The following is a 70931-nucleotide window of genomic DNA, read 5'->3' on the forward strand; positions in this document are numbered from 1 at the left end:
AGGCAGGGAAGAAGGAGGCAGAGGCTGGAGCAATGAGATTGCAAGTGGAGTTTGTTGACCAACAGAGTGGTTGGGAGCTCTGAGCAGGCAAGACTTGGGCTCTCCACTGCAGGGGAGTGCTTGTTTTTTTAATAGACAGGGTTTATTTTTTGTTGAGCCATGTAGCCTGAGGCCTTGGGGCTATCTTTGTCTTTGGGAACTCATTCATTACATAAGCCTGTTTAATAAGATGGAGTCTCTGTCCTTTTAGGCCTTGTTTCACTATCCACCTAAGGAAGAGCTTCAACCACTCCTGGGGTAAAGGGGAGCTCCAAAATTATACATATGCAGTAAGACTCCTAGGGGTCAGAAAGGGAGGGGGCGCTAGGCCAGTCCAGATACTATCCCCGCATCCTTTGCTTTGGAATCCATCTTTGTCAAAAGATGCACAGGCATATTGAGGAGGGTCTTATGTCCAGTCAGGTGTAAGAATTAAAACAAAATAATTGGGAGTTCCTGACGTGGTGCAGAGGAAACAAATCCAACTAGCAACCATGAGATTTCGGGTTCGATCCCTGGCCTCACTCAGTGGGTTAAGGATCTGGCATTGCCATGAGCTATGGTGTAGGTCGCAGAGGTGGCTTGGATCTGGCATAGCTGTGGCTGTGGTGTCGGCCAGCAGCTGTAGCTCCCATCCACCCTTAGCCTGGGAACCTCTATATACCTTGGGTTCAGCCTTAAAAATTAAAAAAATTAAAAAAAAAAAACAAGATAATTGCCTAAAGGTAAACAAAGACCTGGAAGAACTGTTCTATGTAAGTGATTTGAGGTGTGCTCCTCACTGAGCCTCTACAGGGCGTGTATTACTTCTTTGCTTCTGACTTAAATAAACTACTTCTCTGTGTGATCTCCCACATGTTGTACCATGACTCTAATAATAAACTTTATACCTGTTTTAACAGTCTTTGCCTCCTTGAAACATTCTTGCTTTCAACAGGGGGCAAGAATCCGAGCAATTCTACTTTTAGCCTCTAGCTAATCTAGTGGCTAGGACTCCTGGTTTTCATCCAAGCTGCCCAGGTTCAATTTCTGAGCAGAAAATTAAGATCTCGCTCCAAGCTATCACTCACTGCTGTCTCTCCAAGATCACCATTAGCAGTGTTCCAGTTGCTTCATATCATTAGCCTTGTTATTGTCAATCATTTTAATTTTAGTCATTCCAATGGATGGGCAGTGGTTCTCATTTTGTATTTCCTTGATAAATAACAATGTTAAGTATCTTTTCATGTATTTACTGATAATTCATATACCTTCTTTGGTAAAGTGTGTGCCCATAACTTTTGCCTATTTATGTTCGTCTTATGATTGAATTGTGAGAGTTCTTTATATATTCTGGACACTAATTGTTAGAAATATGTATTGAAAATATTTTCCAGTCTATAACTTTTCATTTTCTAAATGCTTTTTGTTGAGCAGAAGACTTAAATTTTGATCAAGTCAAATTTAACAATTTTATTTGTTATCATTGTTGCTTTTGGGAAATCTTTGCTTAGATTATGATACTATTTTGCTTCTAAACTACCTACATGTACAAATTTGGTTTTAAAAAGATTATTTTTAATGTGAAAAAAAGAAACTGAAAGCATAGATTTAGTCTGCAGACAATTATTTTCAGTTATCATCCCAGCTGAGAGACAAGAACTATGAAATAAAGAGCAAAAATAAGTGTTTTGTGTGTTTTGCAAGAGTTGAAGCACTGTAACTTCTCAGTGTTTATTGTTGTTTCATTGTGATGATTAGATGACAAAGTCTTAAAAACAACTCAGAACTACTAAGATTTTGTCCTGGGCGTAGATAAATTATTTTTAGGTTAAGGTTGGGCACTGGATAGAAACATTAGGGGTGGCTATCAGCAGGAACACATAAAGAAGGGAAATTAAGGTGACGATTGGAGGGCCATCTCAAAACCCAGCATAAATGGGTAGTTTAAAAACGGTGTTAAAGGAATAAAAATGGCGGACCAAAACAACAAAAATGAAAGGCATTTTTTCATGTAAACATAAACAAGGAAAACTCCATTTAAAACGCAGTCAGGAAGCCCTGAAGGAGCGCTCTCACGCACGTACCAGTGTCGCAGCCTGCACAACCAGCAGGAATAAGGAAAAAAATTATTTTAGCAAGGTCGGCTTATACAGAATGCTGTATAAAATTCTGTCACAACGTCTGGTTTTGTACAGAGAGAGAGGGAGGGAGGAAGAAAGAAGTACAGGTGACAGAGGTTGCTAACCCGGTCAAACACGAGTCTACTTCATTAAGGATCCTTGACGTGCGGCCTCCTCCACTGCTCTCCCAGCTTGATGCGGGTTCCCAGCCCTGGCCTCCGCCTGCCCCTGGATCAACCCCCGGGGGGACCGTTACCTCACCAGCCAGTGTACCGAGCGGGCCGGATGGGCCAAATGCGCGAGGCGGAGGTGACACCACAGTCTATTCATCCCCCGGGCATTCCATGCGCCTTAGAGCCGCGCAGCTCTGCGATCGGTTGTGAGGGGCTGGGGTCCGCCGGCCCCTCAGTCGGCCGACCATAGAGCTTTCAGACCTCCAGGATTCCTAGAGCGCTTCCGGAAGTGGCTTGGGGCAAGATGCGTGTTGGCCGGTGTTGTGCCTCAACACGTTTGGAAGTTAGGGGTTGGAGCGGCCTGGTGAGCTTACAGCTTTCGTCCCCTTTTCTGCCAGCCTTTCCCTCCAGATCCGTCCAACCTTTACAGCTCCCCCTTTCCCACCCCAGGCCGCCCCTGGAACTCATGGTGAGTACGGTTCGAGCTCCGGCCGGAGGAAGCGGAGTGCTTTGTGATCAGAGCAGGCCGCAAATGGGACAAGCCTGGGGGGTCTGGAGAGGGGGTCGGGCCGAGGTCGGCGCTCGGGGGTGATTCGGTCAATAAGGGCCACTTTGCTCTCGTCGAGTCCGTGCGCCCAAACTTTTTGAGAGGGAATCTTTGATGGAGATTGGCTTTCTTCATCGCTAATCGTTTTGTGGTGTTATTTGCAGTCGATCTAATTTGTCTTAAAATAAGAAACTGACCCGTGTTACCTTTTATCCACCTCTTTCCAGGACCCGAAGTGCTTCTACGTAGCAATTTTGCATTAACGTCACAATTCTCTTTTTTTAAAAAGATACATTTTGCTTTTGGAAGCCCCAGTTATCCTTGGAAACCTACTTTTGCTGTTAAGTTAGTCTGCTTTTTGTAGTGTGTTCAGAATATGGTAGTGTGATGACTGGATAAATGTGTAAAAGAAACATTTTTTGGACAATAAAATTCAGCCTTATTCAGAACACTGAGTTTATTAAAGCTAGTTGAAGTAGATGCCTGGAAACACTTTATGAGGGGCCCCATTTCCCAAACTCAGGTGACTCATGAATAATTTTTGTTGGGCAACCTTGACTGCCACTAACACCTCTGAGAGACAATCTGTTTTTCTTTCGTTTGATTAGTTTGGTTAAGTGTATTTATGCAGTAGTCATTGTTTTAGCAAATGCATACGTCTTTTGAATTTCTGTTGTGTTTAAGTGTAAAATGTGGTAGATGTTAAAACATTCGGGTTAGGAAATTTGAGATACCTGTAAAGCACAGTGTTTACCTTGATCTTTAAAGCCTGGAAAATGTTTTGTTTTATTTTCAGCTCCCACACACCTCAGATTAAATTTCAATTAGTCTAAAGTAAGAAACATTCCGTCTTTATCTATTGAAGAGATAATGCTGTTAAAATCTGTATTGTTCAGTAGTTCACAGAATTATAACGTTTGAGATAGGAAGAAGCTTTAAAGATTGGTTATTTGGGAGTTCCCGTTGTGGTGCAGCAGAAACGAATTTGACTAGTAACCGTGAAGATTCGGGTTCGACGCCTGGCCTCACTCAGTGGGTTAAGGATCCACCATCGCGGTGAGCTGTGGTGTAGGTCGCAGATGCGGCTCAGATCCTGCGTGGCTGTGGCTGTGGCATAGGCTGGCAGCTGCAGCTCCGACTTGACCCCTAGCCTGGGAACTCTGATATGTTGTGGGTGCGGCCCTAAAAAAAAAAACTAGTTATTTTAACTTCATAAATCAATAAACTTGAGGTATTCTTAAAAGAGTATATAAGAATCAGTCTTTATTTACAAGGTGCTTACCAACTTAATTACAGGTGTATACACTCAAAACTGAGAAGAAGGTACATGATGGACTAATTTTGTAGTATCTTTGTACTTGGTTAATTAAAGACTGTAATTGCGAAAAACTGGTTGAATAGGGAAGAGACTGAAAAGGAAAATTAAATACTAAAAAAGATAAACAAATGGACAAGATTTGTTGGTTGATTTGGCATATCAACATCATATAAAGTTCTTGAATGAGGCACATTAACATTGAAATCTCTTATAGCTAGTATTGACAAACATTAATTATAGGATGGAAGATGGTCAGTAGTTAAAGATGAACCTTGACTTGAGGAGATCCATAAGAAAATGTCGTCCAGGAGTTTCTGTTGTGGCTCAAAGGGTTAAGAATCTTTCAGTGTCAGTGAGGATGTGGGTTCAGTCCCTAGCCTTGCTCAGCAGGTTAAGGATCCAGCATTGGAGCAAAGCAGTGTAGGTCGCAGATGATCTGGGTTGCTGTGGTGTAGGCCAGCAGCTGGCTCCGATTTCACCCCTAGCCCAGGAACTTCCATATCCCACAGGTGCAGCTCTTTAGAAAAAAAAGAAAGAAAATGTAAAAACTATGACTCTGCAGCATCACATTCTAAACAATTACAGCTTAGAATTCATATCCCATAGCAATGACTTTTTAAGGTTTTAAACCATAAATATCTATTTTAAGAAAGTTTAAGAATTTTGTAAATTTTCATTGATTTTTAAAATGAATTATTTTAGGAGTTCCCGTCGTGGCGCAGTCGTTAACGAATCCGACTAGGAACCATGAGGTTGCGGGTTCGGTCCCTGCCCTTGCTCAGTGGGTTAACGATCCGGCGTTGCTGTGAGCTGGGGTGTAGGTTGCAGACGCGGCTCGGATCCCGAGTTGCTGTGGCTCTGGCGTAGGCCGGTGGCTGCAGCTCCAATTAGACCCCTAGCCTGGGAACCTCCATATGCCGCGGGAGTGGCCCAAGAAATAGCAACAACAACAAGACAATAAAATGAATTATTTTAAAACTATGGATGTTAAATCCTGTCTATTCAAAACAAAATTGTTGACTCCTTGTTTCAAATGATCTACAGAATCTCAGCCTCCTGCCCAAATTCACTCTTCCCTCAAACCTCATTATTCCAGGAAATCCCCTCACTTTTTTATAAAGTTAACTACAAATTACTGTATTTAACCTCTTGCTCCTTGACTTTGCCTATCTGTAGTTTACTCCCCAAGCTATTGTTACCAGTTCTGTCTTGTTTTAAAGATAAATTTTCAAATTCTCTTCCTTTTCTCTCCACACTAAGTAGTTCTCTCATTTTTATTTAATTTATTTGTCTTTTTCTAGGGCCGCACCTGCGGCATGTGAAGGTTCCCAGGCTAGGGTTCTAATTGGAGCTATAGCCGAAGCCTACACCAGAGCCACAGCAATGCAGGATCCGAGCCACGTCTTTGACCTACACCACAGCTCATGGCAACACTGGATCCTTAAGCCATCGAGTGAGGCCAGGGATCAAACCTGCAACCTCATGGTTCCTAGTCGGATTTGTTAACCACTGAGCCACGACGGGAACTCCCTAAGTAGTTCTTAATCATCATGGAGTTCTTGGGTAGGTGTTTGGTGTCTGAATCCTGATAAAACTGAATGTAAACTTTTGTGCCAGTGGGCCTTTTTCTGTGGAGAAGTTCTGTGTTTTTATTAGATTGAGAGACCATGAGCCAACTCTACGCCTCTCTCTCCCCCGCCAAAACCCCTGAAATATAGATTGTGCTTCAAAGACTCAATGTCAGCAAACCATGTGTAATCTGATTTTTCTTCCAAGTGCCTACCTCTTCTTTCCCTTCATCTATATGTCTGTGGTTTTATCTTGATGTTAGCATTTCTTGCAGATGCTTTTGGATATGCTGCCTTTGGTATGCTCTTCTCCATTTTCTACGGTGCTGGCTTAAGTTATGTTTTTTTCCCCACCCTATTGTCTACAACGCTGCTATTATGTTCTTTCTGGCATACAAATATGTAATATAACTCCCCTGCTTAAAAAGAGATACAAAGAGAAAAGTCACTGCCACAAACATTTGCAAGAAAACCATGGCCCTGGGCAGACATTTGTAGGATATATGGCATACAATGTGATAATCTAGTTTGGATTCTGCAAAAAAATACCTTGGAAAGACTGAGCACCTTAATCTGGTCAGGGGTGATAGTGTTAAGGAGTAGGGGCAATAGGTAAGACCTAATTAAAATGGTAATAGGTAAGCTGAGACTTTTAAGTTATAGTTGAATGTTTTCACCAAGACGAGGATTTATCAACCTTGACATTGACACTTTGGGCCAGTTCATTCTTTGTTGTGGGGGTTATTTTATGTGTTGCAGGATGTTTAATAGCATTTCTGGCCTCTACCCATTAGGTACCGGTAGCATCCCTTTCCCTCAGTTGTGACAACCAAGAATGTTTCCAGACTTCGTCAAATATTCCTGAGAGAGGAGGGCAAAATTAACCTCAGTTGAGAAAAATTGAGCTAGAGTAAAGAGCTCTACAGCAGGATGAGATGGAAAAGCCACATTTAGAAAAGGTATATGAAGGAGAGTTTATAGCAGGTAGAGCTAGGCAGGTTTACATATCATAAAGGGCCTTGCATACCATGCTAAAGAGTTGGGTTCCCTGTGGGAAGATTTTAAGGAGATGAGTTGTGTTCCACATTTGTTAACTGTCTCTCTAGCAGTATATTAGTTTAGGGCTACCATAACAAAGTACCACAAACTGGGTAGCTTAACACAACATAAATTTATTCTTTCACAGTTATGGCAGCCAAAAGTTCAGAATGGCAGGGTGATGCTCTCCTAACTTCTGGTTGTTACTGGCAGTCCTTACCATTCCTTGGCTTGCAACTGCATAACTCCATTTCTGCCTCTGTAGCCACATAGTTCTCTTTTGTGTCTGTCTTCACATGGCCTTCTCTTTGTGTGTGTCAATCTTAGTTCTCTTCTTTCAAAAATACACCAGTCATATTGGCTTAAGGGCCCACCCTACTCCAATATAACCCCATCTTATCTTGATGATGCCTGCAAAGATCCTGTTGCCAAATAAGGTCACATTCATGGGTACCAGAGGTTAGTACCTCAACATACCTTTTGAAGGAACAGGATTCAGTACACAGTAGGCAGCTTTGTGGAATGTGAATGACAGAAAAGCATAACCAAAAGCAGGAAGACCCTTTAACCCTGCTACTGCAAGCAAGAGATGATGCCTAATAGCAAAGGTAAAAGCCATAGACATATATCCCACAAAGGAATAGGACCCTGTAATTGAACAAGTCTAAAGAAGACCTCAGGGAGTTCCTGTGGTGACACAGCAGAAACAAATCCAACTAGCAACCATGATGTTGCAGGTTCGATCACCGGCCTTTGAGTTAAGGGTCTGGCGTTGCTGTGAGCTGTGCTGTAGGTCGCAGGTGCAGCTCGGATCCTGCGTTGCTGTGTCTGTGGCTTAGGCCGGCACCTGTAGCTCCAATTCAACCCCTAGCCTGGGAACCTTGATATGCTGTGGGTGCGGCCTTAAAAAGGAAAAAAAAAAAAAAAAAAAGAAGACCTCAGGCCTTATATCTAAACCTTACTCTTCAACAAATATGAATACATTCTGTTTTAGGTATTGTAAATAATAGCCCTCTAATGTTTTTCAATTCTATCGATAAGATAAATAATGTAGACCTCTACTCGTGGAAAATATACAATTAAGTTAGGACATCAGAACTCCTTTGCAACTAATAATACACAATTACAGCAAAAGTAACGTTAAAGTAATACACATTTATGTAACATGTATGGAATAAGAGGGGAATCTCTTCCAATTGAAATCATCGAGAAAGGATTTGAAGAAAGGATTTTAAAGAAGGCCTTTTTTTTTTTTTTCCTTTTTTATGGCTGCATGTGTGGCATATGGAAGTTCCCAGGCTAGGGGTTGAATCAGAGGGTCAAATCAGAGCTGCAGCTACCAGCCTAGGCCACAGCTTGGGCCAACACCACATCCTTAGCCCACTGAGCAAGGCCACAGATCAACCCACATTCTTATGAATACTAGTCTGCTGAACCACAACAGGAACTCCTAAAGAAGAAAGCATTTTATCTTGTCCTTTGAGAATAGGTAGTTTGGGTACTAATGAAAGAAATCAAAAGACTTAAGTAAGTGGACAGGTATACCATGTTTATAGACTGGAGAACAATATTGTTGAATGTGAGTTGTCCCTCACTTGAGCTATAGATTCAACACAAATCTTATTCCAGGAATTCTTTTGAAGGAGAAGCCAGTTATAAAATTTATATCAAAAGGCAGTGGAACTAGAAAAGCTAAAACAATTTTGAAAATGATCAACAAAGTTGCAGAACTCTCAGTACTTGATTTCAAGATTTTAAAAGCCACAATAATCAAGACAGTTTTGTATTGGTAAAAGGGTAAACATAGAGGTCAGCGGAACAGAATAAAGCTTCCAAAAAAGATACCCGCACAATTGATTTTTGGCAAAGATGCAAATGCAGTGGTTTAATCTTTTCTGCAAATAGTTCTGGAACAATTCGATATCTGTATGCAAAAAAATGAATCTCCATCCATATTTCAAACTCTGAACAGAAATTAAAAGGGGCCATAGACCTAGAACTAGAAAAGTTTTAAAAGAAAACAGGAGAAAATCTTTGTGACCTTGGATTAATCAAAGATTTCTTAGATATGACGCCAAAAGTACAATTCCTAAAAGAAAAAAGTTTACACATCAAACATTTAAAAAGTTATGAATTTCTGCTCTTGGAGGAAAGGCACAGTTTGAAAAAATGAAAAGAAGGGAGTTTGTGTCATGGCTCAGTGGAAATGAAACTGACTAGCATCTTTGAGGATACAGATTTGATGATCCCTGGCCTCATTCAGTGGGTTAAGAATCCAGAGTTGCCGGGAGCTGTGGTTTAGGTCGCAGATGTGGCTTGGATCTCACATTGCTGTGGCTGTGGCATAGGCCAACAGCTACAACTCCAGTTTGACCCCTAGCCTGGGAACCTCCATATGCTTTGAGGGTGGCCCTAAAAAGCCAAAACAAAAAACAAACAAAAAAAACAAAACAGTAGGAAATATTTGCAGGTCATCTCTTTCATCAAGGACTTTATCCAAGATATGTAAGGAACTTTTAAAAGTAAATAATTAAAAAGCCTAATTTGAAAAATAGGCAAAAGTTTTGAATAGATACTTACCAAAGAAGATACAGTTATCCCTTGGTATCCATGGGGGATTGATTCCAGGACCCCTCGTGGATACTAAAATTCATTGATGTTCACGTCCCTTACATAAAATGGGATAATCTGCATATAACCTATACACATTCCTCCTGTATACTTTAAATGATCTCTAAATTGCTTATAATAGCTAATAAAATGTAAATGCTATGTAAATAGTTGGTGGCATGTGGCAAGAAAGTTTTGCTTTTTGGAACTTTCGGGAATTTTTTTCCCAAAAATATATGTATATATATCTCTGTGTGTGTGTGTATCAAATGTTGGTCAGGATATGAGCAACTGCAGTTCTCACATTGCTAGTGGAATGCACTTTGGAACACAGTTTGGCAGTTTCTTATAAAATTATATGTACACTTACCATATGACCCATCAATTTTATTTTTATTTTTGTCTTTTTTTTTGTCTTTTTAGGGCCGCTTCTGCAGCATATGGAGTTTCCCAGGCTAGGGGTCTAATCAGAGCTGCAGCTGCCAGCCTAAGTCACAGCCACAGCAACATGGGATCCGAGCCATATCTGCGACCTGCACCACAGCTCACAGCAACACCGGAGCCTTAACCCACTGAGCAAAGCCAGCGATCGAACCCACAACCTCATGGTTCCTAGTCGGATTCGTTTCTGCTGTGCCACGACAGGAACTCTGACCCATCAGTTTTATATTTGGATATTTACCTGGGTGAAATGAAAGCTATGTTTACATAAAGCTCATTTGCAGATATTCATAGTGGCTTTATTTGTAATCATCAAAAGCTGGAAGCAGCTGAGAAAATGGATAAACAAACATACATCCATAAAAGGAATAAACTCCTGTTACATGTAACAACATTGATGATGTCAAGTGCATTATTCTTAGTGAAAGGTGCAAGACATAAAAGGCTACATACTGTATGATTATATTTATAAAACATTCTGGAACATCGTTAGTGTGTGGGACTAGGTTTTGTGGTTGCAGGTGTTGATAGGTCATCCAGGTTCCTTGGAGATGCAGGACCTGTGCTCCAAAGAGAGTCTTAGAGCTTGAGATAAAGTCCATAGTAGAGGTTAGCCTGGAGACAAAGGGGGAAGATGGAGGGCGGGCAGGAGCACAAGTAGGATAATGGATGTTAGATGGAGAAGAGGAAGTAGGACAGTTCTTGACAGTACCTTGAGCAGAGTGTATGGAAATTAGTGAGGGACGGGTTGAGTTCAAGTGTAGAAACGGTATAGCTGATGTAGCAAATGCCAAAAGTTAAATCAGCAGCCCTAAGGGCCAGCTGAGGTAAAATGCAGAATTTCATTTGGACCCAGTCTGTATGGTTTCCTAACTTTGTTTAGCCATGTTGTACATCCTGGGAGAGAACGCAGAAGGAAAGGGTTATTCCCAGATGGGTTTGGCATGGCAAAAGGCTAAGGAGACGAGGATCACTTAAATGACTGAGCCAAGAAGTCTTTGTCTTGGTAGGAAGCTTGTTAAAGACGTCTCAGTAAATCATTATGACCTTTGACTTGCCTTTCTACTAGTTGTCATTTTCTCTTCCCAAAGAAGTATCCTTAAAAAAGAGGCCCTCAGAAGATTCTTAAGACGGTGAAGAACATAGTGGAAACAAGTCACCTGAGCTTTTCTGGCCCTAAATGGCTGCAGAAGCAAGAAAGTCTTTAGCCCCATCCCCACCAGACCAGGCTCCTGAAGAGGACCTTGTAATTGTCAAGGTAGAGGAAGATCATGGTTGGGACCAAGAATCAAGTCTACATAAAAATAACCCTCCTGGCCAAGAGCTCTTCCGACTGCGCTTCAGAAAGTTATGCTACCAAGAGACGCTAGGACCCCGAGAAGCTCTGATCCAACTCCGGGCACTTTGCCATCAGTGGCTGAGGCCAGATTTGAACACCAAGGAGCAGATCCTGGAGCTGCTGGTGCTGGAGCAATTCTTGACCATCCTGCCTGAGGAGCTTCAAACTCTGGTTAAGGAACATCAGCTTGAGAACGGAGAGGAGGTGGTGACCCTATTGGAGGATTTAGAGAGGCAGATTGATATACTAGGACGGCCAGTAAGTAGAAAGAGGTGTGCGTGCTGTGACAGAGTCCAGGAAGCTGGGTGGAGGGGCATGGACAAAATAGTGGGAGAATAAACGTGGAGCATGAGTTTTTGTTGTAGGAGGATGAAAGTAGTTATAAGTGTGCTACTGCTTGTATTTGTGGAGTTCTTTTTATTCTTATAAAGAATAGAAATCCAATTTTTAGTCCAAATAACATCCATAAAACTGTATTATTATTCTGTTTGCCAGTGCCCAGAGAGCTTAACTTACTTTTTCAGGGGCACCCAAATAATTAAAGGTAGATTTGAGACCAGAACGCAGATCTCCTAGTTCCTTATCAAAAGTCTTTTCCACTGAAGAGCACTGCTTTAAGATTCTATTTATCATTCTTCTTCCCCTTTCTTGGGAGTGCAAAATACCGGCTTTGTGTGCAGCACTGAGAGCATCAACAGAAATCTTTTCCTTCAGTGTTAAGCAGAAATGATGCCTTTCTGTTGTGAGCCACACGGGAAGTGGAAAATGACACCTTTCTGTGCTAATCAGCATGTTTGTGTTCCTTACTGCCCCCAGGAAGTAAATGAGATTCTGCTTTTTCCTTCCCCAAGTGTGGTTCCCCTTAGATGTGCTCTTGGTCCTCTTACCTTGTTCACTTCATTCCTCAGAGGGATTCCTTGTAATGCAACTGTCTCATTGTTTCCAGGTGCCGGCTCGTGCACGTGGGCATAAGGTACTCTGGGAGGAGGTAGTGCATTCAGAATCTGCAGCAGAGCCTCCAGATACTCAGCTCCAACCTGTAGCAACGCAGCACAAGTCTCCAGTGCTCCAAGGGCCACAAGACAGAGGTGAGGAGCCACATGTCATTGATGAGGAGTGGGGAAGTAGAAAGGGAAAAAGGTACATTTGGAACACCTGTCTAGTTCCTGGTTCCAGGAACTAGAATCTGCTGTTTACAGATCAATCGTAAGATCTGGTTTTAATATTTATCTAGGGTTCAAATACAGACTCTCGGTTCCTCTGGTAAACACATGGACAGATTAAAGAATTTGGGGATTTTGTGTATTCATACATTTCTCTTAAAGCACTGTATTTACAATATAGGAGTTCTGAGGTTTTGCCATTTTATTTGTACATATTTTCTCAAACGAGCATTTTCTTAAATAACTACAATAAATTGATCACAAGGAAACTTAACACTGATAGAATACTGACCTAGGAGTTCCTGTCGTGGCGCAGTGGTTAACGAATCCAACTAGGAACCATGAGGTTGCGGGTTCGATCCCTGGCCTTGCTCAGTGGGTTAACCATCCGGCGTTGCCATGAGCTGGGGTGTAGGTTGCAGACACGGCTCGGATCCCGCGTTGCTGTGGCTCTGGCATAGGCCGGTGGCTACAGCTCCGATTCTACCCCTAGCCTGGGAACCTCCCTATGCCACGGGAGCAGCCCAAGAAATAGCAAAAAGACAAAAAAAAAGAATACTGACCTAGTTCACAGTTATTTTGCCAGTTGTGCCAATAATGTTCTCCCAGAGTCTAGTCCAAGATCACACAATTAGTTGTCCTATCTCTTTAGTCTCCTTTAACTTGGAAGAGTTCATCAGCCTTTCTTTTCTTTTTTTTTTTTTTTCCTCCCCCACCCCATGGCATATGGAGTTCCTGGGCCAGGGATCAGATCTGAGCTGCAGTTGTGACCTACACTGCAGCAATAGCAATACCAGATCCTTAACCCATTATGCCAGGCTGGGGATCAAACCTGCATCCCATTGCTCCAGAGACACCACTGATCCTGTTTCACCACAGTGGGAGCTCCTACACTTTCTATTTTGATATGTAACTTTAAGCTGAATAGGACATCAAAGTGCAGATGTTTTGGAGTTCCTGTTGTGGCTCAGCAGAAACGAGTCTGACTAGTATCATGAGGTCGCAGGTTTGATCCCTGGCCTTGCTCAGTGGGTTAAGGATCCGGTGTTGCTGTTAGCTGCTGTGTAGGTTGCAGGCACAGATCGGATCTGGTGTTTCTGTGGCTGTGTGTAGGCCAGTGACTACAGCTCCAATTTGACCCCTAGCCAGCCCCCATACGCCACAGGTACGGTCCTAAAAAGGCCCCACCAAAAAAAGGTGCAGATGTTTTGTGGGGGCAGCCACAGATATTGACCCAGAGCCCAAGATTATCAGCATTCCATATGCAGAATCTCTGGCATGCGTATCTGCTGAAACTAAAAAAATTTGGAATGGGTTAGTACTGGTTCCTATAATCACAGGACAAGGCTGGTCTCATTCATAGCTCCTCTCTCTTCTCTCAGCCATATCTGCTTCACAGAGTCCTACCCCTTCCCAGAAAGGAAGTTCTGGAGACCAGGAGATGACAGCTACACTTCTTACAGCAGGATTCCAGGTGAGTTGTGCTCCCTTTCACTGAAACCCCAGAGTTCTGCTGAACAGTTTGTAGCAGTACTCATTCGAGAACTTGCCCCAAATTCTGCATGGCACCACATCAGTTTTTGATTTTCCTTTGTAAATCTGCATTTTTCTCTTCTTCCGAGCTAGCTCTGCAGATCCGTTTACACAGTATCCCACTTCTTAATCCTCCCTAACCCTGGTAGATCTCTCTGACGTTCTTTGTTTGAGCTGTGGAATAGTCCCAGTCCCCAAATGGGGATCTTGGTTTTTTTCAGACTTTGGAGAAGATTGAAGACATGGCTGTGTCCCTAATTCGAGAGGAATGGCTTCTTGATCCATCACAGAAGGATCTGAGTAGAGATAACAGGCCAGAGACTTACAGAAATATGTTCTCCCTGGGTAAGGAGAGCTCTGGTTATTTTTATCATTTAAGGTTTTTTGTTTGTTTATTTGTTTATGTGAACAGTAGCTTTGAGTTTTCTGAAAGACATAGCTGAGTTCAAACTCAGGATCCAATAGAGAGATAACATGTTGCGACGTCTCGAGTTCTGAAAGGAAACTTTTGCAGTTGCTATGGAAGACAGTATGGTGGTTCCTTAAAAAACTAAAAATAGAGTTACCATATGATCATACAATCCCACTTCTGGACATATATCTGGAAAAGATGAAAGCTCTAAATTCAAAAAGACATGACTTTTTGAAAGACATGCACCCCAGTGTCTGTAGCAGCACTGTATACAATAGCCAAGACATGGAAACAACCTAAATGTCCATCAACAGATGAATGGATAAAGAAGGTATGTTATATATACAATGGAATCTTAGCCATAAAAATGAATGAAATAATGCCATTTGTGGCAATATGGGTAGACCTAGAGATTATTGTACTAAGTGAAGTAAATCAGAATGATAAATATTATATCACTTATATCTGGAATCTAAAAAAATAGTACAAATGGGAGTTCTCATTGTGGTTCAGTGGGTTAAGAACCTGACACAGTGTCCGCAAGGATTCAGTTTTGATCCCTGAACTTGCTCAGCAGATTAAGGATCCATTGTTGCCACAAGCTGCAGTATAAGTCGCAGATGATCTGGGTTGCTATGGTATAGGCCGACAACTGCAGCTCCAGTTTGATCCCTAGCCCAGGAACTTCCATATGCTTCAGGTGTGGCCCTAAAAAGGATAAAAAGAAAGAAAACTTAGAGCTACCAAGGTGGGGGGAGGGAGATAAATTAGGAGTAAGGGATTATTAAGTACATACTACCATATATAAAACAGATAAACAATAAGGATTTACTGTATAGCAGAGGGAACTGTATTTAATATCTTGTAATAACCTAAAATAGAAAAGAATCAGAAAAAAAATATAGATATATACATCTTTGTGTGTGTGTGTGTGTGTGTGTGTGTGTGTATGTATATATAACCAAATCACTGCTGTATACCTGAAACTAACACAGTGTTATAAATCAACTATATTTCAGGAGTTCCTGTCGTGGCGCAGTGGTTAACGAATCCGACTAGGAACCATGAGGTTGCGGGTTCAATCCCTGCCCTTGCTCAATGGGTTAACGATCCGGCGTTGCCGTGAGCTGTGGTGTAGGTTGCAGACACGGCTCAGATCCCGAGTTGCTGTGGCTCTGGCATAGGCCGGTGGCTACAGCTCCGATTCAACCCCTAGCCTGGGAACCTCCATATGCCGCGGGAGCGGCCCAAGAAATGGCAAAAAAAAAAAAAGAGAAATCAACTATATTTCAATTAAAAACATAAAATACCCAGAAAAATAAATAAATTTAAAAAATGAAGTTTTATTCTCTAATCCAAGAACTTACCTTACAGTTTGTAACTGGTCACTTTGCCAGTTGGAAATTGAAATCTTTTAGTGCTCTCTGAATTCACATAGATTTCTCTCAGGCCTGTTGTGCTTCTGCCTTTTAAGGACTGGGGCTTTTTTTCCTTCCTGTTCCACTCATTAGATCTTTTAGTAGGTTCATATTCTTTCCACTCCCCAACTTCCCCTTCTCCACAATTGATCCCTTCTCTACTTTCCCAGGCCATGGCTTGAACCTGTGCCACAGCAGTGACAACGCTGGATCCTTAACCCATTAAGCCATCAGGGAAGTCCCAACAGCCCTCTTTTTTGATGGTAGTTCTTCCCCAGTTGGCTTATGAGACTTCTGTTTGACCCTGCTGTTTTCTCCCCATATTATAAAGACGTTTTGGAGACAGATGGAAGCTTTGTGTTTACTTGTAGCTGTTCCATGTTTTTTTTTCCTTTACCCCATCATTGATGTCTTTCTCCTGATGTAAAGGATAGTAAGTGACATTGGCTTGATGTTTATTACATTTTTATTTCAGGTGCTGAGACCAGGAATGAGAACAGGGAATTAGCTTCGAAACAGGTAATATCTACTGGAATCCAACCACATGGAGAGACAGCTGCCAAATGCAACGGGGATGTTATCGGGGGTCTTGAGCATGGAGAAGCCTGTGACCTTCTGGGCACATTAGAGAGGCAGCGGGGAAATCCCACCCAAGAGAGACGACATAAATGTGATGAATGTGGGAAGAGCTTTGCTCAGAGTTCAGGCCTTGTTCGCCACTGGAGAATCCACACTGGGGAGAAACCCTATCAGTGTAACGTGTGTGGTAAAGCCTTCAGTTACAGGTCAGCCCTTCTTTCCCACCAGGATATCCACAACAAAGTAAAACGCTACCACTGTAAGGAGTGTGGTAAAGCCTTCAGTCAAAATACAGGCCTGATCCTGCACCAGAGAATCCATACAGGGGAGAAGCCGTATCAGTGCAATCAGTGTGGGAAGGCTTTCAGTCAGAGTGCAGGCCTTATTCTGCACCAGAGAATCCACAGTGGGGAGAGACCCTATGAATGTAATGAGTGTGGGAAAGCTTTCAGTCATAGCTCACACCTCATTGGACATCAGAGAATCCACACTGGGGAGAAGCCTTATGAGTGTGATGAGTGTGGGAAAACCTTCAGGCGGAGCTCACATCTTATCGGCCATCAGAGAAGCCACACTGGGGAGAAACCCTACAAATGCAATGAGTGTGGGAGGGCCTTCAGTCAGAAGTCAGGCCTTATTGAACATCAGAGAATCCACACTGGAGAAAGACCCTATAAGTGTAAAGAATGCGGGAAAGCTTTCAATGGGAACACTGGCCTCATTCAGCATCTGAGAATTCACACAGGGGAGAAACCCTATCAGTGTAATGAGTGTGGGAAAGCCTTTATTCAGAGGTCAAGTCTCATTCGACATCAGAGAATCCACAGTGGAGAAAAATCTGAATCCACGGGAGTTTAGGGGAAAAAATTCAGTCACAGTTTGGGCATTATTCATCATTAGCAGAACCACATGCTGATGAGAGGTCTTTCAGTGTAATAAAAAGGCAGAAAGTTCAGCATCATTACAACGTTTTCTAGCATCAGAATGGATAGTGGTGGCAAAGTTAGAATAGCTCTTCAGTAGTTCGGGCCCAGTGCCTTGATGCAGGTTGATTAGCTTGACTATCTTGGGAGGTGTCTGATGGAATGGAGCTCCCGCTGGCCCAGTGTATCCTTTAGAAGCTTAAAATAGCATTAGAGCAATGACTTGTCTTGCCTCAAGGCACTTAACTTTGTCTTCTGGGTGATTAGTGATAGGCTTGAGAGAGGCTTCTCCAGGTCCTCTGCTTTTTCCCATCTCCTATGATCCCCTCCTCCCATTTTTCTGCTGAAGGTGCACTTATGCTCCTAATCTGATCTAAGAAACTGCTTTAGAGTCTGAAGTAGCCTCTGTGTGAGACTTACATTTATATTTAGGTTTCTAGAATTCTAGTTCTAGGGAACTTTTTACAAATACTTAATAACATGTTTATGCTTAAGTGTGCATTTTATTTTGTTCTAATGTTCCTGATAGTCAGTGGAAATCCTTGTTCCCATGCAAACTCAGAATGCTATATTTTTAACAGCACTCCAGCATTTTCCTTCATATATCGCCTTCGCTGACTCCACTGAGTCATTGCACATCCATACGTATCCTTCACCACCCCCAGTCCCAGTACCCGTGTCAGCAAAGGAAGTGGACGCGTTAGTGATGGTTGTGGGAATGATGCAGAGAAAGAGGTGAGTGGAGACTCAGCCCAGCTGCTCTTGAGCTTGGATGGTTGTACTCTTGGTGACTTTTTACTCTCCTTTCCACCTTCCCACTGTACACTGTGGTAGAAATAGATATTTACACTATCCTCATTAAAGCATCACGTAGGAAAAAGAAGAGACAGTGGTGCTTGAACACCTAAAAATCCTTACAAGGAATGTACACTTGGCTCTTTTTGGTCCATTAAAGTACCGTTCTCTAAGGTTTCTATCAGTCTGCACAACGCCCTTGACTAGATGATCTGTCATTCTTATCTTTACCCCTGACGCACCTCCTTCGATAGCCCCAGATCCTCACTCATTCTTCATCTGTTTCTTGCCATTAGCTTTACACATACTATAGATAAGCTTTACATATCTATAGTGGTAACCTGTTGAATACTTCCCCCCATAGTTCCTCACTCTCTGAATTCTGGTATACTCCATCTATAATCCAGCAAAGATGCGATGTTAAACTCATCATCATCAGGCACTATATTTCATCTTTAAAGCTTTCATTATACCAAGGGATATTGTATAAAGTAATGATGCTGGTTTAAAGTAATACCCAGAACTTCCAGAAGCATCCAAATGGTTGTCGTCTTTTTTTTTTTTTTTTTTTTTGCCATGTCTAAGGCATGCAGAAGTTCCTGGGCCAGGGATTAAACCTGTGCCACAGCAGGGACCCAAGCCACTGCAGTGACAATGGTGGATCTTTAACTTTCTAGGCCACTGGGAACTCTGGATTGTCCTTTAAATTGAGCTGTTCAGGCTGTTGTAGTAGTGCTGTTATTCCAAGTGCTACTGTTCCTCCAGATATTTGGAACACTCTCAAGATTCCCATTTAATAATCCATACAAGAAAAGTCTGTTACTCTTGAATTTCATCTCATTTTTGACCAGTTGATTACTCACTCATTCACCATATTTGTAATTGAGTAACTTTTGGCCATTTCCAGAGTTGGCTTTCAAAATTGGAATTGACTCCATTAATCCTATTCAGAAGAATGTGATATATATTATGTTGAAAATTCCAAGAGAAATTATGCGATTTCATGCTGTGACTATCCTGAACAGGGACAAGACTTACTAATCATGTTATTTTATGATTGATATTTTTAAAAATCCACCACAAAATCTTACACCGTAGAGGTCCACCTTGTGGATTATAAATTCCTTCCATATAACATCCCTTCTCTACCCCACCATGGCCCATTAATAACATCAAGGTTATCTACATCTATTCCATTGAGCCATTGGTAGCCACTTGTCATTTGTCATCCTGGTTTCCTTGGTTAACTTTTTCATTATCTGTTATTCTCTTCTCTTCTCTCCTGCCTATAGGTTACCATTTGTAATTCCCTTGTACTTGAAATTATAAGAAACCAGAAACAAATCTAGTTGTCTCTAGATCCTCGCTCTCTGCTTCAGTTGTGCCTTACCCTCTGTAAGATACTGGTTCTGCCTGAGGCCAGTACTTGCTGTGTGCAAATATTTCATAGGATGAGTACATTGTCAGAGGGAGAATATGGTGTATGTGCATTGTATACATACCGACTACCACATAGTTCAGAGGAACAGTTGTTTCCTATTTCAGTGAAAGCTTTTAGCAGAACTCCATACTGAAATGACTGTATATGTACCAGCAAACATCTCTTCTCTCAGAGTAATGTGTAGCCAGATTATTTAAATCTCAGAATTACTAAGCATCCGGCAGAAATTTAGAGGAAAAAAAGTATGAGCAGAAAGGTTAGTATTATACTGGGATGCATGTCAGAAAAGATTGGCTGAAAAGAATGATACATATACCGAGGCTGGTTCAACACACCTATAGAAATAGCCAAGTATAAGACAGTCAAAAAAGGCTGTTGTTTCTTTGGGGGCAGAAGTAGTTCATTCTTGGTCTCCAGTTTTCACTCTTAGATATTTAGAATATTGTTGATCCGTCTGTATGACCTTGGTTTGAGCTCCTAACTATGAGTGACATGCACTAAAGTTCTTTTATCCTACAGATTCTATTTTTATACTCTTAATGTGAAGTGAGCTGTTCACCAGTACTTGCTTCTCCCAGTCACAGCTTTTCATTTTAGGACCTGGCATGATAAAATGGTTCTTCTGTAACTGTTGCCATCCAACTTAGTCCTAGGAGAGACATCTTAGGTTTCAGAAATTTTCTCCATTGAGCATGGTAGCAGCACTGGAATGCAGTGGTTGATTCTCATATGGAGAAGTTAGTTTTACTCTTGGTTCTGAGGCTCTAGAAATTAATAACTGGCATTTATTGAGTGCTTACTATGTGCCAAACCCTATGTTGCATATTTTTCATGATAGATGTTATATCTTCCATTTTATAGATGAGGAAACTGAAGTTTAGGGAATTGAATGAATTGACCAAGATCACACAGCTAATAAGTGATAGACCAGGGATCCTAACCTACCTAGTCTGATTCTCAAGCCTATGCTTCTGCCAGCTGAGCTACCATATCTCTAATGAAGACCCTAACCCTGTCCAGCCATTTAAAAATTATGTATCCCTGGTCATAAATATTGGAGAAGGGAATGTACAGTAAAATGCAAATCCATTGCAATTACTAGAAAAGTGGTTGAAAGTACCATTTTGGTTTATAATTTTATCACCTGTAAAAGTTGATACTTTTGATGCTTTGTAGTACTAGAAAGCTAAATTCTGTAAATACAGTATGTTTAAAGAAGTAAAGCATTTAAAAACTGGGAGAACAACGCAGTAACTTACAGATTCAAATACATTTCTCTCTAATCTGTACCAAAGAATGAAACATCCATGCCCTAGGCCAGGCAGATGGACACTTAGGATGACAATAGTAAGTTCATCTATAGCATAAAATGTGTAAAAGTTTCATCTTTACTGCTCATTTCCAACTGTCATTTTATTTTTCTTCTGTCATTCATGGTTATTCAAACATGTCCTCCATTGTTAAACCCTGTTTCCTCATTAATCTTTTCTTAAAATTTCTTCTTGCTTTTTATACTCACTCCACTGAAATGTCCTCAGAATCACCAGTGGATATGAATGCCTTTTCTTAATTCTTGTCTTTCTTGGTCTGTATTTTGTACTCAAATTTCCCTTACATCTCAAGAATTCTCTTCTCCTTTGACCTGTGGGATCCTTTTTAGTCAGTTTTCTTCACTTTTAGCTTTTCCTGTTTTGTTTTGTTTTTTTTCCCTCTCCTCTCCACTGAGAAAAATCTCCATGTCTTGATTTTATTCACTACTTTTTCTATACTTCTGTTTTATCCATTTTGATTATTTACACTTACCTTCCATATTTCAATAACATAGTATTTTCGACCCTGTGTGTTGTCTCTCAAGTTGTGAACTTTTACAGAGGTACCTATGCAATTTGGTATTTGAAAGCAGAACTTCTCACTCTATCCCCAGTCCCTGTTTTCCTATTAAATAGTCATCTTTTCTTAACATCTTTACCCTGAACAGACTCACTACCCTTCATGCTTCTTATCTGAATCTTGGAGTTGTCTTTTAGTCTTTTTCTGGTCTCTACTGTTCATGTCCAAAATCTTACCAAGTTTCTCTAATTCTTAGTTGGTTTTCTCCTTGAGGCTGGATTCTTTACATTTCTGCCATCCCTTCATATCCTTTTCTGTAGATCCGTGTCATCCAAGACCCAGGTTATGGTAATTCTTTCTTTTCAGTTTCCTTGCTCCCAAGATCCCCACCTTGTATGCTTCCAAGGTGATCCTCCTCGAAGTCAATTTTCACTCAAGAACACCCAAAAAGTAATTCCTGACAGAGCAATGATGTTCCAAGTTCTCCATACCTTACCCTCCATGCTTAATCTGCCTCAGCATCACTTTCTAGCATATTCCACTTGATTCATCAGTCACTCTTCCTGTGACCGTCCACTGTTGTCTTATAAGCTGTTGCCTCTGTGCCTTTCTCATGCTATTCTCTTTGCTTAGATTTCTCTTTGGCCCCAGCCCATGTTCATTACTCCCTTCAAAGCCTAGCTTCCATTATATCTTCTAAGTGAGCTCTCCCTGACGATTTCACCTCACACTAAGACCTCCCTTATTCTGTGCTGCCTCAGCACTGATCCTTTGAGTTTGTTCTGTGGTCCATGCACTTACTAATGTATTGTTTTGTAATTATTTTCTAGTACTCTGTAATGTAGTTTCACATTTGTATTTATTTCCAAAGTTAAATTGTAAGCTCCTTGAGGGCAGGAATAGTAACTTCTACATTTGTATCTCTGCACCCCTTAGTGCCTAGTACAGTGCTGAGCACACAGTAGGTGTTTAATAAATGCTTGTCAAATTATTGTGTGGATTATTTATGGTGTTTTATCTATAGATATTTTTGCACTACTTTCAAGGATGTATGTCTTTTATATTTTGTGTACAGACCCATTTCCATAGTACATCAAAAACTGTTTATATCTAAGACTAACACCAGAAAATTCAACTTTAGGAGGATCTGTGTGAAAAGTTGAAATGTGAAGCTTTCCTTTTGTCCGCACAGACTTATTTATTGGTTAAAAAAAAAAAAAGTAGGAAACTCCAAAGATTACTGTTTATAGTTACAGAAGTGCTTAGGAATGGGCTTTTGTATCTCAAGTTAAACCAGTGCTTCTCAACTGGAGAAATTTGGCAATGTCTGGAGATACTTTTGGTTGTACCATCAGCTGGGGTCCTACTGGCATCTAGTAGATAGGAGCTAGGGATATTGCTAAACATCTTGCATGCAGAGGACAGCTGCCACAATGAAAAATTATTGAACTCTAGTGAACTCTAGTTTCATAGTGCCAGGGTTGAGAAACCCTGGTCTAGATATAGTTAAGGAATATAGGGAAAAAGATAAATGAAATTTCTTTTTTTTTTTTTTTTACATTTAGAAAAATTAGCTATATTAAGCTTTATGAGAATCATGTTTGTATATTTTGTAGTTTATAAGACTATAAAAAAGCCTTAATTTTGGAGTTCATGACAACATACATATATATTCTAAAGTTGCTTTCAGCATCAGATCTGCCCCAGTTCTTCGTACCAAGTGGAAGGTGTTAACAGGAGTAGAAATCTAGTTTTAGATTTCTGTTTCTTGGTTCATTACATAATATGAAAGATAAAACACAGGGTCTATCTCTTTAGCATTTGGCTTGCAACTTAGAGATCTAGCTTTGGGGACAATGTATGACCCTCAACAGTCCCTTGGGCAGCCACTATGCAGAAATAACTGCCAACTTCCCAAGGAAACCACAAGTCAGAATGTTATCAAAGTTTACCAAGTAAAACATGTTACATTTTAAACATACCCTGTAAATCCTACCTAGGAAGGCAAACGTGGAGGAAATGTGATTAGGAGGACATTTAATTAGGAAATAGTGTAAGGGAAGACATTTTATAAACTAGTCTTTTGTAGCTCATTGGTACTTCCTTCAAAAGGTTTAAAAAGGATTGATCAGTTTGTGTAATACACCAAAGAAATAACTGCATTGTGTTGCTGTGTTTAATTATTCATGTATAGTCTATAGAATGCTAGGTTTGGAAGTGATTTTTGAGATAATTTCCAGCCATTAGTCTGAAAGTGGAGGTTCAGAGGGGTCATGTGGCTTGCACCATTTTACCCATTAAGTGATATAGGGTGGAATCCAGTCTTTCTGATGCTTTGCCTTTGTCTTTCGGCTGGTTACGACCCTTGTTGATTTATGTTGGTTCATACTGTGCCATGGGATGTATTTATACTTAGTGCCTCCACTTGTAGTGTTTCATTTTTAGGAACAACTCCTTTTATCGGCTTGTATGTCTAAACCAGTATACTGACTGGTGTCTTAAATTATTTAATAAACAACTGAGTTGTCCAAGGGATTTTGAAGCTTCACAGCCCTTTTTTGCAAGTCTTGCTCTCTCAGGTCTGGTCCTTCATCTTGAAAACACGTAAGATGTGCACATTGGTATTCAGATTACTAATAAAGAAAACCAGAGTTCTTGCCGGCCTGTAGGGGCCACACTGGAGATGCCCTTTCCCAGCTTCACTGTCTAAATTCCGAGATTCAAGGGTGGTTCTACCCTGGGTAAAGTCAGGAAGCAAAAAGTCACCTTCGTGAGGAGTGAGGCAGGTATTCTGAGTCTTGCGGAAGTCAGGCAGAGGCAATGAAAAATCCAGTCCGGGAATGACTGAGTAGGTACCCACCCGAGGCAGGTAGACTTCCCTCCGCCCCAAGGCCGCCTGCCTGGGAACAAGCTAAGCGCCGCCCCGGAAGTTCCGAAATGGACTTCCGCCTGCGCTCGCGGGGAGTTCGCCGAGCCAGTTGCAGTTCAGGCTGCGATGGGCTCCCTCTTCCTTTGGGCGGTGGCATGTTGGACTGTGACTGAGCTGGAAGCCTTTTGGCTCCCGCTCCCTGGGCGGGTTCGGGTAGGAGCGTGGGCATGAACCCCAAGAGGTGGTCCTGGAGTCGTGGGCAATAAGCCCAAATGCAACCTGCCAGGGAAGGGCTTTTTTTCGCGTTTCAGTGCGGCTAGTGTCAACAGTTGGGACTGCTTTCTTATTCGTATTAGAACCCCGATCTTTCCTGAGGTCTTAAGAGTTTTATTGAGTCACATTAGCCCTAGTACATTTGAAATCAAAGGCCACCAGACCCTCAGCTTGTAATCACAAACAAAAGGGAGAAACTTCAAATGATTGGAAATAAGCATAAGGAGCTCTAAATTTAAGAGACATTACCTCCTCCGTATCGGCGTTTTGTGCCCATATTTCCTTTAGAATTCAGAATGTATCTGTGTATTTCAGCTTGACAATAAACGATCGCCTTTTGCCTCTAGCAATAACTTTTCCGTCCATACTTGGGCAGAACCACCTTCTAGCAATAGCAGTGCCATTCTCTCCTGATGCACCTCTCCAGACCCCCTCCCAGTAGTGCTCCCAGGCAAAGGCAAGGAGATTCCTGTGGCACAGGGCCACTCTTACTAATCCCAGATGTGGTCTGACGGCCCTCCTTCTTTGCAAGTTTACCTCTTATTTGACATGGCTTCCCCCCCACCCCATAACGGTCAGTAATTAACAGCTATAGGAATCTGCTTTTTCTTTGAGTAAATTCATGTTTCTTTTACAGAAGTATTCCGGAAAAAGGAGGCCCTCAAGAGGAATCTTAGTGAATTGCATATTCTCCAGTTACAAGAAAGCTGCGTGTCTGCATTTTCAGAAGAGCTGCTTTTGCTAATTCTAAAGATTCTGTTCCTGGAAAACTCTCTGAGTTGGCTCCAGCGTCTCGGTTGACAATGACTGAAGCCAGTTCCTGACTGTTCTGCTTAGGAATAGGAGGTCTGTGAATGGGAACAGTATTGGGGGGGGGGGGGGGCTTGGGAAAGTGGCTAGGCTGGAAGCCCTTGAGAGGGAGCTGGATGAACCTAGACAACAGGGCAGCAAGAAAGAGGTGTTTATCAAGTCATCTTAAAACGTTTAGTCTCTTAATGACTCTTCTCTTTTTTTCCCTACTTTTTAGGCATGTAAGGCTAAAGTTAGACTGTGATAGTGGCCAAATAACTTAATCTCTGTGCCTCCATTTCCTCATCTGTAAATGACAATAAAAGCACTTGCTTTTTATATTATATGAACATTACTTGTACACAAGAAGTGCTATCTAGGGAGGCTCAGTGGGTTAAGAAGCTGACTACTAGTATCCATGAGGATGTGGGTTCAATCCCTGGCCTCACTCAGTGTATTAATGATCCAGCTTTGCCATGAGCTGCAGTGTAGTTTCAGACAAAGCTCAGATCTGGCATTGCTGTGGTGAAGGCTGGCAGCTACATCTCCAAATCGACCCCTAGCCTGGGAACTTTCATATACCACAGATTCAGCCCTAAAAAAAAAAGAACAAAAACAAAACAAAACAACAACAACAAAAAAACAGTCTGGCAGCAGGAGAACCACTGTCTCTCCAGCTCCTACCCAGAAATACATCATTGAAATATCAATGATACGGACCCTTCTACCTACAGGAGGCTTATGTTCAACTTTGACATTTTGTAGTTTTCTGAAGGTTCTGGATTAAGAGACCTTGGGACACTTATTTTTTAAAGCTTCTACTTAATGAGATCAGGATACATGTGTAGTTGTTAATGCTCAGAAATCTGATTAAGTTCAAAATGAGGGTGGAACCATAGGAAATCCAGCTCAGCTCTGCCATTTCCATAACATTCTATTTCTCAGGAGTTCCATCTTTGCTGTCTTGTCTGAGATATAAGTTTGTTTTATATATATGTATGTTTTCCATTTTTTGTCTCACTTTGCTTAAGGTGGTTTTACTTGCTTTACCTTGCATGAGATTGGATACTTTGTGTTAGTGTCAGACTTACCAATCTCTTCAAAATCTAGATTTTTGGCTCATAATTAGAAAGGCCTTCCATGGAGTTCCCATTGTGGTGCAGTTAGTTGGTGATCTGTGGTGTTGCCAGCTCGATTCCAGCATGGCACAGTGGGTTAAAGATCTGGTGTTGCCATAGCTGTGGTGTAGATTGAAGACATGGCTTGGATTGGATCCCTGGCCCAGGAACTTAAATATGCCGAGTGTGCAGCCAAAAAAGAAAGGAAAAAATCAAAAAGAAAAGCCTTCCTATTCTGAAGTTATAAAAGACTTTGCCCATGTTTTCCTCTGGTACCTTTATGGTTTCATTTGTAACATTTACAACTTGGATTTATTTGGAATATTTATTGGTGTACAGAGTGAGTAGGAATCCAATTTAATGTTTTTCTAGATGATTACTCAGTTCTCCCCATACATTTATTGAAAAGTCTGTTCGTCTTTTTCTTTTTCTGTCTTTTGTCTTTTTAGGGCCACACCCATGGCACATGGAGGTTCCCAGGCTAGGGGTCTAATCAGAGCCGTTGCTGCTGGCCTACGCCAGAGCCACAGCAACGCCAGATCCGAGCCGTGTCTGCGACCTACACCACAGCTCACGGCAATGCCGGATCCTTAACCCACTGAGCAAGGCCAGGGATCCAACCCACAACCTCATGGTTCCTAGTTGTATTCATTTCTGCTGCGCCAAGACAGGAACTCCTGTTCATCTTTTTCTTACTGATTTGCTCCCTTTATTATGCGCTGGACTTCTGCTTGTGATTGTGAAATGCCCTATGGTTCTTCCCCCCCCTCCCCATGTCCTCTGCCTGCCTTTTGTCTGTAGAATAACTTTAGTCAAAGAATAAGTTTAACCAGAGAAGTGAGAAAACACTCAAAAGGAAAACAAACGAGACCAAATAGTAATAGTTTAGTCATTAAACAAAGTCAAGGGCTTAGTTCCTCCTCAAGGGCTATACATAATATTCTGAGCCATATCCTGTGAGCCAAAACCCGCATCAGGTAGAAGGTCACTGCACAATGACCAGACTGTAGCCATGACATAAGCCGCCCACAATTCCAATTGGCCTCAAAGAAACGGGGACAAACCAGCCCTGGAACTGAAGGCTAACTATTCTTAAACAATCAAGATGATGCTGATCAGACCACCATATGACCAATTTCAAGATGACTGTCAGAGGTGATCATGCTGCTTCTGCCTATGAAAGCTCTTGCCTACTGATTGTCAGTGGAGGGAGTCAGACTTGTAAAGGAGTAGCTTTCCCTCCCCCATCACCAGCCTCCGAAATAAAGCAAACTTTCCTTTCCACAGATCTTGCCTCTTTATTGGCCTTAGAGTGGTGGAGCATCCCAACCCTTTCATAACATTTGCTTCTATCTCCTTTTTTTTTTTTTGTCTTTTTATTTTTTTAAGGGCCTTGCCCACGGGATATGGAAGTTCCCAGGCTAGGCGTTGAATTGGAGCTGCAGCTGCTGGCCAGAGCCACAGCCACAGCCACCACGACTCGGGATCCAAGCCACATCTGTGATCTACACCACAGCTCATGGTAATGCCAGATCATTGACCCACTAAGTGAGGCCAGGGATTAAACCTGCATCCTCATGGATACTAGTCGGGTTCATAACTCACTGAGCCACAACGGGAACTCCCAACATTTGCATCTATTTCTGAACTTTCTATTCTGTATCATTTGTATGTCTACCTCACCTACCAGTACCACACTGTCTAATTATTAAGGCTTTATAATATGCTTAAAATCCTTTAGGACAAGTGCCCCTTCATCTCCCTTCTTTTTCAGTTTGCCCAGGCAGTCTTCAACTCCAAAAATCTACTTATTAAAAAGTTTAATTGTTATTTGAATAGCGTTAAATTTACAAATTAATATAGGGGAGGTCTCTGGTGGCCCAGTGGTTAGGGACTTGGCTTGTCACTTTTGTGGCTCGGGTTGGATCCCTGGCCTGGGAACTTCCGAATGCTTCAGACGTGGCCAAAAAAACAAACACAACACAACAAATTAATATGGGGATTACTTTCTGAGACTTAAGCCCTCAGGAGCTATTTGCTGGTCCCCCTAGGAAGGAACTGGGACTGTTACAGATCTAGGTTCAAATTTCACCTCTGCTCTTTTATTAGTTGTCCAGCTCAGAAAAGTTATCTGTTTGTTTTTTTGGTGGGGGGAGGGCAGGGGTGGCATTCCCCGAAGGTTGTGGGTGTTCCCAGACCAGTGACCAGAGCAACAGCGACAATTCGGGATCCTTAACCTGCCGAGCCACCAGGAAACTCTTCAGGTTTCTTATATATGACAGGAGGACTGTAACGTCTGCTCTGCAGGATTAAGGGAGGTAAAAAACCTAAAATGCCTTCTGGGTAAATAGAACCCTTTCCTCTCTTTCTCCTTTCAGGTCGTCGGCTCACGAACCACCGAGAGGGAAGCCTCCAGGATCCTAGAGCGACCACCAGGTGCCGGGGGGCGGGGTTCCGCGGAAGTCGACCTCTGTAGGCCAGTGCAGGCGTTAAACGGACCGAGAGGTCACGAGATCACAGTTTTCCAGGTAAGAGCTCCCTCGTCTTTTCCCTCGGGTTTGGAGTGAGCGCTGGGGCGAAGAGCCACAGAGGGGGTGACTGCGCGCTGCGTCGCCTTGCTTCATGCCCCTCGATCCGGCGCCCGACCCGTTTCCTCCGCCGTCTTCGCCTGCTCCTCCCTTCTCTTTTGCTCCCTTTTTCTTCCCCTTTTCTCCGCCCTCCCCCCTCTTCTGTCCCTTCCTCTGGGCGGTTGCTGTGCTAATATTGCCACCTCCCCAGAGACACCCCCCCCCCCCGCCCCCGAGTTCCCCACCTGCGGCTCAGAGGCTCGGAGGACTCACCGTCTAGCAAGTGACCCCCTTGGCTTTTCCGGCCGGGTCCCGATTTCCCGGCGCGGGAAAGGGAGGGACGGAGAGGGAGATCTTTTCTCTTGTCCCTGGGCCCTTTGGTCTCCTTTGTGTTGTTGTAACCTTGGTAGCTGAGGGACCTTTGGCAACTTTACTTAGATGTTCTTGAAATATTTTCGTTTTGCCTCAAAGAGAAAGTCAGTTTAGCTGAATGTTCTGTTCATGGAAACTCTTCTTTTGGTATCTATATTCCGTTCCGCTTCTCCCCCAGCCTTTTTCTTGAGTTTCAAAGATGAGAGCAAATGTCTTTCGCGTTGATAGCTTTTCTTCGAAATTAAAAATATTAAGGTATCTGATAACAGCTCAGAAAGGTACTTGGTACCTAATTGTAGCCTTAAGATATTTTATTCAGGAAAAAAATCATTTATTTTTCTTTGTAGTTTCCTGAAGTTAGTATCAGCAGTTTGGGGCTGGGAGGGGAGTATATTAGGGAAAAGAGGGCGCATTGAGGCAGCTAGCCACAGGAAAGGCTAATTCAAGTGTGAACAAGCTACAGAACAGAAGGGGTTTGGGTAGGACCAGCTGCTTCCATGGTAACCATGTTCCTGGACTCTAGGCTAGGGTTCATTTGCGTGTGACCTGCGCCCTGAGTGAACCTTTTTCAAACCTGATAGAACAGCATCACTCAGAAATGGTACAATTCCTAAGCCGTGGAGGGTGTAGTGTCCATGACAGTAAACCTGTGCTTGATTTGTGGGGCTTGAAACTGGTTTAAGAAAATCAGAGGCTCTACTTGTTTGGGTAAAGAAGTACTGGAAGGAGTTCCCATTGTTGCGCAGGGGCAGCGAATCTGGCTAGTAACCATGAGGTTCTGGGCTTGATCCCTGGCCTGTTAAGGATCAGGCGTTGCCGTGAGCTGTGGTGTAGGTCACAGACACAGATCAGATCCAGCGTGGCTGTGGCTGTGGCTGTGGCTGGTGGATACAGACCCTCCTTCCTACAGGAGGCTTGTGTTAAACTTTGGCGTTTTGTAGTTTTCTGATCCCTAGCCTGGGAACTTTCATATGCCGCAGGTGCAGCTCTAAAAAAAAGAAAAAAATACTAGAAAGACATAAGAAACTAATAAAATTGATTACCTATGGGGGTGGCAAACTCAGAGGGAATCAGGGTGGAAATAAGATCTCTCTGTATCTTTTTAGATCATTTTGACTTTTGAATTGTATATTACCTGTTCAAAAACATAGACAAATTTTTAAATAAAATTTTTATTTTTATTTTGTCTTTTGCCATTTCTTGGGCTGCTCCCGCGGCATATGGAGGTTCCCAGGCTAGGGGTTGAATCGGAGCTGTAGCCACCGGCCTACTCCAGAGCCACAGCAACGCGGGATCCGAGCCGCGGCTGCAACCTACACCCCAGCTCACGGCAACGCCGGATCGTTAACCCACTGAGCAAGGGCAGGGACCGAACCCGCAACCTCATGGTTCCTAGTCGGATTCGTTAACCACTGTGCCACGACGGGAACTCCTTAAATAAAATTTTTAGAATAGTTTCTGGGCTCTGGGCATTTTAGATTTACAGAAAAATTGTGAAAAGAGTACAGAGTGGTCTCATATACCCCACACCCAGTTTCCCCTGTTATTAATATCTTACATTTTATAGTACAGTTGTCACAACTATTGAATTACTATTGCATATTATTAAAGTCCAGATTTTATTTCCACTTCCTTAGTTTTTACTTAATGTCCTTTTTCTATTCCAAGATCCTGTTCAGTATATTATATTACATTTAATTGTCATGTTTCCTCTTGGCTGTGACACTTTCTCAGACTTTCCTTGTTTTTGATGATCTTGACAGTTTTGAGGAGTACTTGTCAGGCTTTTTGTAGAATGTCACTCAATTGGAATTTGATTGAAGTTTTTCTCATTATTATACTGAGGTTAGAGATTTTGAGGAGGAAGACCACAGAGTTGAAGTACCATTCTTATCAAGGGTTCACACTGTCAACTTATCACTGTTGAGGCATAAAACAACTTGTTTTTATGGAAAAAAGTCAGAGAGGGATAATTTGTAAAATTTGAGTTTGAAGCAAAAATTTTAGCAAGTTTGGATATGGAATTGGGTTTGTTCCCAGGGGATAAGAGAGTGGGAGCAGTCCAACAAGTTATCTACACATTGGTCTGAACTATAAAGATGGAATGGACCCTTCTTTGGAGAGATAAAGGGTCTGTTCTGTCACAGTTCTAGAAAAGACAAAACATCCCTGTTGCCAAGATGCTATCTGTCACAGCAACATCAGCTGCAGCAGTAGTAGCAGTAGCAGTCGACAGAGCTTTTATTCCTGTGTCTCTTCCAACCCAAATAAGATGGACCTATGTGAATAGTAAAACACAGCTGTCAATGATGTTTTTGTCATTTTCCCAAACTGATTCATTATCAGTTGAATTTCTGATTTTCTTTTTTTTTTGTCTTTTGTCTTTTTTGTTGTTGTTGTTGCTATTTCTTGGGCCGCTCCCATGGCATATGGAGGTTCCCAGGCTAGGGGTTGAATCGGAGCTGTAGCCACCGGCCTACGCCAGAGCCACAGCAACGCGGGATCCGAGCCGCGTCTGCAACCTACATCCCAGCTCACGGCAACGCCGGATCGTTAACCCACTGAGCAAGGGCAGGGACCGAACCCGCAACCTCATGGTTCCTAGTCGGATTCGTTAACCACTGTGCCACGACGGGAACTCCGAATTTCTGATTTTTTTTTTTTTGCCTTCTCTATTCCTATGCTCCTTCATCTGCTCTACTATCTACAGATCTCTTCAATTCCTGTCTTATTTCCCAATTTAATTAAATATGATGTTAAAAAATCTTTTAAAGTAGAAACTGTTATTTTTATACTCACTTGTATCCTGGATTTTGTACTTTAGATATCTTTATAAAAGGTAGATTTAAATAGTCATTTGAGTCAGACGTTCATTCCAGTAATTCTGTGGTGGTACAATTTAAATAAAAAGATTTACTCTGCCATGTGATTGGTATGTCTTGGATTTATAGAACATGTTTGAGAGTCCTAATTAAGTCTTTGTCACATCGTACTGCTTTAGCATCGGGGAATAAATTACATTTGAAAGGTCTCTTTATTGTTTCAGGAATCAAGGCCAAAGGTATGAACAAGGCTTAAGTTCTGAAGGGAAGATTTTTGTAAGGATGGACCCACGCCAGAAGGTCTCCAACATATATAATGGCAATACTTTACAGATTCCTGGGTATGAAAAAGCTTCTCAGTATGAGGACCAGTTGGAAAGGCATGAGGACAGGCCTGCAGAAGAAAGACGGTATAAATGCACTGAATGTGGAAAGAAGTTTGCACAGAGCTCAGGCCTTGTTCGACATCGGAGAATCCACACTGGAGAGAAACCCTACAAGTGTGATCACTGTGGAAAAGCCTTCAGTGTGCGCTCAACCCTCACTGTGCATGAAAGAATCCACACCGGTGAGAAACCCTATACTTGTAATGAGTGTAGGAAAGCATTCAGTGTGAGGGCGCACCTGATTATACATCAGAGAATCCACAATGGAGAGAAACCCTATGAATGTAACGAATGTGGCAAAGCATTTAGTGTAAGCTCAGACCTCATCAAACATCAGAGGATCCACTCTGGTGAAAAACCTTATGAGTGTGATGAGTGTGGAAAAGCCTTCAGTGTGAGCTCAGCCCTCATCAAACATCAGAGAATCCACACAGGAGAGAAGCCATATGAGTGTAAGGAGTGTGGGAAGGCCTTCTATGTGAACTCAGCCCTTATTAATCACCAGAGGATTCATTCTGGAGAAAAGCCCTATAAATGTGGAGAATGCAGGAAAGCATTCAGCCAGATCTCAACCCTTATCCATCATCAGAGAATCCATACTGGAGAGAAACCATACGAGTGTGATGAATGTGGGAAAGCATTCCGAGGGAGCTCTAATCTTACTAAACACCAGAAAATACATGCCAAAGGAAAGTGTCATCAGTGATTTATACAGTGAAGATATTACAAAGGCCTTTTTTAAAATCAGAAGTTGTCACTAAAAAAGTAGGGTATGATAAAAGTTAATGTTTTAGTGGACACTTCATCTCTTGGAATATTGAAGAAGTGAGAAGTCAATAAAAAATGACTGCATCATCGTAATGATTGACTAAGGCTCTAAAATCACATCTACCTCTGAGGATGCAGTTTTACAACTCATAAGGTAAATTATACCATAATGTAGTTTGTTATCGTTTAGTAAGAACAAACTTGAGAGTTCCCTTGTGGCGCAGCTGGTTTAAGATCCAGTGTTGTGAGAGTTCCTGTTGCGGCACATTGGAAACAAACCCAACTAGTATCCATGAGGACACGGGTTCGACCCCTGGCCTCACTTAGTGGGTTAAGGATCTGGCATTACCGTGAGCTATGCTGTAAGTCCCAGATGTGGCTTAGATCCCCTGTTGCTGTGGCTGTGTCGTAGGCCTGGGAACTTCTATATGCCGTGAGTGGGGCCCTAAAAAGCAAAAAAAAAAAAAAGATCCAACATTGTCACTGGAGCACCTTGGGTCACTGCTGTGGCACAGATTCAATCCCTGGCCCAGGAATTTCCATATGCCTCAGGTCTGGCCAAAACAAAAAGAGGAAACTTCAATACTTCAAACATGATTTTTACTTTTCTGTGTATAAGCTTTTTGTTGTTATTGTTGCTACCAATATTACAGATGAAACATTAAATTTTGAAGTTGGAAGAAATGTTGGTTGGTGGTACATGGACTACATATCCTCATTGAATGTGGAAATACTAACCTACTGGTCTTGATTCTTTGGCTTTGATGTACTGCTATGCTCTCAGAGATGGTTGTCTGAGTTAATGACCTCTTGGCAGAAGGTTAACTCTCTTTTTAGGTAGGAATCCCAATTGGTAATTCTTCAGGATTATTTTTGCTTAGTTAAAGCCCTAGGTCTTTCGATTTACTAGGCTTACTAATCCAGTAAACCACAGAATTTAACTGAGCTTTCTAAACCAAAACAAAACAAAAACAAGGGTTCTCTTGTGGTGCAGCAGGTTAAGGTTCTAGCATTATCACTGCAGCAGCTCAGATCAGTCCATGCTGTGGCATGGATTCACTCTGGCCCAGGATGGGACCAAAACAAAAACAAACCAAAAACCTCCCAAAGAGTGTCGTGTGCTTCTCCCTCTTGCACTCAGTATTTCTCAAAGTGTAATGTGGCATATGCAAAGACAGCTATGAGGATGGAACAAGCTTGAGGGACTGTTGTTGAGTTGAGGTTGACGCGAGTTTTAGGATGACTTTCAAGGATCTGTTTGAGTGGCTCTGTGAGACTTGATACCTGTAATCAACCAGGAGAGCTCAGTTGAGAGGTGGTAAAAAGTTAAAGAATTAAGTTCAGAAAATGTCTTTGCTATGTCTGTGGAAATCCCAGACTATAGCCTAACTTTCTAACTATATCCACAGGCCTAAAACTCAAACCCTATGTGCTATGCACATAAGAAACTCAAAGGAAATCCAGACTTTAAAATTATTTTGCTCTTTTAAAACATTATTTTAAAAAATTATTTTGTTATTATTTTTCAGTATTAATAGTGATTTCTTACTTCTGGGTAACAGGCCTGAAATTCTTTTGATCCCTGAAACTTAATCATTCAAGGTTCAAGATGAATACCAAATCGATAGAAATTGCTGGTGGCTTTGGTCCACACTGGACAAGTAGAGGGGAACAGTTTCTGGGAAGTTGAAATGGTGTTCTCTTCTCAGAGTAGGAGTCTGCTGCAAAAGATGCACAATTTCACTGAATTCTCATCAGCAGTTCAGGCAAGTGGGCTTTAAGACACAATGGATTTCATGAACCTCTAAGCTGATTTGTGTCCTCAGAACACCAAGGTCACTGAGGCATGTTAAAACGCACATCATGGGGAGTTCCTGTCATGGCACAGTGGAAACGAATCCAACTAGGAACCATGAGGTTGTGGGTTCGATCCCTGGCCTTGCTCAGCGGGTTAAGGATCTGGTGTTGCCGTGAGCTGTGGTGTAGGTCGAAGACATAGCTCAGCTCTGGCATTGTTGCTGTGTCTGTGGTGTAGGCCGGCAGCTACAGCTCCAATTCGACCCCTGTCCTGGGAACCTCCATGTGCCTTGGGTGAGGCCCTAAAAAGACAAGACCAAAAAAAAAAGAAAAAGAAAAAGCACATCATGAAGCCTGTTATTGAGGTGGTGTTTACCACACTACAGTAACTTTAGGCCTAAAGGCAGAGAAAGTCATGGTTGTGGAGCTCAAATTGAGGAGAAAGGACCTCACTCAGGAATGAGGCATGTTAGAGAAAGTAAAGTGCACACTTAGGAGCAGCGAAGGGCCTCAGCAAAGCACCAGGAAGGTGATTTTGCTGTGCCGGGTTGAAGATGTTAATTCCCTTGCACTACTTCCTTCTGCCTTTGGCAGTTGAAGGAGACTATGGTTTCTCTTTGCTCTAGAGAGAGCTTCCTGTCACCCATGTCTTTGTTGTTATTGCCAGTGTTTTCAGTGTTTATCTCTCTGGCGCCAGCTGTCTTGGTTTGCTTTTAGGATGAAGGTTTGCAGATGGGCGTCATCTAGGTGGAGAACACCCTTCTGGGATCAGCACCGAAATGATGCCCTGTCCCACCCCAGGCCAGCACTAAGCAGTAAGTGGTGAGTATTCTGAAAACTTTGAAGGAACAGACATTCTGGTAAAAAGGAATTTGTTTGTTTTGTTTTTTCTTTTTTAGGGCCCCACCCACGGCATATGGAAGTTCCCAGATTAGGGATCCAATTGGAGCTGCAGCTGCCAGCCTGCAGCACAACCACAACAACATAGGATCTGAGCCACCTCTGTGACCTACACTACAGCTCACAGCAATGCCAGATCCTTAACTCACTGAGAGAGACCACAGATCGAACCCGAAACCTCATGGGTTCTAGTCAGACTCGTTTCTGCTGCGCCATGATGGGAACTCTGGCACCCAACTTTTTAATGATAAAGTCCAAGCTTCCTGGTTTGAATGTAAATACTCCATAAAGCGAATCCGACTAGGACCCATGAGGTTGCAGATCTGATCCCTGGCCTTGCTCAGTGGGTTAAGGATCTGGCATTGCTGTGAGCTGTGATGTAGGTCGCAGATGCAGCTCAGGTCCCGAGTTGCTGTGGTGTGTAGGCCAGCAGCTGTAGCTCTGATTAGACCCCTAGCCTGGAAACCTCCATATGCCACGGATATGGCCCTAAAAAGCCAAAAAAAAATTATTTCACACTGTTAACTCAGTGTACCATTGTTGGGAGAGGCAGTCCTTCTTGGACAGTTGCACTCCTACATGTCTTGCTAGGTGTGCCAGCAATGCAAGGCTCTGGCCACTCTTAGGCAACACACTTCTTAGCATTGTTTATGGCCCTGATAACCTTGAGAGGTGCAGTTACATCTCTTGGACAAAGAGTAGGCTCGCTTACTATGTGCTTATTAGTGGTTTGGTCTTCTTCATGGAAAGTTCCTATTTGATCTGTTTAATCAAGAAAAGTTTTATAATTTTGCTTTTCATTTACTTCTATAATCTTTAAAATTGAGTTTTGTGGGAGTTCTCTTGTGGCTCAGAGAGTTAAGAACCCGACTGGTATCCCTGAGGATGCGGGTTCAATCCCTTGCCTTGCTCAGTGGGTTAAGAATCCACTGTTGCCACTAGCTGTGGTGTAGGTTAAAGATGTGGCTCAGATCCCACATTACAGTGGCTGTGGCATAGGCCAGCAGCTCTGACTCAACCCCTAGCCCAAGAACTTCATATGCCACAGGTATGGCCCTTAAAAAAAAAGAGTTTGGTGCATGAGTTGAGGTTGAGTCAAATTTCATTCTTTTCCCATATGGATATCCAGTTTATCTCCTTCATTACTTATAAGAAAGACTGGCTTTTCCCACTCTTCTACAGTGCCAATTTGTCATGTATTAGTTGTCCATATATGCATGGGTTTTTTTCTGGTTTTTTATTTTCCATTGGTTTATTTGACTATCCATCCATCATTACCACAGTTTCCTAATGATTGTACCTTTATATTACATTTAGGTATTCAGTGGAAATCATTCCACATGAGGAGTCCAGTTCTAAATTTCTATATATGATTTTTCAGACCTGACCAAGGGCAGTTACCAAGGCTTTACCCCTCACAGGTATAAAAGCTACCCTCCTACAAGAGACATTGAGGCACAGCCAGTGCACGCAGTCTCTGAGGGGAATTGCAGTCAAAGACTCAGACCGCCTGGCCAGCCATGCTTTTAGGTATCTGCACTCTTAGCCCACGCACCTCCTTTTGGGGGCCTACTTCTTGGGGGTCTTGCCCAACTAACTCTTTAAGGTTCTCCCATCCCATCTTCAAGGCAAGACACTTTTCTCCTCTCTGACTCAGTCCTCAATACTTTTCCACTCCTAACCTTTTCCCCTCTTTCTTTCCTGGGTCTCTGGGTTCATAATATGATTGGAGCTTTTTGTTTGGGGCTGTCTTGGCAGTGAGACAATCCTCACACCTCTGTTGATTCACCTGATCCTTGACCGGCACTGTTTCCTGGATAAGAATAGAACCCTGCAGGAGCCAGTACTTTTTCTTGTTGGGCTTGGCTATTTGTTACTTTCATTTTTGCCCACGCTAACTGATTAATGCAACACCTGGCAGTTCAACTCTCTGCAGCCCAGCTCCGTTCTTTTCCTTTCCTTTCTTTTCTTTCTTTTTTTTTTTTTCCTTGTCTTTTTAGGGCCACACCCGCAGCATAAGGAGATTCCCAGGCTAGGGGTCCAATTGACGCTGTAGCCGCCGGCTACGCCACAGCAATGCAGGATTCAAGCCACGTCTGCGACCTATACCACAGCTCACGGCAACGCTGGATCCTTAACCCACTGAACAAGGCCAAGGATTGAACCCATGTCCTGATGGATACTAGTCAGGTTCGTTAACCACTGAGCCATGATGGGAACTCCCTATTCTTTTCTTAGTTTTTCTAATTTTATGGCCACACCAGCAGCATAGGGAAGTTCCCAGGCCAGGAATCAAATACAAGCCACAGCTGCAACCTACAGCTGCAGCAACCCTAGATCCCCCAACCCACTGTGCCAGGCTGGGGATTGAACCGGTGCCACCACGGAGATAAGCCAGATCATTAACCCACTGCATTACAGCAGTAACTCCCGCTTAGGGCATTTTAAACAACAAAATCACTCACCAAAAAATGCAGAAAAGATGGCACTTACTAGGCCCCCCCAAAATACTTTTTTACAGTATGAGAACTGAGCCAAAATAAAATATCTTCTCATTTGACCTCTAGAAACGTGTGTCAGCAGCTCAAGTTTTTGCCTCTCTGTCCATGCCCACAAATGACTGTAAAAGTGCCACAAGTGTTGATTTGGGGGTTATCTGTGAATAAATTTTATCAAATAGGTGAGTTTCTAAGTGGAATCTATGAATAATGAGAATCTCCTAATTTTAACCAATGGAGTATTCTGGGCTTCTATTTAGCTCCTTTTACCTCTAGTACATAATAGTTCTCATTGCAGCTTTGTGTTGTGCCTTCAGCTTGTGATACTAGATTCTTCCTAGCAATCAGATATTTTTTCATGTAGCTTTAATTCAGTGTAGGCTCTTTGAGAATTCAGGGATTCAGTTGGTACTTTGTTAATGTGTAATTACTATGTGATTCTGTAAACGTTCATTTTAAATGATATCTTAAACTACCTTTTTAAAAATTATTTAGGATTTATTCTACATCCACTTCCAAAAAGGATTTAGAGAACACTTTTACTTTGTGCAATGAAAATGGGACACTTTGGGATAAACACAGACCCAGATTATACTTCTTTCAGATGGTACATTAGTTTCCTAGGGCTGCTGTAACAACTTATTTACTACAAGCTTGACATGAAACAACAGAAATTTATTTTCATGAAATTATGGAGGCCAGAAGTCCAAAACCTTTCCTTGGCCTCTCCCAGTTTCCAGGAGTTCCTTGGTTCATATCCATGTCACACAAATCTATCTTCACATGGGCCTTCCCCTCCTCCCTCTTGGTCTTCTTTTCTGTCTCTTAAAAGGACACTTGTCATTGGATTTAGGGCCCACTTAGATAATGTAAAATGATTTCATCTTGAGAACATTAACTTAATTATATTTGCAAAGGCTTTTCTCACGTAGGGTCACATTCACATGTTTTCAGAGTTAGGATGTGAACATTGCTTTTTTTCTTTTTCTTTTGGCCATGCCAATGGCATGCAGAAGTTCCTGGGCCAGGAATCGCACCCTGAGCTGTGACAATGCCAGATCCTTAATCCACTGAGCCACCAGGGAATCCAGACATTGCTTTTTGAGGGGTCACCATTCAACCTACTACAGACGGTAAATTTTTTTTCCAGAGAGATGAATTAATACAGTTGAGCATGGAAGTTGATTGGAAGCTTTCTAGACATTAAAACAAAATGGAAAACGTGTTGCTTCATATTTTTTTTTTCACTTGTCTAACGAAAGCAGTTTTATGAGTTTCAACTAAGTGGATACACCTGTGTAACTCATGCTCGGCTCAAGAAACAGAATTTTGCTAGCATTCAGGAAACTCTTTGCCTACCCCATGATCAGTTCCAGTTCTTCTCCAAAGACAACCATTATTCTGACTCAAAACACCATGGATGAGTTTTCTCTGTTTTTGAACTTTATACACCATATACCCTTTGGTGTCTGGCTTATTTCTCTCAACATTGTATTTGCGAGATTGGTCTCTGCTGTTGAGTATAGTTTTATATCATTCTTCTCTGAAATTGTAACTCAGCAAAGTATTTCTGCATGTGGCTAAGCTAGTATAGTCAAGATTTTGCTTTATATGATAATCTTGCTTATAAAAGAGAAAATCTAAATGTACAAAAAATTAAATGATTATCAAGTAGATTTTCTCAAATTTCAGATGTCTTAAGCCAGCATTAGGTAAGTCTTGGCTTCAGAGTTATGATTGAATTGACATGCGCCCATGATCACATATTCAGCATAAAAACCTCTGATGTTTTTTTTTGTTTTTTTGTCTTTTTGCCATTTCTTGGGCCACTTCCGTGGCATATGGAGGTTCCCAAGCTAGGGGTCCAGTCGGAGCTGTAGCCACTGGCCTACGCCAGAGCCACAGCAATGTGAGATCCGAGCCGCATCTGCAACCTACACCACAGCTCACGGCCATGCTGGATCCTTAATCCACTGAGCAAGGCTAGGGATGGACCCTGCAACCTCTTGGTTCCTAGTCGGATTCATTAACCACTGTGCCACGGCGGGAACTCCACTCTGATCCTTTTTGTAATAATTTGGGGAATGGCTGAACTTTATTCCTGCTCAGTCATAAGGCCAACCCACTTCATCATGGGCATGAATAGTACCGGAATTTATAAGTAAAGCCAGTTTAATCCTCAGAAAAGAAACCTTAGATCATCTTCACTTGGATCAAATCAAAATTTGAGTGCTGAGCTGGGATTCTAAAAGTTCTTCATCAAAAAGCATGAAAGAGACTGAAAGATATTTAGAACAAATCTTATTTGGTGACTGCCCATTTTATTAAAAAATAATAAATTTATTATTATTTAGGTTGAAATTTATTTGATGTCTGATTTCTTTTTCTTTCTTTCTGTTTTTTAATGGACTCACTCGGCATATGGAAGTTCCTGGGCCAGGGATTGAATCCAAGCTGCAGCTTCATCCCACACCACAACTGCAGCAACTGCCAGATAGTTTAACCCCTGCACTGGGCTGGGGTCAAACTGCACTTCCGCAGCAACCTATGCTGCTGCAGTCAGATTCTTCACCTACTGCACCACAGCAGCAGTTCCTGGTGTCTGATTTCTAAATAAACATACAGATGTGCTTCAGTTCCTCTAACCACTTTCAGCTTTTTCCTTCTTCCACCTCCCACAGGACATTTTTTCTTTCTTAGGATACTTATGTTTTGCTTTGTATTTGTTTACCTCTCTTATCTTGCTCATTTGATTGTGAGTGGTTTGTTCTGTTTTGTTTTGGCATATCCGCAGCACGCAGAAGTTCCTGGGCCAGGTGCCAAAGCCACCCCACAGCATCAGCCCAAACCACAGCAGTGACAACACCAGGTTCTTAACCCGCTGTGCTACAGGGGAACTCCTGTTTATGAGTTCTTTAATTGCAGAAATTATGTATGACTCCTTATAGATTCTCTTCAGCCCCTGGTGAAATGAAATGATGTGAGATTGTACAAGTCAGTTTAGGCTAATTATGATCAACTAGGTTTTTATTATGTAACCAAAACCTCCTCCCAACCCCCAAGTCTCTGGCTTACAGTACAAATTTTATTCTTGTTTATGTTGCATGTCAGCTATGGGTCAGTTGCAGCTCTTGCAATACATTCTCACTACTCTAGGATCCAGCTAGAGGAGTATTCCTACCTTGAATATGCTGCTCTTGTGGCAAAAAAAAAAAAAAAACAGTAATAGGACCACATGGTAGTTTCTGAAGCATATGCTGAAGAGAAACATATGTCATTTCTACTTATGTTTCATTAGTCAAAGCAGGTCAAATGACCAAGTTTACTATACATAAGATGGAAAAAAATAATCCTTACAGAGAGAGCAATGAATAACTAAAAAAAGTAATATAATCTGCCATTGAGATAGTGTATTGGCCATAATGGCCAATATTTATGGAATGCTTTCTATGCTGGGACTTTTTCTGAATGCCTTATATGTGTATTTTTCTCAGTTTAAAAAAAAATAATGATATGAGAGATAAACTACTATGCTTCCATTTTACAGCTAAAGAAATTGAGGAACAAAGACATTAAATAACTTGGCCAGGGTTGTGCAGCTAGGAAATGGCAGATGCAGGAATTGAAACCAGAAGATTAACATGACAAACTTTTCTCCTAACCACTGTTCTCTATTATGAAACTTTTAATCTGAAGGTTGTTTACACACCTCAGTGGGCTTTAAAAGCCAATATGGGAGTTCCTGTTGTGGCGCAGTGGTTAACGAATCTGACTAGGAACCATGAGATTACGGGTTCAGTCCCTGCCCTTGCTCAGTGGGTTAACGATTCGGCGTTGCCGTGAGCTGTGGTGTAGGTTGCAGACGCGGCTTGGACCCCGCGTTGCTGTGGCTCTGGTGTAGGCCGGTGGCTACAGCTCCGATTAGACCCCTAGCCTGGGAACCTCCATATGCCTCAGAAGCGGCCCAAAGAAATAGCAAAAAAAAAGACCAAAAAAATATATAAATAAATAAATATAAAAAGCCAATATGTTATGACAGTGAAAACTTGAAACATGAGATTCAAGAGCCCTTGGTCTCCACCTATCTTTACCTCCAAGTAACCCTATTATCTAAGCTACCGCCACTTAGCTGGGCCTCAGTTTTACATCCTTAAAAGTAAGGGAGACAGGAGTTCCCATCATGGTGCAACAGAAACAAATCCGACTAGGAACCATAAGGTTGTGGGTTCAATCCCTGGCCTCACTCAGTGGGTTAAGGATCCAGTGTTGCCGTGTAGTCACAGACGTGCCTCAGATCCCACATTGCTGTGGCTGTGACATAGGCCAGCAGCTGTAGCTCAGATTCAACTCCTATCCTGGGAACCTCCATATGCCTCAAGTGCCGCCCTTAAAAGCAAAAAAAAGTAAGGGAGACAGTGTTCCCGAGTGGCTCAGTAGATTAAGGAGCTGGCGTTTTCACTGCAGTGGCTCAGATCGCTGCTGTGGTTCAGTCCCTGGCCTGGAAACTTCCACATACCTCAGACATGGGAAAAAAGGGGAGTGTGGGATACAGGCCAGATTTTCTCTGCTATCCTTACAGCTTTGAGGTTTTATCTAAGATAGGAAAATGCTTTGTTATATGATGACCTCTTTGTTTGTCTTTTTTGTGTGTGTGTGTCTTTTTAGGGCTGTGCCCAGCTCAAGGCAGCGCCAGATCCTTAACCTGCTGAGTAAAGCCAGGGATTGAACCTGCAACATCATGGTTCTTAGTTGGATTTGTTTCCGCTGCACCATGAAGGGAACACCCGATAATCTCTTCTTTAATGTGCTCTTTTACCTATACTGATATGTTCATAGGAGCTCCTGAGGACTGTCTTCTCACCAGTCCCTTCTTTCAGTTTTATTTGTTTTACATTATTGATAAGACTAATAATGAGTAATTTCCATTTATTTCAACCTGTTCTTTTTCAGGCTCCTTAGGGTAAATTATTTCATTTCAAAGTATAGATGATATATTTAGAAAAGAAACAAAGCTATGGAGTTCCCGTTGTGGCTCAGCAGGTTCTGAAGCCAACATAATGTCTGTGAGGATTCGGGTTTGATCCCTGGCCTCACTAAGTGGGTTAAGGATCCAGCTTTATGGCACACTGCAGCATAGGTAGAAGATGCAGCTAGAGTCTGGTGTTGCCCTGGCTGTGATGTAGGCCTGCAACTGTGGCTTCAATTCAACCCCTAGCCTGGGAATTTCCATATGCTGCAGGTACGGCCATAAAAATAAAAGAAGCAAAGCTGGAAAAAAATACTCTATAAATATTCCTTTGAAGAACTTAAAACAAGGAGCCTTGTTTCAAAGCAGAGTTTTCCAAAGAAGTGTAACACAGAGGGAGATGTTCAGAAAACTAAATGGGAACATCATCAAGGGCTCCACACTGGACAAGTTCATGGGCTTCTGAATAATTTACCCAAGTTAATAAGGAAGAGCCCCTTGAGGAAGCACTACTTACTCTCCAGCCAAGGAGAGTATCACTCTAATAAAGAGACTTCAGACACCTGGGAAAGTTTGCCCCGAAGTTCAGTCCTGTCAATCCTCTGACTGTGGGAAATCATCCATTTGACTTGCACACAGTTCCCAACTTCAGCTGTAATAAAAGAAGCAGCCACTCATTATAAAGTGAGTCAAAATCATTGATCCAAAAATATCCCTCCCTAATAAAAGAAACCTTGGCACACCAGCAGCCCTCACCAGGCCCCAGCATTTCCAGGCTTGAGGAAAAGCCCTATGAGTATCCTCAAGCTGGAAAGACCTTCATTGTAACTCCAAGTCTAATTAAACAACAGAAAAGCCATTCTGAGAAGAGTCTCATGAGAATAAAGAATGGCAAAACCTTCAGACATTTGAGTGATCTGTTCAGACATCAGAGAACTTTGGGAGATGCCTTCAGTGTCAGAAGCTTTCCGTGTGAGCTCAAGTCTTATTAAGCATAAGACACTTCGTTTTGGGAAGGAGCCTTATCTGTGTCATGAGTGTGGTAAAGCCTTTAAGTTCTTTAAGTATCTGTGGTCCTGTGTGTGGCAGAGCCTTGTTACATGTCAGAGAATCTACAATGAAGAAAAAAAGTATGGGAATAAAGAGTATAATACAAGATTCATTGTTTCACATCTAGTCACCCACCAAAGAACCCATAATGGAGAGCACCATTGTGAATGTAGTGAGTGAGCCAAGCCTTCATTTGGAAGCCAGCACTTATTACCAGAAAACCCCTAAGTATTAAAATGTGGAAAGGCTATCACTTAAAAGCTTAGTCATACACATCAGAAAATCCACGCTGGAACCAAACCCTGTATGTGTGACCACTGTGGGAACACATTCAGTGTTAGCTCAACTCAAAGTACAGCAAAGATTCCATGTGGGAAAAAGTTCTTTTAAGTATAAATAACATGGGAAAGCCTTCAGTCAAAGTTCAGATCGCAGCAAAACATCAGGGTCCACACTGGAGAGAAGTCTTATGACTGCTTTCCAATGAACAGGCACAGTTGTGGGACAGTTGTGGAACAGGACAGGTGTGAGAAAGTCTTCTCATGAATTCATCTCTTAGCAGACATCAGAAGATAGGCAACAAAAATGAACCTCACTAGTCAAATATGTGGTGGCAGAGGTATGACAGAACTTTTTCAACATCAAACATCACTAAGAAAACTCTATTGCATACAATCACTATTAACTGGCATTATTTCGTGGAATTAGACAAGTGTTAGAAAGGGACTTTGTCAGGTCACTTTGAGCAAAGTTGAGTTAAAACAAATTCCTGTGACAGATCTCAATGGCTATTTAATAGTCTTTGGCACAGTTGGCTTTTCATTTTTATAGTAAATGTAAAGAAAGTAGGTGGAAGTCTGTAATCACAACCTTGGATAATCCAAATATTAATATATTTGTTTTTTGTTTGGAATTAATACTTTTTCTAAGAAGGATTTGGGGTTTGGGTTTGGGTGGTTTTTTGGTTGGTTGGTTGTGATTTTGTTTGTTTGCTTGCTTTTGGGGGCTGTACCTGTGGCATATGGATATTCACAGGCTAGGGGTCAAATTGGAGCTGCAGTTGCCAGCCTACACCACAGGCACAGTAACACCAGATCCTTAACCCACTGAGCAAGGCCAGGGATCGAACCCGCATCCTCATGGATACTAGTCAGGTTCATTACCACTGAGCCACAATGGGAACTCCACAGTTTTGACATTAATTCCTCAGATCCAACAGGTATACACTTCTACCAGACTTACTCCCTTTTACTTTTTATCATGTTGGTATATGTGGGAAATGCTGCAAATAATATCTGTGTTTTGGTAAATCATTTCACAGAATTTCCTATCCTTGTTTTAAAAAAGACAGGGAAGTGTGAGTGGGCCATATGAATGCAATATGCTGAACACAGACCGTGTTTACCTTGTTCGTCTTTATGTCTCTAACATATGAAATAGTGACTGACACAGAAAAGGCTTATGACACATGCTGTTGAATGACTGCTTGAAGGATTCTGTTTTACTGGTTGGTATCAGTTCAGCCTAAAGAGAGACCTCTGATAGTTTGCCATAAGGATCTGTCCTCTTTCCAGACCTGATCAAGGAATGATCTTGAATGCTCAGTATGGATTGATTACAGACTCATTTCATGGTGCAGCATAATCATTTGTTGTAAGTAAGTGGTCTTACTTCGGTTCTATACCTTGAGGCTTTTAATCAAATCTTTATTACAATCAGTCTTTGAATGTCTTTGGAAGTTTTTCTGAGGAACATACCCAAAAATGAAATTACTGGGTCACAGGTCATACACAATGTCAGTTTCATTAGCAGGTAATGGTTCCTGTTCCTTGGGAACTGAGATCTATCTGGTATCTTAACCTGATAATGGTGTCATCTTTTCTGCATGTGTTCCTAGGAGCAGCAGATATCCCAACCAGCAAGGCACCCTGTCATCTGGTGGCAGGCTGGGGTGAGGTGAATCTCCAAAGTAGGAATAAAGAAATCTCAAGTTGAAGAATAATGCCTGACTTCTCAGGGTCTAGTGATGGAAACTGACTCTACTACACTTAAAATACAGTGTAATTAAATGCTACGTATCAGACCATGGTTGTGGATAAAAGGTAAATAAAATCTTCTTTATTCTACCTAGGGACATCCCAGAAAGGGAGTGTAGCAAGCGGAAAGGTTCTGACATTGGAGAAATTGCACTTTGTCGTTAAGACAGAGTAGCAGAAGAGGAGATCGGAGGAGTAAGAGGAGAGGGCATATAGAGATGGACCAAATGGAGACCAGTTTGGTCTCTACCCTGAGTGAAAGGGAAAGCTTACTGCAGGGTTTTGAGCAAAGATGTAGTATGAGCTGTCTAAGACTTTAAAAGGATTCCTCTAGTGTACAAGGGCAAAAGTGGGACCTGAGAGAAGAACTAGGAGCTATTGAAAATCCAAGCAGGAATTGATAGTGCCTTGGACAAAGGGATAGCAGAGGTGGTGAGAAGTGCTCAGATTCTGGTTATATATTGAAGACAGTGCCAAGAAGATTTTGCTAGTGGATTAGATGTGGGCAAGACAAAGAGGCAGGAATGACTCAAGTGTTTTGGCCCTGAGTAACTGGAAGAATGGAGTGGCCTTAACAGCAATAAGAGGATGCAGTTGGAACTGGTTTGTTTTTTGTTTTTGTCTTTTCCAGGGCTGCACCCATGGCATATGGAGGTTCCCAGAGCTAGGGGTCTAATCAGAGCTGTAGTCGCCAGCCTACACTGAGCCACAGTAACACAGGATCCAAGCCATGTTTATAATCTACACCACAGCTTACGGCAATGCCAGATCATTAACCCACAGAGCAAGGCCAGGGATTGAACCCACAACCTCATGGTTCCTAGTCAGATTTGTTAACCACTGAGCCACGACGGGAACTCCCTGAAGCTGGTCTTTTAACATGAGATACCTATTAATACCTAGAAATTTTTTGTTTGAGGAAAGAGAAGGAACACTGTCAAGACAGCCTGTGCTTCTCAGACCAGGAGTGTTCTCCAGCCACACTTAGCTGAGTCCCAGGTGAAAGTCTTTTATCATGGGTGGTTCTCCTCTCTCTCCTCTCAGATACTCCTAAAGGCTAAGGACTTAAGAAGACAGTATTTTTCTCTCCAGTACTTTAAAAAGAAGTTAAATTCAAAGAACCAGAGGACATCCTGAGGTTATCTTATCTAAATTTATAAAATGCAGTCAACGACATCAGTTCCCTTAGAAAGTTACTGCAGGTCAGTTCTAACCTCCAAGTTCATGGTTTCTCAGGAAATATTATGGTATATTCTTGTCTTCTTTTTGTAGAACTTTTAATCAAATGGGTTATATGTAAATGTTCTTTTAGTTAGAATTTTGGAATTGGAGGGAGTTGCCATCGTGGCTCAGCAGTAACGAACCCAACTAGTGGCGATGAGGATGTGGGTTCAGTTCCTTGCCTTGCTCGGTGGGTTAAGGATCTGGTGTTGCTGTGGCTGTGGTGTAGGCCAACAGATGGAGCTCCAATTCAACCCCTAGCCTGTGAACTTCTATATCCCACAGGTGGGGCCCTAAAATAAATAAATAAATAAAATAGGAATTGGAGGGAGTTTGCTGATGGTCTAAGTGGTTAGGATTTGGTGCTTTAACTGCTGAGGCCCCAGGTTTAAGTCTTGGTCTGGGAACTGAAATCTCACATCAAGTTCTTACATGCTGCAGCCAAAAAATAAAATAATTAAATAGGTATTGGATCTAAAATGACTCCAATGACTTTTCTAATGATTGTATACCCTGCAAAAACATGCACACAGAATTCTGCTTCTGATAATGGTAGACAAAGTGATATGGATCAACTCTCCCACTGAGAAGTGGAAAAGCTGGGCAAAATGCTTTTTAAAAATTTTACTTGGATTTCCCGTTGTGGCATAGTGGTTAACAAATCCGACTAGGAACCATGAGGTTGCAGGTTCGATCCCTGGCCTTGCTCAGTGGGTTAACGATCCGGCGTTGCCATGAGCTGTGGTGTAGGTCGCAGACGTGGCTTGGATCCCACATTGCTGTGGCTCTGGCGTAGGCCGGTGGCTACAGCTCCGATTCGACCCCTAGCCTAGGAACTCCATATGCCGCGAGAGCGGCCCAATAAATGGCAAAAAAAAAAAAAAAAGATAAAAAATTTACTTGAGACATTGAAGTACTAATTGGAGAGTGAAAGATTACTAGGCTAAGAGTGTGTAGATTGAAGGAGGCAACCCCTTCTTTGGAGCCATTTTCCTCTCTGGCATCATCTGATTCCAAAAGGGGCACCTGAGAGGATGAGTCAAATTTTTGATAGGCTCACGAAGTAAAAAAACACCAAAAGTGGATTCTGGGGACTGTCAAGGTGGGTGGGTGGAACCCCAAATGACCACACTAAAGTAACGGCAAGCCACGCATAGACATCTCCCAGGGGACTGCAGCGCAGCTTAAAATTTCTCAATTACTATAATTGGATTTAAATGATTTCATAATGCTAATGCCCTTGGATACCAGGAAATCCTCTGTATGGACGTAATAGTCTCTTAGCTCTCAAATTATTTTACAGACAATTTTGCAAAAACTTTTTTTTTTTTAAACTAGCCGCAGGAGTTCTCATTGTGGCTCAGCAGTAGCAAATCCCACTAGGATCCAGGAGGATGCAAGTTCAATCCCTGGCCCTGCTCAGTGGGCTAAGGATCCAGTGTTGCTGTGAAATGCAGGGTAGGTTTGCAGACGCAGCTGCATTCTGGCAGTGGTGTAGGCTGGCAGCTGCAGCTCTGATTTGACCCCTAGCCTGGGAAATTCCATATGCTGTGGGTGAAGCCCTAAAAGTAAAATAAAATAGATGTAAGATAAATCAGATAATGCAAAGAAAAATCCACAGAAGCAATTGAGAGTAGCATCTACTGGGAATCCAGAATTCGAGTTACTGGGCACAGATTTTAAAGTACCAGTGCATACAGTATTCAAAATGAAAAGATTAAGAAATTTTAACCAAAACATGAGGAACAGTGAAAATAACCAAATGGAAATTCTGATCCAAAATAAAGTACTCATGGATGCATACAGCAGCAGATGAAACATAGCTGAAGAAAAAATTAGTGAACTACATAGTTGAGAAGAAAATATCTAGAATGATGCACAAAGGGACAAAAAGGATGGACTATATAGGAGAAGGGAAGAGACAGAGAATACAGAACCAAGATATTTGTAATTAGGGTTGCAGGAGAAATGAAAAAAAAAAAAAAAATGAAGGCAGACACAATATTTAAAGAAATAATAGGGAGTTCCCGTCATGGCTCAGTGGTTAACGAATCCCTAGGAACCATGAGGTTGCGGGTTCGATGCCTTACCACACTCAGTGGGTTAAGGATCCGGTGTTGCCGTAGCTGTGGTGTAGGTTGCGGACGCAGCTTGGATCCTACATTGCTGTGGCCCTGGCGTAGGCTGGTGACTACAACTCTGATTAGACCCCTAGCCTGGGAACCTCCATATGCCGGAGGTGCAGCCCTAGAAAAGGCAAAAAGACAGAGAGAGAGAAAACAAACGAACTACAAACACTCTAAAAGTTAATTTGATAATGTGTTTGGCTCCACTGACAACCAAGCCCCCCATCTTTCGGTGCTTTCCAAAAGTCACCACATTAACATAAAAGACACCTTTATCACAACATTGAGGAAATTCTGAGGTTTTTAGGAGCCTACTGCCAGGAATAGGGAGGAAGACCAAATATGTATTCCTTATTTTAAATCACAGTATCACAGGCATAATTTACCAAAACTCCCACAAAGATTAATAAGATCATCCAACTAAAGAAATTGAGTCAATTATTAATAACCTCCAAAAAGCACTGGTGCAGGTAGGTTCACTGGTAAATTCTATCAAACATTTCAGCAGAAATTATATCAATATTTCTTGCAGGTACTAGAGGGAATACTTCCTAATTCATTCTATAAAGCCAGAATTGCCCCAGTTCCAAAACTAGACAAAGGCATTACATGAAAGGGAAAACTACACCAATATATTTCATGAATAGATGGAAAAATCTGCAACAGAATATTGGCACATTGAATCCAATGTATAAAAAGAATTATATGCCATGACCAAGTGGAATTTATCCCTGGTATGCAAGGTTGGTTCACCACTCAAAAATTAATGTAATCCATCGATAAGTAGGCTAAAGAACAATTATATCAATAGATGCAGAAAAAGCATTTAACACCCATTCATAATAAAAGGTCTCAGTAAACTAGGGACAGAGAGGAACTAACTCAACTTGATAAAGAACATCTCCAAAAAAGCCTACAGCTTACATACTTAAAGGTAAAAAGCTAGATGCTTTCCTGCTAAGATAAGGAATAGGACAAAGATGTCCCTTCTCACCACTTCCATTCAACATAATACTGGAAAACTTAATGCAGATAGAGAGCCAAGAAATACATGCACACATCAGTGTTCATCTTCAACAAAGGAATCGAGAATAAACATTGGAGAAAAGACAGCCTCTTCAACAAGTGGTGTTTGGAAAGCTGGACCATCAGCTGTAAATCATTGAAGTTAGAATACTTCCTCACGCCATACACACAAAAAAAGCTCAAAATGGATTAAAGAATTACAAGATGTGATTCTATAAAACTACAAGAAGAAAACAGGCAAAACATTCTCTGACATGAATTGTAGCAATGTTTTCTTAGGTCAGTCTCCCAAGGTAATAGAAATAAAAGCAAAAATAAACAAATGTGAACTAATCAAACATAAGCTTTTGCACAGCAAAGGAAACAATAAACAGAATGAAAAGACAACTTACAAGAGTTCCCATGTGGCTCAGCAGGTTAAGTGTCTGGCTTCGTCACTGATGTGGGAGTTCGATCCCTGGCCCATGCTGTGGGTGTCCAAAAAACAAAAAACATTAAAAAAAAAAATTCCTGTCATGGCTCAGTGGTAATGAAACCAACTACTATCCATGATGACTCTGATTCAATCCCTGCCCTCGCTCAGTGGATTAAGGATCCAGTGTTGCCACGAGCTGTGGTGTCGGCCACAGATACAGCTTGGATCCCAAGTTGCTGTGGCTGTGGCATAGTCCGGCAGCTAGATCTCCAATTCGACCCCTAGCCTGGGACTGTCCATATGCCATGGGCGTGGCCCTAAAAAGACCAAAACTAAATACATAAATAAAATGGGTAAAAGATATGAACAGGCAACTCACCAGAGACGATAAACAGATGGCAAATAATCACATGAATAGATGCTCCACATCATATATCATTAAGAAACAGCAAAATAAAACAAGAAACCCCTATACACTTTGGCTAAAATGCTAAGCAAAGACAACTCCAAATGCTGATGAGGATGTGGAGCAGAGTTTGAAACTCTAATTTGTTTCCGGTGGGAATGCAAAATCATACAGCCGCTTCAGAAAATGATTTGAGAGCTGCACAGTGGGTTCATGATCTGGCTGTCTCTGTGGAGGCACCAGATTGATCCTATGCCAGTGCAGTGGGTTAAGGATCCAGCGTTGCTGAAGTTGTGTAAATCACAGTTCCAGCTCGGATTTGACCCCTGACCCGGCAATTTTCACATGCCATGGGTCAGCCAGAAAAAAAGGAAGGAAAGAAAAACCGGCATTTCTTACAAAAGTAAACATACACTTCCATATAATTCAGCAATTGCACTCCTTGGTATTTACCCAAATAAATAGAAAGCTTAAGTCCCACAGGAAAACCTGCATAAGGATTTCCATAGCAGCTTTATTCGTAATTGATAGAACTTGGTAGCAAGCAAGATTTCTTTCAATAGGTGAGTGGGTGGATAAACAAACTGTGGTACATCCAGACAATAGCCTATTCAGCAGGAATAAAAAGAAATGAGCTATCATGCCATGAAAATCCGTGGAGAAATGTTAACATGCTTTTTGCTAAGTGAAGAGGCCAATCTGAAAAGGCTACAAACTGATTCCAATTACATGACATTCTGGAATAGGCAAAACTATGGAGATAGTAAAAAGCTCAGTGGTTGCTAGGGGTTATGGGGATTGGAATGTGGGAATGAAGAATGGGTAGAGCATAGGGGATATTTAGGGTAGTGGAATTATTTAGTATGATTCTCGTAAATGGTTCATGCATGTTATATATTTTCCAGAGAGTATATGACACTGAACCTTAATATAAACTATGGACTTGAGTTAGTAATATTATATCAATATTAATAGGCTCACTAATTGTAGCAAGGGTACCTCACTAATGCAAGATGTTAATAGGGAAAACTGTGGGTTTGTGTGTAGCTCGGGAGGGTGTTTGAAGGGGACATATGAGAAGTCTGTGCTTTCCAATCCTTTTTTTTTTTTCCTGTAAGCCTAAAACTATTCTTTAAAAAGAAAGTCTAGTAGCTTTTTTTTTTTTTATCTGTTTTTTCAGCAAAAAGACATCATTGGGAGTATAAAGGAAAGGAGGGGCCGATATCTGGTGTTCTGCGGCCATCTGGAGCTCATGTCCAGAATGTAAAGAACTTGCACTCATCAATAAATACGCTACAAAAAGGGCTCAGAGCTAACTCCAGAAGTGCGGTGAGTCTCAGCAACCTTGTGGGTGCTTTGAACTCTATGGATTGGTTCGATTTTTCTCAGGAGAAGGCGGGGCGTGGGAGGAAGAGAAGTAAAAACCCCCAAAGTCTACGGTAAAGTACCCCTCCGCCGTGGCCGGAGCTGGAGAAGGAAGCCGGCGGAATGCTGAGCTTGATCATAGAGAGGACCGCGCCTCCGGATTCCTAGGCGGGCACCGGAAGTAGCCTCGTGGTCTTGGGCGCCTTTTGCTCTGTGGTCCTGGGTTCCTGGGTGACCCGGCAGGATGGTGGCTTCATGTGTTCCCTTAACTACCTGCCAGGGCTAGTCTCCAGGGAGCACCAGCTATTCCCCAGAGCTGCGGGTGAGCAGTCGGGCTTTTTCTCATCCAAGCTGCAGAACGCCCCGTCTGTGTCGTCCCGCCCGGCAGAGGTGGGACCGGGAGGGGTCTGTCTCTGCGGCTTGGGTGTCTTGGTCTCCCCCCAGCACGTGCACGCACTGCTTGGTAATGAGCTTTAGTGACCATTTATTTCTCTACTGTTCGGTTTGGATTTGTCGCTGTTATTTTGTTGTTATAGTATAGCATAAAGGACTTAGATTTTGCTTGATAATTCTCATTCTTTTCATACACGATGGAGGTGGGGGGTGGGCAGGGGAGTGGAGGATGTCTCAACTGAAGGAGGAGAGGTGTTTAATGCTTTACTCCCTGAAATACACTATAACCAGTTTATGGGTCTTTAATGTATTACTCCCTTGGATAAGTAGCTTAATTCCTTTAAAGGTCATAAAGGTTTTACTGGAAGAATAACTATGACTCTGCTCATGTGTAAATTGTCACAGTAAGTTTACTAAGATGTGACAAGATCACTTTTCCCTTACCTTGTTAAGGATCATGGAGTTCCCATCGTGGCTCAATGGTTAACGAATCCGACTAGAAACCATGAGGTTGCGGGTTCGATCCTTGGCCTCACTCAGTGGGTTAAGCATCCGGCGTTGCCGTGAGCTGTGGTGTAGGTTGCAGAGGCGGCTTGGATCCCGCGTGGCTCTGGCGTAGGCGTAGGCGGGCGGCTGCAGCTCCAATTAGACCCCTAGCCTGGGAATCTCCATATGCCTTGGGAGCGGCCCTGGAAAAGGCAAAATGACCCCCCCAAAAAAAAAAAAATCATGGAGCCTCCTTTTCCTCTACTGCTGACACAGGGGTGGGTGACTCCTGTGTGTCTGAAAGAAAGCCTTGGCAAATTCGCTGTGTTGGCCCCCAGCCTCTAGCACCTATGCTTTTTCCTTCCTGTGATGTGGTTCTTACAAACTAAAAAGTCTTTAAATTTCAAGACTGTGGCCTTATTTCCCACAGCAACCGAATTTCCTATACCGATATTTATGTAGCACTTTTTATTGTGCCAGCAGCCAAGTACACTTTCTCAATAATTCTGATCTGTTTTTTTGAATCTCAGGAATATAATCCTACTAATATTCTGTTACTCAGGAATATGACCTTGGTGGTGAATCTTCATTGGTAATGACACAGGCTCTTGACTGCTCTTGTAATTTTGCTGTTTTAATTGTGGGTTCTCCTCTCACAGGAGTGCTCTGATCTTAAGGTTCTTCCTGATTCCTGGGATATAAGACAAGTGAATCCTATCCTGAGCCATTACAGTCTAAGATGTCCACCAAGTTGAGAGAAGGTGCAGCTCTGACTCCTGTGGTCTACACTCGAGAGGAACAAGAGGGTCTGAGAATAGTAAAGGTAGAGGAAGAAGAGGACCATGCTTGGGAGCAGAAGCCTGGACAGCTAGAGAATGTGTATCCATATCAGGAACTCTTCCGCCAGTGCTTCAGGCAGTTCCGTTACCAGGAAGCCCCTGGACCTCGAGAGGCTCTAAGCCGGCTGCAGGAGCTCTGCCAAAAGTGGCTGCAGCCTGAGATACACAGCAAGGAGCAGATCCTGGAGCTCCTGGTGCTGGAGCAGTTCCTGACCATCCTCCCCGAGGGCCTTCGGGCCCAGGTACTGGGATATCATCCAAGGAGCGGAGAGGAAGTGGTGACTATGCTGGAAAATCTGGAGACAGAACTTGGAGACAAAGGACAACAGGTGGGAAAAGGGTAATCCGTTGTTCATTTATGAGCACACCAAGGGTCTACCAGCAAATAAAGTGGGCATGGGTAAGCAAGAGAGTTTTATGACTATTAATTTCTTGGCTGAAGCATTGTCTTTTTTTTTTTTTTTTTTAAGGCTCTGCTGCTTTTGTCAATTGATTAAGACACTGGTTTCTTCATCATTCTGCTTCCTATACCCATAGGAAATTTTCTTTTGAACCAGACTTTGAAGTTTTAGTTAGCTATTGCCATATTTCTGATCCTCCTATAAACTCAGCTCTACTTGTATGTCCTCAGGTCCAAGCCACTGCATACTACAAACAAGAAGTACCTTGGAAAGAAGTAGGACCTGTAAGCCTCACAGATCAATCACTGACCGTCCAGCTAAAGTGTGATCCTTGGGAGCATATTCCTCTACAAGAGAATGGTGAGCCTTAAGTATGTGGGTCTTTGTGATCTTTTGGAAGTGCTGATTTATAGCATCTACTAGGAAGTAGTATTTCTTTGAAAAAAAATCATATCCAGGAGTTCCCTCGTGGATCAGTGGGTTAAGGATCTGGCGTGACCACTATGGCTGTGGTTATAGATGTAGCCCAGGTTTGATCCTGGGCCTGGGAACTTCTGCATGCCAGGGGCACAGCAAAAAAAAAAAAAAGGCTGTATCTAGAAATAGCAGAATAAATTTAAGACCAAAAAGTTATTTTCAGAGTGAGCGTATCTAGAGTTGATTTAATTTTGAATTGGATTATGTAGTATTTTTATTTTTATTTTATTTTATTTTTGTCTTTCTAGGGCTGCACCTGCGGCACATGGAGATTCTCAGGCTAGGGGTCTTATCAGAGCTACAGCTGCTGGCCTATGCCACAGCCACAGCAACTCCAGATCCGAGCCGAGTCCGTGACCTATACTACAGCTCATGGCAACACCAGATCCTTAACCCACTGAGCAAGGCCGGGGATTGAACCCACAACCTCATGGTTCCTAGTCAGATTCATTTCCACTGCGCCACGACAAGAACTCCAGATTATGTAGTATTTTTAAATTGGGTTATGATAGTGGTTTATAATTCTGTGAATCCAAATCATCATAGAGTTGTTTTAAAAATACACATGCCCTGGAGTTAACTCTGGTGGCCTAGCAGTTAAGGATTTGGCATTGTCACTGGTATGGCCTGGGTTGTGTCCCAGGAACTTCCAAATACTGCAGGCATGGTCAAAAACAAACAAAATATAGATGCCCAGATCCACCCTAGATTTACACAGTGGGCCCTACTATTATATTTTTAATTAGCTATTACCATAGAACAATAGTAGTAGCTTAAATTTTAAAAATTCAAGTAGTATAGAAAGATAATAAAATCAAAATAAATGTTCCATTCCCAAGAGTTAACCACTGTTGCTGTTCTTTAGTATATACTTCTAAAATTTTTCTATGTATGTTCAAGAGTCTTCCAACTTTTTAGGGAAAATGATATCATAATATATTGACCACATTTTCTTATTTTCCATATTCTTAATGCTCTGGCATTTGGGGCCTTGATCCTAGAGAGACTGTCCTTCCCAGGCCAGCTGATTCCTAGAGATAGCAGAGGACCCCCATGCAAGTGGCCAGGGATCCCACATCTTCATGGATACTAGTCCAGTCATGCACGGTCTAGCCAATCCAGAGCCCAGTCCCCCAACCATCTCCTTTATCAAACTATCCACACCAAGCCAATATTCCTCCTGCAATAAATCACCCCTGTGTCTGATACCAGACAACCAGGAACCATCCCTATAGCCCAAAGCATGCCAAACTTATCCACACTATCCAATCCTGCTCTTACTCAGCATACCTACCTTGCCTTGCCCATTCCTTCCTCGGAAAACGCCAATAAAGGCTCTCGGCCACACTCTCCCGCTTCCCCTTCTGCCTCCTGGCCGTTCTTGGTGCTTTCCCATGCGTAGCAGACTATGTCTTCTCTTCCTTGAGATCTGTGAGTATACAAAATTTCTTTCTTCACATAGTCCTTTCTTTGCATGTCTTACCATACTTGATTAAAACAAATCCTGGATACATTTTTATATACATATTATACACACCACTTTGCACTTTCCTTTTTTTTTAACCTAATGAGAATATTCAGGACATATTCATGCAGCAGATATTTATTGAACATCAACTGTATGTCCAGCAGTATTCTAAGCACTGGGAATAAAGTGGTGAACAAGCCAGTGACTCTGCCTTCTTGCATCTTACATTCTAGTTAAATCAGTGGGTACCACAGTTCCTTCATTCAGTTGCAGCCAATGTTTGTGGCCTAGATAAAATATGCAAAAAAATTTTTTTGCATATGGAAGTTCCCAGGCTAGGGGTTGAATTAGAGCTGCACCTGCTGGCCTGTGTCACAGCCACAGCAATGTGGGATTCAAATGTCTTATCTGTGACCACACCACAGCTCACGGTGCAATGCCAAATCCTTAATAACCCACTGAGCGAGGCCAGGGATCCCACATCCTCATGGATACTAGTCGGGTTCATAACCAGCTGAGCCACAACAGGAACTCCCCAAAATGGTATTCTTATCAATAGAGTTACTTTATTCTTTTTGATACTGAGTTTTCTGTTGCATTCATGTATTTTAATTAGTTTAGTAGTCTCCTACTGATGTACATTTGGGCTATTCCAGTGTTTTTCTTATTATAAACAATGCATCCGTGGATGTCTTCATGTAAAAATCTTTTGGCTTTTATGTGAAAATACTGGGGGAAAAAAGTTCCTATAAACACAGTCAGAGATTGACAGCCACTGGATTAAAGTAGGAGGTTCATTATATCAGCAACAAAGCTATAGTGATTATCTCTGGGGAAAGTAAAAGGACAGAGGGTAATGGAGAAAAATCAATGGGAATTTGGACTTTTTACTTTTATACCTTTTGTACTATTGAACTTTTTACCATGAGTATCTATCTGTAGTAAAAATAAGGGACACAGTCTTCAGATTCAGGTAAACCTGGGTTCCAGGCCAGGCTTTACCACTTTAGAAGTCATGTGATCACAGACCAGATATTTTTTAAATTTCTGCATTTTAGTTTCTCTATTACCCAGCTACTTGTGTTGCTCTATCACCAAAAATTGGCTGATCACTTGGTATTTTAGCTACCTCCTGCCATGTAACAAACCAGCCCAAAACTTGGTAGCTTAAAGGAATAGCCATTATATTCTCTCTCACAGTTTGGTGAATTGACTGGGATAAACAGGGTAGTTCTGCTGTACATGATATCAATTTAAGCTGTAGTTATCTGAGGGCCTGCCTGGGCTGTGATGCACAAGGTACTTCACTCACATCTCATACCTTAGCAGGAAATGGCTAGAAAACTGGGCTTAGCAAGATCCTGAGTTGGGTGGGCCTTAGGTTATCTCATTTTCTCAGGCTCCATGTATCTCTTTATTGGGGTAACTGGACTTCTTTACATGGTAACTCAGGGATCTCAAAAGCACATTTTTATTTATTTATTTTTATATAGTGATTTTTATTTTTTCCATTATAGCTGGTTTACAGCATTCTGTCAGTTCTCTACTGTACAGCATGGTGACCCAGTTAAACATACATGTATACATTCTTTTTTCTCACATTATCATACTCCATCGTAAGTGACCAGACATAGTCCCCAGTGCTACACAGCAGGATCTCATTGCTAATCCATTCCAGAGGCAATAGTCTGCATCTGCTAACCCTGAGCACCCCATCCATCCCACTCCCTCCCCCTCCCCCCCTTGGCAACCACAAGTCTATTCTCCAAGTCCATGAGTTCTTTTCTGTGGAAAGGTTCATTTGTGCCGTATATTAGATTCCATATATAAGTGATATCATATGATATTTGTCTTTCTCTTTCTGAGTTACTTCACTCAGTATGAGAGTCTCTAGTTCCATCCATGCTGCTGCAAATGGCATTATTTTGTTCTTTTTTATGGCTGAGTAGTATTCCATTGTGTATATATACCACATCTTCCTAATCCAATCATCTGTTGATGGACATTTGGGTTGTTTCCATGTCTTGGCTATTGTGAATAGTGTCAAAAGCACATTTTTAAAGTATTAGTCCTTGAGCTGACATATTATCACTTTCACCATGTTCTATTGGATAAAGCAAGTCACACACCAGCCTAGATCCTGTGTCTGTGTGTGTGTGTTGGGAGTTAGACTACACAATGGATGAATACTAGAAGGTGTTTTCACTGGGGACCCTTTGAAGACTCTTAGGAAATTTTCATTTCTTTCATGCCATTCTGTGTTTTTAGATCTGGACTTTTATTTATTTATTTTTACTCTCTATAACTCATAAATGCGGTTAGTGTCAAAAACCATTAGGATGATAGTTCTTGATTATTTAGCACAGTTCCTGATATTAGTAAGCAAGCATGCATGCATGCAGTAATGTTATCAATTATTACTAATCTTATTTCCAAACCCTTACATGGGACATGTGGCATTTAAATAATCAACTTACTCTTTCAGTAGGAGGTGAGGCCAGGAATATGACTGGTGAATTTGCCCCAAAGCACATTTCTGCAGAAGACAATTCAATGGATGCTTTCCAGGATCCAAAGTGTGGAGAAACTTTTCAATATAGAGGTAAATCAGAACAGCAAAAGGTCAACCCCACAAGAGTAAAACGACACAAATGTAAGGAGTGTGGAAAGGCCTTTGCTCAGAGCTCGGGACTTGTTCGACACTGGAGAATTCACACTGGAGAGAAACCTTATAAATGTAATCAGTGTGGAAAAGCTGTCAGTTATAAATCAGCCCTTCTTTCACATCAGGAAATTCATAATAAAATAAAACGGTATCAGTGTAATGAATGTGGGAAAGCCTTCAGTCAAAACACAGGCCTGGTTCTTCATCAGAGGATCCATACTGGAAAGAGACCTTATGGGTGTAAAGAGTGTGGTAAATCCTTTAGTCAAAGTTCACACCTTATTGGACATCTGAGGATCCATACTGGAGAGAAACCCTTCAAATGTAATGAATGTGAGAGGGCCTTCACTCAGAGGTCAGGACTCATGGAGCATCAGAGAAGTCACACTGGAGAGAAGCCCTATACGTGTAAGGAGTGTGGGAAAGCTTTCCGAGGGAGCACCAGCCTTACTCAGCACCTGAGGATCCACACTGGGGAGAAGCCCTATCAGTGTGAGGAATGCGGAAGAGCCTTCATTCAGAGATCAAGCCTTGTTCGTCATCAGAGGGTCCACAGAGGGCAGAAGTCTGTGTCTGTGTCCTGATTGTAAGAAGGCCTTTAATCATAAATCAGGCCTTACTGAACACTTTAGAAAGCTATGCCTAATACAGACCCTATCACTGTGTAATAAATTGGAGAAATCGGGGATATCTCCTTTACCATTGTTATTCTACATAGTCAAATTAGAAGAGATGGTAATAAACATCAGAATGAAAGAAGGTAGTAACTTGTCACTAGAGCCAACCATTCACATTTTGGCCTCAGTCTGTTGTGGATGCTGCTATTTCTCCCATTCTCTATATTCTCCTTTGTGGTTCTTCAGCACTTTGGTCCTTGAAATCACTGTCATCACATACCCTGAATATCCTGAAAATACAGTGGCTGTCAGATTTTGAACAGAAGACCACGGAGTAGCATTTAAAAGTGACTGCTTACTGACACAGCTGTTTTGTTTACCTCCTCTTCATCCTATTGGTAAGGGAGGAAGTCCCACTCATGCCAAACACATGACACCTAACACTGGACAGATGGGACATAGCAGTGACCTGAGCCACAGCAGTGACAATGCCAGGTCCTTAACTGCTAGGCCACCAGGGAATTCTTTTTTTAAAAATTTTTATTTTTTAAATTTTTTCTTAATTTTATTTTGCTTTTTAGGATTGTTCCTCTGGCACATGGGAATTCCCAGGCTAGGGGTCAAATCAGAGCTTCAGCTGCCAGCCTATGCCACAGCCACAGTAATTTGGGATCTGAGCCAAGTCTGTGACCTACAGCATACCTCACAGCTACGCCAGATCCTTAACCCACTGAGTGAGGCCAGGGGTTGAACCTGGTGTCCTCTTGGATGCTAGTCAGGTTCGTAAACCACTGAGCCACAGTGGAAACTCCTTCCTTTTTTTTAATTTTGACAGCAGTTTGTCACATATACTCAGGGAGGAGGGCCACTTGGGAAGACTGAACAAACAGCTTTGGAATGCAGGCTTTTGGGGTGATTCCTGGTTTTCTTGGGAGGATATGATTGGCTTGTTTGAATAGTTTCATGGGCAGGCAAGTAGGGGAAACCCAAAAAGTTGAGTACCAGGTGGAATGCAGCTAGTCTAGCTAATGGGGAACGAGCCAACTGGGGTCACTTCTTGCTAGGTGGGAGAGATATATGGCAAGAACATATCTAACATATGGTTAGATCTTTGGGTCCCTGTGAGGCTCAGAGATGTCAAAGCACATGAAATTTTAGGCCTTATTGCTCACTTTGTCAACTTAGAAAAAAAGCATAATTTTTAGGAAAAGAGTTGTAGCTCTGTGCCCTTAACTCTGCTCTTAATTCATATGTCCTCTTTTTTCTTTTTGAATCTCAGTGATACACATTTCTTCTCCACTTCATCTCTAGGAAAAAAAAATCCCAGAAATACCTTTGACCATCCAACACACTAGCTGGACTTGCTCATATATTGGTAGTGGGATTGAGGAGTCTCTAATGCTGCTCCTACATCTGTCTGACTTTCATATGCTGAAACCATGTATATCTCAAGCTTGGCTCCCTGATTGTCCACTGTAATCATCTAGCTGCGTATGTCTTCATGATGCTTTAGTTTATCTTTTCAACTTTTGGAATAGTCTGAAAAGCATTGGTGTTGTCTTCTACTTTCAGTTTGAATGAAATATATTTTGTGCTATTGGGAGGACTTGAGAAACTAGAAAGTTTATAAGGTAGAAAGTGTATAACAATGGGGTATTTCACTATATTCCTATTTTTATGGGGATGGTGTAAATAAATAAGATCCAACAAAACTCGAGATGCTAATTGTTCATCCTTCCTGCCACCATACCACTTACTTTGTTTTCCCTTGTTTCAAGGCTCAGGTAGGAAATACGTTCAGAGGTTGAAGTCTGCAGGTCAGAGGGAATAGCCAATAAATACCTATGACAAAAATATAAATGCATAAAGCATTACATCTCCCTGAAGTTAGATACCTTGACATTTAAAATCAGACTTTCACCAAATGCTTGTACATTTGAGGAGTTTTCAACCAACTGGATGAACTCTCCCATGAAATGTGCTATTGCACAGAGCTTTTCTGGCAGTGGAAACTAGGCCAGAGATGAAAACTGGCATCCTAAGGATCAGACACATTTGGCAGACATTTGTGCGATTTGTTCATTGTTTTTAAGAATTGAAAGAGTTCCTGTCGTGGTGCAGCGGAAATGAATCCGACTAGAAACCGTGATTTTGTGGGTTTGATCCCTGGCCTCGCTTAGTCGGCTAGGGATCCGGCGTTGCCATGAGCTGTAGTGTCGGTCGAAGATGCAGCTCGGCTCCTGTGTGGCTGTGGCTGTGGTATAGGCCAGCAGTTGAACCTCTGATTGGACCCTTAGCCTGGGAACCTCCATATGCCATGATGCGGCCATAAAAAAAAGGGGGGGGGGATTAACTGCCAACCTAAAAAGTTTAGACATTTCATGTAGAAATGTGAATTTCCATATTTTGAAAAATTAAGATCTGGCATCACTGGCCAGACCTCTTACCTTCAATTCATTCAGTGCCTCACCGACCAGCTTAGTTGTCTGAGCCCTGGAGAAATTTGAATTTGCTTGTCTAGAGAATGGCTATTGCAGAGGAGGGTTTATTTAATGGCAGAAGAAACAAGGTGAAGTCATCTTTTATTTTTTATTTTTTTTTGCTGCACCCTCAGCAGTTCCCAGGCCAGGGATCTAACTCAAGCCACAGCAGTGACAAAACCAGATCCTTAACTGCTAGGCTACCAGGGAACTCTGTCCTTGCCATTTTTGATAGGCTGTTTGCAAAAAATGGAAAACCATAAATAGAAGAAATTTGAAAAATAGGATACAGTTTTCCCCTGCTACCTGAAAGTAGAGCATTCTTGTGAAACTTTTTGTAAGCTGAAATGGCATAAAGTAAAGAAGCAGTTACCTTAGGACACATCTTGCTAACAGATACACAAAATAAACTGAGATAAAGCACAGATGCTCAGACACAATTCAAAGCTGTGGTGGTTTAATGCTCAGATGCTGAGTATGGTTCCCAGGGAAGGAGCTTGGTGGTGCCACTCTTACTGCTTGAGGCGCACGATGTCTCTACAAGGCTGGCAGCAAAACAAATGCTGAATGCTTATTTTCGCTTTTTGCCTTTTTTTGTAAATCCTCTTCAGCTTTCTTTCAGTTATGGAAAACAGGTACTAATGTAGGTCTTTATTTGTAAAGGCAAAGTGGTGCAAAGCAAATTTTTAAAAAGCAGGGGATACTTGTATTTCTTGATTTAGTTTAAATAAAAATAATAACATACTCAAATGTGAATAATTTGGCTTTTGTGGCCTTCCTAACCTTTGAGCTAGGCATGTATTTACAAAAGTAAATATAACAGCTCTCCAGTGACTTGGCTGGTACACATTTCTGAAGATATTATGTGTTTAAAGAATGATTATTGCATGCATAAGGGTATATATGAAAGGTAAGTAAAACACGGATTCAGTGGTGAATTTACAATTGAAGAAATAAATTTGTTTTTGTTTTTGTTTTTTAGGGCTGCATCTGCAGCATATGGAGTTTCCTGGGCTAGGGGTTAAATCAGAGGTGCAGCTGCTGGCCTACACCACAGCCACAGCAATGTTGGATTCTAATCCACTGAGTGAGGCCAGGGATCCAGCCTGCATCCTCACAGACACCATGTCAGGTTCTTGACCCACTGAGCCCCAAGAGAACTCCTGAAGAAAGAAAATTTATAAATATAAAACAGGGAAGATAAATGAACATAAATCAAAAACAATTCTGCCTGGGAGATTTGGGAAAGTATGCAAAGAAAGCGGGCACTTGTGACATATTAGGGATGAATAATAGGATTTTGGTATTAGTTGAGATTCTCCAGAGAAACAGAATTACTTTCTTCTTTTTTTTAAGGAATTTGCTCAGGCGATTGGGTGCTGCCAAGTCCAAAATACATAGGGCAAGCTTGCAGACCAGGAACTCAGACAAGATTTCTTTTCTTTCTCTCTTTTTTTTTTTTTTTTTGGCCACACCCAAGACATGCAGAAGTTCCTCAGCAAAAAGGGATCGAATCCATGCCACAGCTGTAACCAGAGCCACAGCAGTGACAACTGCCGGATCCTTAACCACTCTGAGCCCAGAGAGAACTCCCAGACAAGATTTCTACATGACAATTTTGAGACAAAATTCCCCCTTCTGGGTACGTCAGTTTTGTCTCAAGGCCTTCGGCTTGGATGAGGCCCATCCCTTATGGAGGGTAATATCCTTTGCTTAAAGCCAATAGATTGAAGATGTTTATCATAAATACAAAATACCTTCACAGAAACACCTACACTAGTGTTGACTAAACAACTGGGCACCATAGCCAAGCCAGGCTTACACGTAAAATATAACCATCGCAAACATGTAGAAAAAGGCAAAAGCTGTTAACACCTTACATGTAGCTGATATTCCACAGAGATGTCATGTGCAATTCGTTTCAAAGCGTTCTGTATAGAGAAGTAGGTTATATCAAAATTTGGTTGTCTGGGCTTTTTACATCAAAATTGTGTTTTATTTGCTTAAGTAAACCTCTCATGTTGAGTCCTTTTTAAAGAAATTCAAAGCACTGTGGAGGTAATAGCATGTAGGAACAAACCCAGGATCGCGCATCCTTCAGAGAAATCCCACCCTGACTCGCCCAGTGCCCCTTAGAAAGCCTAAAACTTATTTGGTAAGCTAAACAGGTTGGAATAACCTGAGTTCGTCGTCACCCATCCACACATTTTATAATAAATCTGTCCTGTCGATTTAATTTACTTTGGTCCCTGGAACAGAGAAAGTGAGTATGTGTTTAAAGCGATGTAGTGCAAGACTTTAAAATCTCCTGACTTCGGGTCTGGCGTCTTTTCCGCTGTTTCCCGATGTAACCTGGGTGCAGCGGTCGCCCGACAGACACGGAGAAGGCGCCAGGCTGCTTTCTAGCAAGACCGGGTCTACAGCCTTGACTTCGGCTGTGAAGGAGGCTGAGCGCCAGAGGGCGCCGTGGAGTCGAGGGCGGCTGAGGACGCAGGGTCTGGTAACCCCCAGTCTGTCCCGGGAGAGATCATAGAGATGCCCAAACCTCCCAAGTTCCTCTGCAAAGCCCAGAAGTAAGATCTCAGGGACCGAGATCCTAGATGACTTTGGCTGTATCCTTGTGTGTTCGAGCTTTCTAGAAGAGAGCTGGCCGTTTTCCGACCTTGGGTGAAGAATTGGAGCTCCTGAGCGGATTGTAGAGAGAAGGCTAGAGTTGAGGCTGCGTGTGGAAGAGACTCCTTGTTGTCCCTGCCCAGCCCCGACTGCCAAGGGCGCCTTCACGCTCACAAAAACCCCCCTGACCCGGCGTGCGTAGTGTTACTTCGTAGGAGCAGGAAGCCGAGTGGGCTTTATTCCCTTAGCACTTACTGCTCTGCGAAGACCTGTCTCCGCAGCCTTAGCAGTTTTTCCCTACACTGTTCGGCTTGGTTTGTCACTGCTCTTTTTTTTATCTTTTAAAGAAACTAGAAAAGAGGCACACGTTTGAGCTTCTTCTGCATTTAAATCCAGGGCTACATAATATATTTACATATTAACATTCTGTTGTTTACCAGTGGAGTCAAGTGTCCTAGGTCTATGATCTAATTATACAATTGGCCTCTGGATTATAAAGATCATGCAGGATTTTTTGGTATACGGTTAAGGCCCAAGGAGGACACTAATTTGCCCACTTTATAGCTTCTGCAGAACAACTGACCCGTTTCAGGCAGGCTCAGTAAAAGTGTGTACTTTACACGTGAACTGTGAATGGGTTGGGTATATTAGTTATTCCTCCTTAGACTCTTAGGATTCAGAGTTTTTCATAAATGAGATAGCTCGCAATAGTGTGTATGCTTGTCAAAAACTCTGCTCATGGTTTTGCCCCATGAGATCGCATTTAATCCTCTAACGTCCAGTGCTCTTAGTTTTATTGTCCTCTTACAGGAAACGGATAGAGAGAGATAAGCAACTTGCTCAAGGGGACACAGCAGCAGAGGAATCCGAATTGGTGACACCAAATTATAAACTGTTAACCACTATCCTCTACTATCTGATTTCACTCATTTAAAAAAATATATGTAATCTCTAGTAAGTACAGTTTGACAGATGTTTAGCCACTGTGGATGGGGAAGAGAAGAAACGTGAAGGAAGAAATGTTTACAAGGCAGGGTTGGTTTTGCTCCAGAATCTGCCCTATATCATCAGCTCTCCACATCCTCCAGGGTGCCAGGCTTCTGTGAACTGAGGGTCTTGTGTTTGGGGTTCCAAAGCTCCTGCTCCTACACATGTGAGGAGTGGTCACTTTGCCAGTCTCAGAAAGCCATGGTTGCTGCCTGGTGTCATTCTAGGTGTTTGCCTTGAAACAGCATCTTCAACCATGGCTTTCTAAGATTTGACCAGTAAGTTCATTCCAGGTGCTTCCAAAATAGCTTGTTTCTCCTTTTCCATTCAGTAATAATCCCTTCAATATTGCTAGTGTCTTTCCTCCTCTTTCTAGGTGAAGGGATTTTTAATTTTCTCTGAGGCATCAAGAACTGAGAGAAAGGGAGAAGGAATTGAGAAAGAACTAGATTAAGATATTCAGTCCTGCACTGTGAAGGACAGGGAGTGTCTGCCTCAGCACAAGAGAAACTCCTGGAGTTCCCATCATGGCGCAGCATAAACAAATCTGACTAGGAACCATGAGGTTTCGGGTTCGATCCTTGGCCTCACTTGGTGGGTTAAGGATCTAGCGTTGCTGTGAGCTGTGGTGTAGGTCCCAGATGCGGCTCGGATCTGGCTGTGGCTGTGGTTGTGGGGTAGGTCAGCAGCTGCAGCTCCAATTGGATCCTTAGCCTGGGAATCTCCATATACCACGAATGTGGCCCTAAAAAAAATAAAAGCAAAAAAAAAGAGAGAGAGAGAATCTCCAAAGTGAGGGACATTGTTCCTATAGGACCAATATTCTGAGTCTTGCTTTCCTGTGCCAGGAGGAATCTGTTCCAGATGCCCCATGATCTCTACACAGTGGGACAGAGCCAACTTTTTAAAGTTCTGGCTGGTTTGTCAAAATTCCAGCACCTCACTTTACATGTTGATTCATCTGACTGACTGCCTCTCCTTTTTGTGTGTCACTCCCTTTATTATTCCCAATCCTGTGATGCTGACTGACTAAAGCAGCAACTCACTAAGGAACTTCCCTCTGAGCAGTGAGCTCACCTACTCTTAGAGTCCTCTCTTGCAACCCTACTCAGTAAAACCTCCATCCTCTTCTGCTCTTAGGATCATGCGTTCTCTCAAATTTTACTGCATTCTGGCCCAAGCTTTTCGCCTTAACAGCTTCCATATCTTACTTATTTCTTTACCATCTCTGTTTTCTCAGTGTTTCTTCTTTGTTTCAATATATTCACGAGACCCTAAAGTCTAGCTATGGTTTTCCTTCCTGAGAGGCAGTGGGTTTTAGGACGTATGAAAGCATCCAGGAGACGGGCAGAGGGGGGACAAACAGATTAACGATGCTGATCGCCAACGGCCTACCAATCATTTTTTAATCTATTGTCATTAAGCACTCTTCCCATACGTTAATTCAGTTAAGAGGTCCTGCTGGGCTCACGAGAGGGGAGAATCCGAAACTCTTCTTGTTAATTTCAGAGATCCAGAAACTGGGTTCACGGTTACCGGTCACCGCAGCGTTGCTGCTTCCACCTCCTTTTTCCTGAACCGCTCGAATTGAATAACTACCGAAAGGGCCGGGCGAGGTCACCCTGACATCCCTAGCAAGTGGGCAGAGACGGGGCGCGGGCGCGCGCTGGGGGGGCGTGACCTCCAGGAGACGCCGGAAGTGGAGCGCGCGCTCCGCGTCCGTTTCCGGGAACACTGTTCCTGATCCCGTTACGGGTGAGTGTTCCCCTGCGTCCGAACACTTCAGTCCTGTTCGGCCCTGCTAGGGGATGCTGAGGTGCGCGGAGAAGCTGGGACCAGCCTTGGTTCCGGCTGGGGGATGCTCGGTTCCTCGAGAGGCTCGGGGCTGTGTGGCTGGGAGCAGGCGTCTGTCTTGAAGGCTGCAAGGGATCCCTGACAGGACCCTGTCCCTGGATTGGGGATCCTCTTCTTGGGAACCGGCCTCCGATGCTCTCACGAGACCTACGCAGCCAATGTTGTGTGAAGCTCAGTGGGATTTCGCTTTCCGTTTTGCCACTTTAGAACAAAAACTATTCGTACCTTTTCCATTCCCACAGGTTGGGCTTATGAATTCAAGTATGAAAAAAAACTCTTGGCAAGTGATAAGCTGAAATTTTTGCTTTAAGCTAGGGGCCTCTAAATAAATAACACATATTTAATGATGGATTTGGAGGAGTCTTCTGCCAATAAACAAGTCTGCATTCCCGGCAATTATATATTTTTACATATCTCTGTAACATACTGCACACTTTTCATAACTGTTGATTGCTGCAACTGGAATGGACATTCCACGATGGCAGAGATCTTTCTTCACTAATGCATTTCAGACACCTAGAACAGTTTCTGTACAAGGTAGGCCTCTAATAAATATTTGTGGGTTTAATGAATGAATAAGATTAGTTACCCTGGTTTCAGATCTTCTTTCTTGCGTGGGTTTTTCAAAGTGAATGCCATGTATCCCCTTATCACTTCATTCTTATTCCCCAGGGCGCCCTCAGAAACCTCCAGTTGAAGCTCCAACAGAAGCCAGGCATGATGGCAGTGGACACAAGAAAGTTTGCTGGCCCTCTGTTCCAAGCCCCATGGGGTCAACAGGGGCCTGTGATGGTGAAAGTGAAGTTGGAGGAGGACCACCCCAGGAATCAGGGTCTCAGCCTTCCAGGGAGCCAGCCTCATGCCTGGGAGATCTTCAGGCAGCAGTTTAGACACTTCTGTTACCAGGATTCTCCTGGACCCCGTCTGGCCCTGAGCCGGCTCCAGGAGCTCTGCCATCACTGGCTCCAACCAGAGACACATACCAAGGAGCAGATACTAGACCTGCTGGTGCTGGAGCAGTTCCTGTCCATTCTGCCTCCAGAGCTCCAGGCCTGGATGCAGGAACATCATCCAGAGAGTGGGGAGGAGGCAGTGACCTTGCTGGAGAACCTGGAACGAAAGAGAAATGTATATATAGGAAAAGACTAGTCAGATGTGATTGTGGGGAACCTAGGAGCAAAATTTTCTCAAGTGTGGAGGCTCTGAGAGAACAGTGGGAAAATCCAGCATTCAGCAGGGAACCTTCTTGCTAAGGCAGTCCTGTAAGGTGGGAAAGGGTGGGAAACAGCAGATTCAGGGGTGATGAGTAAAGATACTGAAGTCATTCTATAAACATTGTGTTTCTTACTTTACACATCACTCAACATTCACAGCAACAGAGATGTAGGTGGTATCACACATGGAAACTAAGTTCAGAGCAAGGACATGTCGCCAGTAAATGAAGTGACAGAAACAAGATTTGATCAATGTTTACTTTGCTTATCCTTTCAGCTGCTTCACAGTGCCCCAGGTCCTGGTCTCTCTTCCTCCTAGTCTCTTTCAGGGGATGTTTCTAGGGGACACTTCCCTAAGATTTAATTCCTGTTAAATTCATGTTATCCCTACAGGCTTAATGAGTGCTGCTTATCTCTAGGTTTCAGCTTGTGCTCTGGAACAGAAGATCTTTTTGCAGACAGTGACCCTTCAGACACTAGATGAAGAATCTTCATATACCCAAGTTCAACCCTCAGTGATGCATTTCAAGGGTGAAGGACCTGGGCCCCAACCGTCAGAGGAAAGAGGTGAGGCAAGATTTTCTCTAGGGAATTTGGGCCAAAATTAACTCAAGTTGGTTTTTTGGTTGAGTGTGACATGTACTTCCTTGCAATGAGAGTTGTTAAAGATGTAACAAAGGTGACATTTTAGGAAATAATGATTAAAAGGCGGTAAGTCATTTCAGAAGAATCTCAGTAGTATGTTGATTTTAAATATCTAGAGGTGGATTTTCTGCAAATTGTCAATAGCATGTTTATTTTCAGGTAGTTTGTTGCTTTCCTCTTTAAGTAGATCCTGATAGGATATTAGCATTGTAAACCTGTAGTGAGGTTTTTGAAAATTACCTTTCATTATTAACCAGAGAAGTATATGTATGCATTATAGAAAGTTAAAAATAGTCAAAAAATAAGAAAATAAAGCACAACATTCTATCCCCCAGAGATTACAATTGATGACTTTTCATACGTGTATATCTTTTATATGCATATATGTGTATACACGTATGTGCATACTTTTTACCAAAAAGGGATCGTTTCTGTGTGTATTTTATATTTTGTTCAGTTAATAATCTTCCCCTCTCCCTGTTGTTACATTTCAATGCTCTCTAAACTCAATCCAGTTTCAAATTGGCCTATTTTTTTCAAAATGTCTTTTTTTTAAGGCCACACCTGAGGCATATGGAGGTTCCCAGGCTAGGGGTTGAATCAGAGCTACTGTCTCTGGCCTGCACCACAGCCACAGCAATGCCACACTCAAGCCATGTCTGCAACCTACACTGAAGCTTGCAGTAACACTGGATCCTTAACCCACTGAGCAAGGCCAGGGATTGAAGCCATGTCCTCATGGATACTAATCAG

At 42.3% G+C, this 70931-nt stretch overlaps 4 protein-coding genes across 6 annotated transcripts in view; all 4 read left to right on the forward strand.

Moving 5' to 3' along the window:
- Window positions 1-2603: 2603 nt before the first annotated feature.
- Window positions 2604-22260, forward strand: ZKSCAN8 (zinc finger with KRAB and SCAN domains 8). Of its 2 annotated transcripts, none has more exons than XM_047796842.1 (6): window positions 2604-2783; window positions 10928-11433; window positions 12122-12263; window positions 13721-13812; window positions 14093-14216; window positions 16177-22260. In XM_047796842.1, exons 2-6 carry the CDS (start codon window positions 11017-11019, stop codon window positions 17136-17138), a joined length of 1737 nt encoding a protein of 578 aa, XP_047652798.1. In that variant the 5' UTR covers window positions 2604-2783; window positions 10928-11016; the 3' UTR covers window positions 17139-22260. The 2 variants fall into 2 exon arrangements, with proteins under 2 accessions (XP_047652798.1, XP_047652799.1); XM_047796843.1 differs by having other exon boundaries at window positions 2616-2783; window positions 10931-11433.
- Window positions 22261-28700: 6440 nt separating this feature from the next.
- Window positions 28701-46546, forward strand: LOC125136195 (zinc finger protein 3-like). The gene is made up of 4 exons (XM_047796894.1): window positions 28701-28846; window positions 32304-33387; window positions 35748-35852; window positions 46342-46546. The coding sequence occupies exon 2, from the start codon at window positions 32362-32364 to the stop codon at window positions 33169-33171; it is 810 nt and encodes a 269-aa protein (XP_047652850.1). The 5' UTR covers window positions 28701-28846; window positions 32304-32361; the 3' UTR covers window positions 33172-33387; window positions 35748-35852; window positions 46342-46546.
- A 6491-nt stretch (window positions 46547-53037) lies between these two features.
- Window positions 53038-60552, forward strand: LOC125136159 (zinc finger protein with KRAB and SCAN domains 8-like). Its single transcript, XM_047796854.1, has 4 exons — window positions 53038-53502; window positions 54578-55086; window positions 55389-55518; window positions 59589-60552. The coding sequence occupies exons 2-4, from the start codon at window positions 54658-54660 to the stop codon at window positions 60350-60352; spliced, it is 1323 nt and encodes a 440-aa protein (XP_047652810.1). The 5' UTR covers window positions 53038-53502; window positions 54578-54657; the 3' UTR covers window positions 60353-60552.
- A 7634-nt stretch (window positions 60553-68186) lies between these two features.
- The window catches only part of LOC125136151 (zinc finger protein 883-like), a 9203-nt gene continuing 6458 nt past the window's right edge, over window positions 68187-70931 (forward strand). The window contains exons 1-3 of one of the 2 annotated variants that reach the window (XM_047796841.1): window positions 68187-68220; window positions 68992-69447; window positions 69953-70100. In XM_047796841.1, the coding sequence (XP_047652797.1) occupies window positions 69037-69447; window positions 69953-70100 (559 nt within the window). In that variant the 5' untranslated portion in view covers window positions 68187-68220; window positions 68992-69036. The other variant, XM_047796840.1, reaches the window with a different exon arrangement.

This window comes from Phacochoerus africanus, chromosome 9 (genome assembly GCF_016906955.1).
Source record: "Phacochoerus africanus isolate WHEZ1 chromosome 9, ROS_Pafr_v1, whole genome shotgun sequence".
Classification (NCBI taxonomy): Eukaryota; Metazoa; Chordata; class Mammalia; order Artiodactyla; family Suidae; genus Phacochoerus; species Phacochoerus africanus.

What these genes read in the sequence shown, in the direction of transcription:
- ZKSCAN8 (XM_047796842.1), top strand. Translation starts at nt 11,017, where the DNA reads ATGGCTGCAGAAGCAAGAAAGTCTTTAGCCCCATCCCCACCAGACCAG. An exon ending in TTGATATACTAGGACGGCCA is followed by an intron (nt 11,434 to 12,121) that starts GTAAGTAGAAAG and finishes CATTGTTTCCAG; the next exon opens with GTGCCGGCTCGTGCACGTGG. An exon ending in CCAAGGGCCACAAGACAGAG is followed by an intron (nt 12,264 to 13,720) that starts GTGAGGAGCCAC and finishes CTCTTCTCTCAG; the next exon opens with CCATATCTGCTTCACAGAGT.
- LOC125136195 (XM_047796894.1), top strand. Translation starts at nt 32,362, where the DNA reads ATGGACCCACGCCAGAAGGTCTCCAACATATATAATGGCAATACTTTA.
- LOC125136159 (XM_047796854.1), top strand. Translation starts at nt 54,658, where the DNA reads ATGTCCACCAAGTTGAGAGAAGGTGCAGCTCTGACTCCTGTGGTCTAC. An exon ending in TTGGAGACAAAGGACAACAG is followed by an intron (nt 55,087 to 55,388) that starts GTGGGAAAAGGG and finishes GTATGTCCTCAG; the next exon opens with GTCCAAGCCACTGCATACTA. An exon ending in TATTCCTCTACAAGAGAATG is followed by an intron (nt 55,519 to 59,588) that starts GTGAGCCTTAAG and finishes TTACTCTTTCAG; the next exon opens with TAGGAGGTGAGGCCAGGAAT.